The sequence below is a fragment of the Festucalex cinctus genome, chromosome 3, assembly GCF_051991245.1.
Source record: "Festucalex cinctus isolate MCC-2025b chromosome 3, RoL_Fcin_1.0, whole genome shotgun sequence".
Classification (NCBI taxonomy): domain Eukaryota; kingdom Metazoa; phylum Chordata; class Actinopteri; order Syngnathiformes; family Syngnathidae; genus Festucalex; species Festucalex cinctus.
The window spans coordinates 2081555-2153643 of NC_135413.1; the positions used below are offsets into that span (position 1 = coordinate 2081555).

The window sequence follows — 72089 nt, forward strand, 5'->3', positions numbered from 1 at the left end:
CTCAAGGGCTAGGTGGCGCTGCATATATAACTGAATGTTGTCATAGAGATAGCTTCAGGCCTTGACGATAAACATACATGTCAAGTTTGGGATTTTTTGGAGCATGTACCGGGGAGTTATTAAGCATATCCTTTTTCAGTGCGAAACACAAATTTTGATGCCCCGCCTTCATCATATAGTATTTCGAAAGGTCAAGATTTTTCCCCCTGTCGTTGGCTCAGGTCTTGACATGGTCCAGGTCAAGTCTTAACTCAGTCAGATGAAACGTGTAGGAGAAGTGGGCAAAAGTCTGCCCCCTGTGAATGTGCAAAAATTGTCAAAAATGGGACATTCAAAAATTCGTAGCTCACTTCCTGTTCATTTTAGCATATGGGTCCAAGAGACTTTTTTTGTAGGACTTGGGCTCCCTCATACACCTAAAAATATTCGTCGTTCTTGCTTAAACGTACAACTGGGGCTGTTTCGTTAAAGATTTCTAGGGGGCGCTATTGAGTCATTTTTGTAAAAATAGCACAATCGCCGATAAAAAATTGCTCATTTTGCCAGGCCAGCTGTGTGTGCCAAGTTTCGTGTGTTTCTGTGCCAGTTTAGGCCCTCAAAATTGGCGTTGTTTTCTTGGCGAACAGCGCTTAGCCACGCCCACAGCGACTCGCGAAAACTCACAAACTTCGTGTTGTGACAGCATGAAGGCCGACACCCTCATCTGAGCAAATATGAGGTAGGTCCAGTTAACATGGTTGGAGAAAAACATTGAAGAAAAATCGTAAGAAAAAAAATTGCCAGTAGGTGGCGCTATCAGTAAGATGAAATATAAGTTTGTAGATGTCTTTAGGGCTGGACTCTCATCAATTGTGTACAATTTTGAGAAGATAGCATCATCTCGGTCAAGTTAATGCAGCTTTTGTTGTCACGAGAAATCTTCAGACTTTGCGGCACCGTAGCGGCCACGCCCTTTGGCGAAAAGTTACAATATTCGGTGTGGGGCATGATCAACATCTTAAGGCTTTTCTGACCAATTTTCAACTGGATCCCTTCAACGAGCTCAGCACAGTAGCTAAAAACGTAAAGTATGACAATTATTGTTACCACTAGGTGGCGCTACATGGATAACTGAATTTTATCATATAGATGTTTTTAGGCCGTGACTATTAACTTGCCTGAGAAGTTTGAGATTTTTTGGAGCTTGAACATGGGAGTTATTAAGCATTTGCTCTTTCTGGACAAATGAAATTTTAAAGGCAATATTTGATGCCCCGCCCCCGTCATATAGTATTTCGAAAAGGCAAGATTTTTTCCCCAGTTGTTCTCTCAGGTCTTGAGATGATAAATGCCAAGTTTGAAGTCAATTGGATGAAAAATGTTTGCAAAGGGGGAAAAAGCATGACCACAGTGAATGTGCCAAAATAGGCCAAAATTGGACATTAAAAAATTCATAGCTCACTTCCTGTACATTTTAGCTACATGGTCCCAATAGACTTTTTTGTGCGTCTCGGCGTGCTACACGTGCCTGCCAATTTTCGTTGCTCTAGCTCAAACATGCCGGGCTTGGTTTTTATTTTTCTATGCTAGGGGGCGCTATAGAGTCGCGTTGTTATGACGACTTCATAATATCAAATTTTTCGCCGGGCCTGAGGAGTGTGCAAAGTTTGGTGAGTTTTCGTAAATGTTTAGGTACCCAAAATCGTGATCGTTTACGGAGAAGAAGAAGAAGAAGAAGAATAATAATAACTAGAGCTGCGAGCAGCTATAAAGGGCCCTCGCAGCCCGGGCCACGTTGGGGTCCTTGCACGTTGGGGTACTTGCACGTTGGGGTACTGGCACGTTGGGGTACTGGCATATTGGAAGCAAAATTTCTTTGAAAATGGCATAATAAACGTTTACATGTAGAATATTTTTTTTGCCAGTGTCTGTCAAGCTCAACGGATTTTGGTGATTGTTAAGACCTGCAAAAATCAGCGTCCTTATTTATTTTTAGGCAATGAGTTGCCCTGATTGGTATTTTTTTGTAAAAGTGTATATACACATCATCGCTCGTTGTACTCATTGCACAATGTTTACTTTTATTGTCCAAAGGGGCAATCAAAAATGAATAAAACAAAATGGAAACGTACATACGTTTGGATCGGTGTGAAGCCAGTGAACAATTTGAGTGGTGGAAACTAAAAGAATATTCATAAATTACTTAGTTATCACACTTAGAATGAGTGTACATTTTTTGTACAAAATACCGTATGTGGGGTATTTTTTTTATTTTTTTTTATATAAGCCTCAACGGCTAGGTGGCGCTGTATTTATAACTGAATGTTGTCATAGAGATACCTTCAGGCCTTGATTATAAGCATACATGTCAAGTGTGGGATTTTTTTTGGAGCATGTACCGTGGAGTTATTAAGCATATCCTTCATTCACGATATTGCTTTTAATGTCCATAGAGGCTATCAAAAATAAATAAAAATATATATATGTTTGGATAAGTCTGATGCCAGTGAACATTTTGAGTGGTGGAAACTAAAAGAATATTCATAAATGACTTCGTTATCACACTTAGAATGAGTTTACATTTTTTGTACAAAATACCGTATGTGGGGTATTTTTTTTTTCATGCCTCAAAGGCTAGGTGGCGCTGCATATATAACTGAATGTTGTCATAGAGATAACTTCAGGCCTTGACGATAAACATACATGTCAAGTTTGGGATTTTTTGGAGCATGTACCGGGGAGTTATCAAGCATATCCTTTTTCATTGCGAAACACAAATTTTGATGCCCCGCCCTCATCATATAGTATTTCGAAAAGTCAAAATTTTTCCCCCTGTCGTTGGCTCAGGTCTTGACATGGTCCAGGCCAAGTCTTAACTCAGTCGGATGAAACGTGTAGGAGAGGTGGGCAAAAGTCTGCCCCCTGTGAATGTGCAAAAATCGTCAAAAATGGGACATTCAAAAATTCGTAGCTCACTTCCTGTTCATTTTAGCATATGGGTACAAGAGACTTTTTTGTAGGTCTTGGGCTCCCTCATACACCTGAAAATATTCGTCGTTCTTGCTTAAACGTACAACCGGGGCTGCTTCGTTAAAAATTTCGAGGGGGCGCTATTGAGTCATTTTTGTAAAAATAGCACAATCAACAATAAAATATTGCTCATTTTACCAGGCCAGATGTGTGTGCCAAGTTTCAGGAGTTTCTGTGCATGTTTAGACCCTCAAAACTGGCGTTGTTTTCTTGGCGAACAGCGCTTAGCCACGCCCACAGCAATTCGCAAAAACTCACAAACTTCGTGTTGTGACATCATGAAGGCCGAAACCCTCATCTGAGCAAATATGAGGTAGGTCCAGTTAACGTGTTTGGAGAAAAACGTAGAAGAAAATTCGTAAGAAAAAAAATTGCCACTAGGTGGCGCTATCAGTTAGATGAAATGTAAGTTAGTAGATGTCTTTAGAGCTGGACTCTCATCAAATGTGTGAAATTTTGAGAAGATAGGATCATCTCGGTCAAGTTAATGCAGCTTTTATTGTCACGAAAAATCTTCAGACTTTGCGTCACCGTAGCGGCCACGCCCTTTGGCGAAAAGTTACAATATTCGGTGTGGGGCATCATCAACATCTTAAGGCTTTTCTGACCAATTTTCAACTGGATCCCTTCAACGAGCTCAGCACAGTAGCTAAAAACGTAAAGTATGACATTTATTGTAACCACTAGGTGGCGCTATATGTATAACTGAATTTTGTCATATAGATGTTTTCAGGCCGTGACTATTACGTTGCCTGAGAAGTTTGAGATTTTTTGGAGCTTGTACATGGGAGTTATTCAGCATTTGCTCTTTCTGGACAAATGAAATTTTAAAGGCAATATTTGATGCCCCGCCCCCGTCATATAGTATTTCGAAAAGGCAAGACTTTTTGCCCAGCTGTTCTCTTAGGTCTTGAGATGATAAATACCAAGTTTGAAGTCAATGGGATGAAAAATGTTTGCATAGGGGGAAAAAGCATGACCACAGTGAATGTGCCAAAATAGGCCAAAATTGGACATTAAAAAATTCATAGCTCACTTCCTGTACATTTTAGCTACATGGTCCCAATAGACTTTTTTGTGCGTCTCGGGGTGCTACACGTGCCTGCCAATTTACGTTGCTCTAGCTCAAACGTGCCGGGCTTGGTTTTTATTTTTCTATGCTAGGGGGCGCTATAGAGTCGCGTTGTTATAACGACTTCATAATATCAAATTTTTCGCCGGACCTGAGGAGTGTGCAAAGTTCGGTGAGTTTTCGTGAATATTTAGGTACCCAAAATCGCGATTGTTTGCGGAGAATAAAGAAGTAGAAGAAGAAGAAGAAGAAGAAGAAGAACTAGAGCTGCGAGCAGCTATAAAGGGCCCTCGCAACCCGGGCCACGTTGGGGTATTTGCACGTCGGGGTACTGGCATGTTGGGGTACTGTCAAATAGGAAACCATCTAAATTTTAAACGTTTTTGCCATGCTTTGTGTTTGTAAAGTTTCATGGAAAGGCCAAAAATGATGCACAATTAACAAAATAAAATCAAAATGGATTGTCACATGGCTATATAGAATACTTTTTGAATATATTAGGCATGCCTGCCAATATTCACACATCTAGCTGAATCATATAATCGGAAAGACTTCATAAAAATGTCTAGAGGGCGCTATTGAAGCATTTATTGCAAATTTAATAAGAAATCTCTAAAATATTCATGCTTATGACAAGCCTGATGTGTGTGTAAAGTTTCATGTTTTTGCACATGTTTAGACCAAAAAAAAAAAAAGCAGCATTTTACTTGGCAAACAATCCATCGCCATGAAACAGCGTGCGACAAAATAAATAACTTTCGATAACTTTGTATCTTAAACATCTTAAGATGAAGCACACCAAGTTTGAAGACAGTCGGATAAATTTTGTAGGAGGAGTTCGTTAAAAATGACCCCTAAAAAAGGCCACAAAAAATGGCTACAAATCCCAACGTAAATCAAAATGGCGGACTTCCTGTTTGGTTTAGCAGATGGTTCCAAGAGACTTTTTTTTTGTACATCGTGGGCTCTTATGTATGCCTCTAAATTATCATAGCGCTAGGTGAAACGTACAACCGGGAATGCTTCGTTAAAGAGGAGTTTTTTACCTCAAAATGTGATGACCGGCCCCTACGGGACTTCCTGTTGGGTTTAGCACATGGCACCAAGAGACTTTTTTGTACATCGTGGGCTGTTAAATTTGTCTCCAAATTTTCGTAGCTCTAGCTGCTTCGTACAACTGGGAATGCTTCATTAAGAGGGAATTTTTTCCTTTGCAAACTGTGCATGCCACGGCAACAGCATGCGACGAAATAAAAAGCTTTCAATAACTTTTCATCTTCAACATTTTAAGATGAATCACAACAAGTTTGGAGATGATCGGATAAACTCTGTAGGAGGAGTTCGTTAAAATAAGACCCCTATGAAATGGCCCAAAAAATGGCAACACGTTCCAAAGTAAATCAAAATGGCGGACTTCCTGTTCGGTTTAGCATATGGTTCAAAAAGAGTTTTTTGTACCTTGAGGGCTGTTACATATGTCTTCAAATGTTGGTAACTCTAGGTGAAATGTACAGCCGGGAATGCTTCATTAAATAAGAATTTTGAAACACAAAATTTGATGCCTCACCTCTGGCAGACTTCCTGTTAGGTTTAGCATATGGCACCAACAGGCTTTTTTGTAGATCATAGTCTGTTACATATGTGTACCAATTTTCGTGGCTCTCAATTAAACGTACCACCGGCAATGCTTTGTTAAGTAAGAATTTTGAAACTGTAAATTTGATGCCCCGCCACCGTCATATAGTATGTCAAAAACGTTAGATTTTTTACCATGATGTTGTCCCAGGTGTTGAGATGGTACAGCCCAAGTTTGAAGTCAATCGGGTTAACCGTGTAGGAGAAGCGGGCAAAAGTATGACCCCTGTAAATGTGCAAAAATGGGCCAAAATTGGACATTCAAATACTCATACCTCACTTCCTGTCTATTTTAGGGTACACATATCAAAGAGGTTTTTGTTCATCTGGATGTGCTACAGGTGCCACACAATTTTCGTAGCCATAGGACAATCGTAGCGGGACAGGGATCCGTTAAACCTATGTAGGTGGCGCTACAGAGCCATTTTTCTGTTATCATGTATGGCGACTTTAAAATATCAAATTTTTCGCCAGGCCCGATCTGCGTGTAAAGTTTGGTGAGTTTTCGTTCATGTTTAGTGCCTCAAAAATGTGGTTGTTTGCGGAAAAGAATAATAACAAAGAAAAAGAAGAAGAAGAAGAAGAAGAATAATAATAAGAATTCCTTCAGGAACAATAGGGACCTCGCAGCGGTCGCTGCTCGGGCCCTAACTAGAGCTGCGAGCAGCTATAAAGGGCCCTCGCAACCCGTGCCACGTTGGGGTATTTGCACGTCGGGGTACTGGCACGTTAGGGTACTGTTTCATAAGAAACCGTCTAAATTGTAAATGTTTTGCCATGCTTTTTGTGTTTGTTCACATTGCTATGGAATGCTTTGTCGAGGTATTCGGCTGATAGGTATGCCTCCCAATATTCACACATCTAGCTGAATCATATAAAAAAAAAAAATTCTTTGCAAACAATGCATCGCTACAGCAAAGGCGTGCCACGTTGGGGTACTTGCACGTCGGGGTACTGGCACGTTGGGGTACTGTCAAATAGGACAAGGACCATCTAAAATGTTTTTGACAAGCCTTGTGTGTGCAAAGTTTAATCAAAACGCAAAATATGGTGCGCAATTCCCAAAATAAATTCAAAATGGCGGACTTCCTTTTAGGTTTAGCATACGGCTACAGAATACTTTTTGTAGGTCTTAAGCTAATAGGTATGCCTCCCAGTTTTCACAAATCTAGGTCAAGTCATCTTTAGTTGTGTATCGCTTGAATCATATAATTGGAAATGCTCCATAAAAATGCATAGAGGGCGCTATTGAGCACAACGTTGGGTTACTTGCACGTCAGGGTACTGGCACGTTGGGGTACTGTTACATGGAACAAGGACCATTTAAAATGTTAGTTTTTTCCATGCCTTGTCTGTGCAAAGTTTAATGAAGAAGGCCAAAAATTATGTATAATTCCCAAAATAAAATCAAAATAGCGGACTTCCTCTTTGGTTTGGCAAATGGCTACATAATACTTTTTTGTAGGTCTAGCATAATCATACAATCGGAAATGCTTCATAAAAATGTCTAGAGGGCGCTATTTATTGCAAATTGCACAATAAATCTCTGAAAATTCATGTTCATGACAAGTCTGATGTGTTTGCAAAGTTTCATGAGTTTTCATGTGTATAAAAAAAAAAAAAAGCAGCACTTGACAACTGTTACATGGAACAAGGACCATTTAAAATGTTAGTTTTTTCCATGCCTTGTCTGTGCAAAGTTGAATGAAAAAGGCCAAAAATGATGTATAATTCCCAAAATAAAATCAAAATAGCGGACTTCCTCTTTGGTTTGGCAAATGGCTACATAATACTTTTTTGTAGGTCTAGCATAATCATACAATCGGAAATGCTTCATAAAAAGGTCTAGAGGGCGCTATTTATTGCAAATTGCACAATAAATCTCTGAAAATTCATGTTCATGACAAGTCTGATGTGTTTGCAAAGTTCCATGAGTTTTCATGTGTATAAAAAAAAAAAGCAGCACTTGACAAACAATGCATTGCTATGGCAACAGCGTGTTACAAAATAAAAAACTTTCGATTACTTTGCATCTTAAACATCTTAAGATGAAACACACCAAGTTTGAAGACAGTCGGATAAATTTTGTAGGAGGGGTTCGTTAAAATATGACCCCTGAAAGATTTTTCCTTGCCCGGTTGGAGGGTTAGATCAGGGGATGTCGCAACTTGTTTGTGGTTAAGTGCTACAGAAGTAAATGTGTCTTAACAACCTCATGATTGAATGTGTTTTCAATTCTCTAGGATGTGATTGGATTGTATCAATTAAATGTTCTTATAACTGATTCAGTGAGTAGTAAAAATAGTGTGTCAAGTATAATGACATGAAATATAAGGAATACAAAAAACAAAACAAGAACCCTCTAAATTACACATTTTGTTCCAGGCTTTATGTGCGTGCATAGTTTGAGTATACACCTAGGTTTAGGCCAGGAGTGTTCAAACCTTTTGCAAAGAGGGCCGGGTAGGGTAAGGTGAAAATGTGTGGGGCCTAATCAACCATTTAGTTTAGCCTGACATAATTTTTTTACATGCATATGTAAATATATATATGTGGACAAATGTGTACATATGTCTACAAATTTTTGTAGCTCGAGCTGCTTCGTCCAACTGGGAACGCTGCATTAAGAAAGATTTTTTTTTCCTTTGCCAACAGTGCATGCCACGACAACAGCGTGCGACGAAATAAAAAGCTTTCAATAACTTTTCATCGTCAACATCTTAAGATGAATCACACCAAGTTTGAAGATGATCGGATAAACTCTGTAGGAGGAGTTCGTTAAAATAAGACCCCTATGAAATGGCCAAAAAAATGGCAACATGTTCCAAAGTAAATCAAAATGGCAGACTTCCTGTTAGGTTTAGCATATGGTTCAAAAAGAGTTTTTTGTACCTCGAGGGCTGTTACATATGTCTTCAAATTTTGGTCACTCTAGGTGAAACGTACAGCCGGAAATGCTTCATTAAGTAAAAATTTTGAAATGCAAAATTTGATGCCCTGCCTCTGGCGGACTTCCTGTTAGGTTTAGCATATGGCACCAACAGGCTTTTTTGTAGATCATAGTCTGTTACATATGTGTACCAATTTTCGTAGCTCTAGATTAAACGTATAACCGGCAATACTTCAGATGAAACATGCCAAAGAATGAAGACAATCTGATAAGTTTTGTAGAAAATATGAGGCCTATAAAAGGCCCCCAAAAAATGGCTACAAATAGCAAAGTAAATCAAAATGCCGGACTTCCTGTTTGGCTTAGCATATGGTTCTAAAAGACTTTTTTGTACACCGTGGGCTCTTATGTATGCCTCCAAATTATCATAGCGCTAGGTGAAAGGTACAACCGGGAATGCTTCGTTAAAGAGGAGTTTTTTAGCTCAAAAAGTGATGCCCGGCCCTTGCGGGACTTCCTGTTGGGTTTAGCACAAAGCAGCAAGAGACTGTTTTGTACATCGTGGGCTGTTACATATGTCTACAAATTTTCGTAGCTCTAGCTGCTTCGTACAACTGAGAATTCTTCATTAAGAAGATTTTTTTTCCTTTGCAAACAAGTGCATGCCACGACAACAGCGTGCAGCGAAATAAAAAGCTTTCAATAACTTTTCATCTTCAACATCTTAAGATGAATCACACCAAGTTTGAAGATGATCGGATAAACTCTGTAAGAGGAGTTCGTTAAAATAGGACCCCTATGAAATGGCCAAAAAAATGGGAACACGTTCCAAAGTAAATCAAAATGGTGGACTTTCTGTTAGGTTTAGCATATGGTTCAAAAAGAGTTTTTTGTACCTTGAGGGCTGTTACATATGTCTTTAAATTTTGGTAACTCTAGGTGAAACGTACAGCCGGGAATGCTTCATTAAGTAAGAATTTTGAAACTCAAAATTTGATGCCCCGCCTCTGGCGGACTTCCTGTTGGGTTTAGCATATGGCACCAACAGACTTTTTTGTAGGTCATAGTCTGTTACATATGTGTACCAATTTTCGTAGCTCTAGGTTAAACATACAACCGGCAATACTACGTTTAGTAAGAGTTTTGAAACTCTAAATTTGATGCCCCACCGCCGTCATATAGTATGTCGAAAACTTTAGATTTTTTACCATGGTGTTGTCCCAGGTCTTGAGATGGTACATCCCAAGTTTGAAGTCAATTGGATTAACCGTGTAGGAGAAGCAGGCAAAAGTATGACCCCTGTAAATGTGCAAAAATTGGCCAAAATTGGACATTTAAATACTCATATCTCACTTCCTGTCTATTTTAGGGTACACACATCAAAGAGGTTTTTGTTCATCTGGATGTGCTACAGGTGCCACACAATTTTCATAGCCGTCGGACAATCGTAGCGGGCCAGGGATCTGTTTAACCTATGTAGGTGGCGCTATGGAGCCATTTTTCTGTTATCACCTATGGCGACTTTAAAATATCAAATTTTTCGCCAGGCCTGACGTGTGTGTAAAGTTTGGTGAGTTTTCGTTCACGTTTAGTGTCTCAAAAATGTGATTGTTTGCGGAAAAGAATAATAACAAATAAAAAGAAGAATAATAAGAATTCCTTGAAAAACAATAGGGACCTCGCAGCGGTCGCTGCTCGGGCCCTAATAATAATAATAATAATAATAATAATAATAATAATTCGAACAAAAAACAATAGGGACCTCGCAGCGGTCGCTGCTCGGGCCCTAACTAGAGCTGCGAGCAGCTATAAAGGGCCCTCGCAGCCCGGGCCACGTTGGGGTCCTTGCACGTTGGGGTACTGGCACGTTGGGGTACTGGCATATTGGAAGCAAAATTTCTTTGAAAATGGCATAATAAACCTTTACATGTAGAATATTTTTTTGCCAGTGTGTGTGTCAAGTTCAACGGGTTTTGGTGATTGTTAAGACCTGCAAAAATCAGCGTCCTTTTTTATTTTTAGGCAATGAGTTGCCCTGATTGGTATTTTTTGTAAAAGTGTATATACACATCATCGCTCGTTGTACTCATTGCACAATGTTACTTTTATTGTCCAAAGGGGCAATCAAAAATGAATAAAACAAAATGGAAACGTACATACGTTTGGATCGGTGTGAAGCCAGTGAACAATTTGAGTGGTGGAAACTAAAAGAATATTCATAAATGACTTAGTTATCACACTTAGAATGAGTGTACATTTTTTGTACAAAATACCGTATGTGGGGTATTTTTTTAAAATTTTATATAAGCCTCAAGGGCTAGGTGGCGCTGTATTTATAACTGAATGTTGTCATCGAGATACCTTCAGGCCTTGATTATAAGCATACATGTCAAGTGTGGGATTTTTTTTGGAGCATGTACCGTGGAGTTATTAAGCATATCCTTCATTCACGATATTGCTTTTAATGTCCACAGAGGCTATCAAAAATAAATAAAAATATATATATATGTTTGGATAAGTCTGATGCCAGTGAACATTTTGAGTGGTGGAAACTAAAAGAATATTCATAAATGACTTAGTTATCACACTTAGAATGAGTTTACATTTTTTGTACAAAATACCGTATGTGGGGTATTTTTTTTTTATGCCTCAAGGGCTAGGTGGCGCTGCATATATAACTGAATGTTGTCATAGAGATAGCTTCAGGCCTTGACGATTAACATACATGTCAAGTTTGGGATTTTTTGGAGCATGTACTGGGGAGTTATTAAGCATATCCTTTTTCAGTGCGAAACACAAATTTTGATGCCCCGCCTTCATCATATAGTATTTCGAAAGGTCAAGATTTTTCCCCCTGTCGTTGGCTCAGGTCTTGACATGGTCCAGGTCAAGTCTTAACTCAGTCAGATGAAACGTGTAGGAGAAGTGGGCAAAAGTCTGCGCCCTGTGAATGTGCAAAAATTGTCAAAAATGGGACATTCAAAAATTCGTAGCTAACTTCCTGTTCATTTTAGCATATGGGTCCAAGAGACTTTTTTGTAGGTCTTGGGCTCCCTCATACACCTAAAAATATTCGTCGTTCTTGCTTAAACGTACAACCGGGGCTGCTTCGTTAAAAACTTCTCGGGGGCGCTATTGAGTCATTTTTGTAAAAATAGCACAATCAACAATAAAATATTGCTCATTTTACCAGGCCAGATGTGTGTGCCAAGTTTCAGGAGTTTCTGTGCATGTTTAGACCCTCAAAACTGGTGTTGTTTTCTTGGCGAACAGCGCTTAGCCACGCCCACAGCAATTCGCGAAAACTCACAAACTTCGTGTTGTGACATCATGAAGGCCGAAACCCTCATCTGAGCAAATATGAGGTAGGTCCAGTTCACGTGTTTGGAGAAAAAACGTAGAAGAAAATTCGTAAGAAAAAAAATTGCCACTAGTTGGCGCTATCAGTAAGATGAAATATAAGTTCATAGATGTCTTTAGGGCTGGACTCTCATCAAATGTGTGAAATTTTGAGAAGATAGGATCATCTCGGTCAAGTTCATGCAGCTTTTATTGTCACGAAAAATCTTTAGACTTTGCGGCACCGTAGCGGCCACGCCCTTTGGCGAAAAGTTACAATATTCGGTGTGGGGCATGACCAACATCTTAAGGCTTTTCTGACCAATTTTCAACTGGATCCCTTCAACGAGCTCAGCGCAGTAGCTAAAAACGTAAAGTATGACATTTATTGTTACCACTAGGTGGCGCTATATGTATAACTGAATTTTATCATATAGATGTTTTCAGGCCGTGACTATTACGTTGCCTGAGAAGTTTGAGATTTTTTGGAGCTTGAACATGGGAGTTATTAAGCATTTGCTCTTTCTGGACAAATGAAATTTTAAAGGCAATATTTGATGCCCCGCCCCCGTCATATAGTATTTCAAAAAGGCAAGATGTTTTGCCCAGTTGTTCTCTCAGGTCTTGAGATGATAAATGCCAAGTTTGAAGTCAATTGGATGAAAAATGTTTGCAAAGGGGGAAAAAGCATGACCACAGTGAATGTGCCAAAATAGGCCAAAATTGGACATTAAAAAATTCATAGCTCACTTCCTGTACATTTTAGCTACATGGTCCCAATAGACTTTTTTGTGCGTCTCGGGGTGCTACACGTGCCTGCCGATTTTTGTTGCACTAGCTCAAACGTGCCGGGCTTGGTTTTTATTTTTCTACGCTAGGGGGCGCTATCGAGTCGCATTGTTATGACGACTTAATAATATCAAATTTTTCGCCGGGCCTGAGGAGTGTGCAAAGTTCGGTGAGTTTTCGTGAATTTTTAGGTACCCAAAATCGCGATCGTTTGCGGAGAATAAATAATAATAATAATAATAATAATAATAATAATAATAATAATAATAATAATAATAATAATAATAATAATAACTAGAGCTGCGAGCAGCTATAAAGGGCCCTCGCAGCCCGGGCCACGTTGGGGTCCTTGCACGTTGGGGTACTGGCATATTGGAAGCAAAATTTCTTTGAAAATGGCATAATAAACGTTTACATGTAGAATATTTTTTTTTGCCAGTGTGTGTCAAGCTCAACGGGTTTTGGTGGTTGTTAAGACCTGCAAAAATCAGCGTCCTTTTTTATTTTTAGGCAATGAGTTGCCCTGATTGGTATTTTTTGTAAAAGTGTATATACACATCATCGCTCGTTGTACTCATTGCACAATGTTACTTTTATTGTCCAAAGGGGCAATCAAAAATGAATAAAACAAAATGGAAACGTACATACGTTTGGATCGGTGTGAAGCCAGTGAACAATTTGAGTGGTGGAAACTAAAAGAATATTCATAAATGACTTAGTTATCACACTTAGAATGAGTGTACATTTTTTGTACAAAACACCGTATGTGTTTTTTTTTATATATATATATATATATATATAAATGCCTCAAGGGCTAGGTGGCGCTGTATTTATAACTGAATGTTGTCATAGAGATACCTTCAGGCCTTGATTATAAGCATACATGTCAAGTGTGGGATTTTTTTTGGAGCATGTACCGTGGAGTTATTAAGCATATCCTTCATTCACGATATTGCTTTTAATGTCCATAAACGCTATCAAAAATAAATAAAAATATATATATGTTTGGATAAGTCTGATGCCAGTGAACATTTTGAGTGGTGGAAACTAAAAGAATATTCATAAATGACTTAGTTATCACACTTAGAATGAGTTTACATTTTTTGTACAAAATACCGTATGTGGGGTATTTTTTTTTTATGCCTCAAGGGCTAGGTGGCGCTGCATATATAACTGAATGTTGTCATAGAGATAACTTCAGGCCTTGACGATAAACATACATGTCAAGTTTGGGATTTTTTGGAGCATGTACTGGGGAGTTATGAAGCATATCCTTTTTCATTGTGAAACACAAATTTTGATGCCCCGCCCTCATCATATAGTATTTCGAAAAGTCAAAATTTTTTCCCCCTGTCGTTGGCTCAGGTCTTGACATGGTCCAGGCCAAGTCTTAACTCAGTCGGATGAAACGTGTAGGAGAAGTGGGCAAAAGTCTGCCCCCTGTGAATGTGCAAAAATCGTCAAAAATGGGACATTCAAAAATTCGTAGCTCACTTCCTGTTCATTTTAGCATATGGGTCCAAGAGACTTTTTTGTAGGTCTTGGGCTCCCTCATACACCTAAAAATATTCGTCATTCTTGCTTAAACGTACAACCGGGGCTGCTTCGTTAAAAACTTCTAGGGGGCGCTATTGAGTCATTTTTGTAAAAATAGCACAATCAACGATAAAATATTGCTCATTTTACCAGGCCAGATGTGTGTGCCAAGTTTCATGAGTTTCTGTGCATGTTTAGACCCTCAAAACTGGCGTTGTTTTCGTGGCGAACAGCGCTTAGCCACGCCCACAGCAATTCGCGAAAACTCACAAACTTCGTGTTGTGACATCATGAAGGCCGAAACCCTCATCTGAGCAAATATGAGGTAGGTCCAGTTAACGTGTTTGGAGAAAAACGTAGAAGAAAATTCGTAAGAAAAAAAATTGCCACTAGGTGGCGCTATCAGTTAGATGAAATATAAGTCAGTAGATGTCTTTAGGGCTGGACTCTCATCAAATGTGTGAAATTTTGAGAAGATAGGATCATCTCGGTCAAGTTAATGCAGCTTTTATTTTCACGAAAAATCTTCAGACTTTGCGTCACCGTAGCGGCCACGCCCTTTGGCGAAAAGTTACAATATTCGGTGTGGGGCATGATCAACATCTTAAGGCTTTTCTGACCAATTTTCAAATGGATCCCTTCGACAAGCTCAGCACAGTAGCTAAAAACGTAAAGTATGACATTTATTGTAACCACTAGGTGGCGCTATATGTATAACTGAATTTTATCATATAGATGTTTTCAGGCCGTGACTATTACGTTGCCTGAGAAGTTTGAGATTTTTTGGAGCTTGAACATGGGAGTTATTAAGCATTTGCTCTTTCTGGACAAATGAAATTTTAAAGGCAATATTTGATGCCCCGCCCCCGTCATATAGTATTTCAAAAAGGCAAGATGTTTTGCCCAGTTGTTCTCTCAGGTCTTGAAATGATAAATGCCAAGTTTGAAGTAAATTGGATGAAAAATGTTTGCCAAGGGGGAAAAAGCATGACCACAGTGAATGTGCCAAAATAGGCCAAAATTGGACAGAAAAAAATTCATAGCTCACTTCCTGTACATTTTAGCTACATGGTCCCAAGAGACTTTTTTGTGCGTCTCGGGGTGCTACATGTGCCTGCCAATTTTTGTTGCTCTTGCTCAAACGTGCCGGGCTTGGTTTTTATTTTTCTACGCTAGGGGGCGCTATCGAGTCGCATTGTTATGACGACTTAATAATATCAAATTTTTCGCCGGGCCTGAGGAGTGTGCAAAGTTCGGTGAGTTTTCGTGAATGTTTAGGTACCCAAAATCGCGATCGTTTGCGGAGAATAAAGAATAATAATAACTAGAGCTGCGAGCAGCTATAAAGGGCCCTCGCAGCCCGGGCCACGTTGGAGTCCTTGCACGTTGGGGTACTTGCACGTTAGGGTACTGGCACGTTGGGGTACTGGCACGTTGGGGTACTGGCATATTGGAAGCAAAATTTCTTTGAAAATGGCATAATAAACGTTTACATGTAGAATATTTTTTTTGCCAGTGTGTGTCAAGCTCAACGGGTTTTGGTGATTGTTAAGACCTGCAAAAATCAGCGTCCTTTTTTATTTTTAGGCAATGAGTTGCCCTGATTGATATTTTTTGTAAAAGTGTATATATACATCATCGCTCGTTGTACTCATTGCACAATGTTACTTTTATTGTCCAAAGGGGCAATCAAAAATGAATAAAACAAAATGGAAACGTACATACGTTTGGATCGGTGTGAAGCCAGTGAACAATTTGAGTGGTGGAAACTAAAAGAATATTCAGAAATGACTTAGTCATCACACTTAGAATGAGTTTAAATTTTTTTGTACAAAATACCGTATGTGGTTTTTTTTTTTTTATATAAGCCTCAAGGGCTAGGTGGCGCTGTATTTATAACTGAATGTTGTCATCGAGATACCTTCAGGCCTTGATTATAAGCATACATGTCAAGTGTGGGATTTTTTTTGGAGCATGTACCGTGGAGTTATTAAGCATATCCTTCATTCACGATATTGCTTTTAATGTGCACAGAGGCTATCAAAAATACATAAAAATATATATATGTTTGGATAAGTCTGATGCCAGTGAACATTTTGAGTGGTGGAAACTAAAAGAATATTCATAAATGACTTAGTTATCACACTCAGAATGAGTTGACATTTTTTGTACAAAATACCGTATGTGGGGTATTTTTTTTTTATGCCTCAAGGGCTAGGTGGCGCTGCATATATAACTGAATGTTGTCATAGAGATAGCTTCAGGCCTTGACGATAAACATACATGTCAAGTTTGGGATTTTTTGGAGCATGTACCGGGGAGTTATTAAGCATATCCTTTTTCAGTGCGAAACACAAATTTTGATGCCCCGCCTTCATCATATAGTATTTCGAAAGGTCAAGATTTTTCCCCCTGTCGTTGGCTCAGGACTTGACATGGTCCAGGCCAAGTCTTAACTCAGTCGGATGAAACGTGTAGGAGAAGTGGGCAAAAGTATGCCCCCTGTAAATGTGCAAAAATCGTCAAAAATAGGACATTCAAAAATTCGTAGCTCACTTCCTGTTCATTTTAGCATATGGTACAAGAGACTTTTTTGTAGGTCTTGAGCTCCCTCATACACCTAAAAATATTCGTCGTTCTTGCTTAAACGTACAACCGGGGCTGCTTCGTTAAAAATTTCGAGGGGGCGCTATTGAGACATTTTTTTAAAAATAGCACAATCAACAATAAAATATTGCTCATTTTACCAGGCCAGATGTGTGTGCCAAGTTTCAGGAGTTTCTGTGCATGTTTAGACCCTCAAAACTGGCGTTGTTTTCTTGGCGAACAGCGCTTAGCCACGCCCACAGCAATTCGCGAAAACTCACAAACTTCGTGTTGTGACATCATGAAGGCCGAAACCCTCATCTGAGCAAATATGAGGTAGGTCCAGTTAATGTGTTTGGAGAAAAGCGTAGAAGAAAATTCGTAAGAAAAAAAATTGCCACTAGGTGGCGCTATCAGTTAGATGAAATGTAAGTTAGTAGATGTCTTTAGAGCTGGACTCTCATCAAATGTGTGAAATTTTGAGAAGATAGGATCATCTCGGTCAGGTTAATGCAGCTTTTATTGTCACGAAAAATCTTCAGACTTTGCGTCACCGTAGCGGCCACGCCCTTTGGCGAAAAGTTACAATATTCGGTGTGGGGCATCATCAACATCTTAAGGCTTTTCTGACCAATTTTCAACTGGATCCCTTCAACGAGCTCAGCACAGTAACTAAAAACGTAAAGTATGACATTTATTGTAACCACTAGGTGGCGCTATATGTATAACTGAATTTTGTCATATAGATGTTTTCAGGCCGTGACTATTACGTTGCCTGAGAAGTTTGAGATTTTTTGGAGCTTGTACATGGGAGTTATTCAGCATTTGCTCTTTCTGGACAAATGAAATTTTAAAGGCAATATTTGATGCCCCGCCCCCGTCATATAGTATTTCGAAAAGGCAAGACTTTTTGCCCAGCTGTTCTCTTAGGTCTTGAGATGATAAATGGCAAGTTTGAAGTCAATGGGATGAAAAATGTTTGCATAGGGGGAAAAAGCATGACCACAGTGAATGTGCCAAAATAGGCCAAAATTGGACATTAAAAAATTCATAGCTCACTTCCTGTACATTTTAGCTACATGGTCCCAATAGACTTTTTTGTGCGTCTCGGGGTGCTACACGTGCCTGCCAATTTTCGTTGCTCTAGCTCAAACGTGCCGGGCTTGGTTTTTATTTTTCTATGCTAGGGGGCGCTATAGAGTCGCGTTGTTATAACGACTTCATAATATCAAATTTTTCGCCGGACCTGAGGAGTGTGCAAAGTTCGGTGAGTTTTCGTGAATATTTAGGTACCCAAAATCGCGATTGTTTGCGGAGAATAAAGAAGAAGAAGAATAATAATAACTAGAGCTGCGAGCAGCTATAAAGGGCCCTCGCATCCCGGGCCACGTTGGAGTCCTTGCACGTTGGGGTACTTGCACGTTAGGGTACTGGCACGTTGGGGTACTGGCATATTGGAAGCAAAATTTCTTTGAAAATGGCATAATAAACGTTTACATGTAGAATATTTTTTTTGCCAGTGTGTATCAAGCTCAACGGGTTTTGGGGATTGTTAAGACCTGCAAAAATCTGCGTCTTTTTTTATTTTTAGGCAATGGGTTGCCGTGATTGGTATTTTTTGTAAAAGTGGATATATACATCATCGCTCGTTGTACTCATTGCACAATGTTACTTTTATTGTCCAAAGGGGCAATCAAAAATGAATAAAACAAAATGGAAACGTACATACGTTTGGATCGGTGTGAAGCCAGTGAACAATTTGAGTGGTGGAAACTAAAAGAATATTCATAAATGACTGTCATCACACTTAGAATGAGTTTACATTTTTTGTACAAAATACCATATGTGTTTTTTTTTTTTTATATAAGCCTCAAGGGCTAGGTGGCGCTGTATTTATAACTGAATGCTGTCATCGAGATACCTTCAGGCCTTCATTATAAGCATACATGTAAAGTGTGGGATTTTTTTTGGAGCATGGAGTTATTAAGCATATCCTTCATTCACGATATTGCTTTTAATGTCCACAGAGGCTATCAAAAATAAATAAAAATATATATATGTTTGGATAAGTCTGATGCCAGTGAACATTTTGAGTGGTGGAAACTAAAAGAATATTCATAAATGACTTAGTTATCACACTTAGAATGAGTTTACATTTTTTGTACAAAATACCGTATGTGGGGTATTTTTTTTTTATGCCTCAAGGGCTAGGTGGCGCTGCATATATAACTGAATGTTGTCATAGATATAGCTTCAGGCCTTGACGATAAACATACATGTCAAGTTTGGGATTTTTTGGAGCATGTACCGGGGAGTTATTAAGCATATCCTTTTTCAGTGCGAAACACAAATTTTGATGCCCCGCCTTCATCATATAGTATTTCGAAAGGTCAAGATTTTTCCCCCTGTCGTTGGCTCAGGTCTTGACATGGTCCAGGTCAAGTCTTAACTCAGTCAGATGAAACGTGTAGGAGAAGTGGGCAAAAGTCTGCGCCCTGTGAATGTGCAAAAATTGTCAAAAATGGGACATTCAAAAATTCGTAGCTCACTTCCTGTTCATTTTAGCATATGGGTCCAAGAGACTTTTTTGTAGGTCTTGGGCTCCCTCATACACCTAAAAATATTCGGCGTTCTTGCTTAAACGTACAACCGGGGCTGCTTCGTTAAAAAATTCTAGGGGGCGCTATTGAGTCATTTTTGTAAAAATAGCACAATCAACAATAAAATATTGCTCATTTTACCAGGCCAGATGTGTGTGCCAAGTTTCATGAGTTTCTGTGCATGTTTAGACCCTCAAAACTGGCGTTGTTTTCTTGGCGAACAGCGCTTAGCCACACCCACAGCAATTCGCGAAAACTCACAAACTTCGTGTTGTGACATCATGAAGGCCGAAACCCTCATCTGAGCAAATATGAGGTAGGTCCAGTTAACGTGTTTGGAGAAAAACGTAGAAGAAAATTCGTAATAAAAAAAATTGCCACTAGGTGGCGCTATCAGTTAGATGAAATATAAGTCAGTAGATGTCTTTAGGGCTGGACTCTCAACAAATGTGTGAAATTTTGAGAAGATAGGATCATCTCGGTCAAGTTAATGCAGCTTTTATTTTCACGAAAAATCTTCAGACTTTGCGTCACCGTAGCAGCCACGCCCTTTGGCGAAAAGTTACAATATTCGGTGTGGGGCATGATCAACATCTTAAGCCTTTTCTGACCAATTTTCAAATGGATCCCTTCAACAAGCTCAGCACAGTAGCTAAAAACGTAAAGTATGACATTTATTGTAACCACTAGGTGGCGCTATATGTATAACTGAATTTTATCATATAGATGTTTTCAGGCCGTGACTATTACGTTGCCTGAGAAGTTTGAGATTTTTTGGAGCTTGAACATGGGAGTTATTAAGCATTTGCTCTTTCTGGACAAATGAAATTTTAAAGGCAATATTTGATGCCTCGCCCCCGTCATATAGTATTTCAAAAAGGCAAGATGTTTTGCCCAGTTTTTCTCTCAGGTCTTGAGATGATAAATGCCAAGTTTGAAGTCAATTGGATGAAAAATGTTTGCAAAGGGGGAAAAAGCATGACCACAGTGAATGTGCCAAAATAGGCCAAAATTGGACATAAAAAAATTCATAGCTCACTTCCTGCACATTTTAGCTACATGGTCCCAATAGACTTTTTTGTGCGTCTCGGGGTGCTACACGTGCCTGCCAATTTTTGTTGCTCTAGCTCAAACGTGCCGGGCTTGGTTTTTATTTTTCTACGCTAGGGGGCGCTATCGAGTCGCATTGTTATGACGACTTAATAATATCAAATTTTTCGCCGGGCCTGAGGAAAGTGCAAAGTTCGGTGAGTTTTCGTGAATGTTTAGGTACCCAAAATCGCGATCGTTTGCGGAGAATAAAGAAGAAGAAGAAGAAGAAGAAGAAGAACTAGAGCTGCGAGCAGCTATAAAGGGCCCTCGCAGCCCGGGCCACGTTGGGGTCCTTGCACGTTGTGGTACTTGCATGTTGGGGTACTGGCACATTGGGGTACTGGCATATTGGAAGCAAAATTTCTTTGAAAATGGCATAATAAACGTTTACATGTAGAATATTTTTTTGCCAGTGTGTGTGTCAAGCTCAACGGGTTTTGGTGATTGTTAAGACCTGCAAAAATCAGCGTCCTTTTTTATTTTTAGGCAATGAGTTGCCCTGATTGGTATTTTTTTGTAAAAGTGTATATACACATCATCGCTCGTTGTACTCATTGCACAATGTTACTTTTATTGTCCAAAGGGGCAATCAAAAATGAATAAAACAAAATGGAAACGTACATACGTTTGGATCGGTGTCAAGCCAGTGAACAATTTGAGTGGTGGAAACTAAAAGAATATTCATAAATGACTTAGTTATCACACTTATAATGAGTGTACATTTTTTGTACAAAATACCGTATGTGGGGTATTTATTTATTTTTTTATATAAGCCTCAAGGGCTAGGTGGCGCTGTATTTATAACTGAATGTTGTCATAGAGATACCTTCAGGCCTTGATTATAAGCATACATGTCAAGTGTGGGATTTTTTTTGGAGCATGTACCGTGGAGTTATTAAGCATATCCTTCATTCACGATATTGCTTTTAATGTCCATAGAGGCTATCAAAAATAAATAAAAATATATATATGTTTGGATAAGTCTGATGCCAGTGAACATTTTGAGTGGTGGAAACTAAAAGAATATTCAGAAATGACTTCGTTATCACACTTAGAATGAGTGTACATTTTTTGTACAAAATACCGTATGTGGGGTATTTTTTTTTTATTCCTCAAGGGCTAGCTGGCGCTGCATATATAACTGAATGTTGTCACAGAGATAACTTCAGGCCTTGACGATAAACATACATGTCAAGTTTGGGATTTTTTGGAGCATGTACCGGGGAGTTATCAAGCATATCCTTTTTCATTGCGAAACACAAAATTTGATGCCCCGCCCTCATCATATAGTATTTCGAAAAGTCAAAATTTTTCCCCCTGTCGTTGGCTCAGGTCTTGACATGGTCCAGGCCAAGTCTTAACTCAGTCGGATGAAACGTGTAGGAGAAGTGGGCAAAAGTCTGCCCCCTGTGAATGTGCAAAAATCGTAAAAAATGGGACATTCAAAAATTCATAGCTCACTTCCTGTTCATTTTAGCATATGGGTCCAAGAGACTTTTTTGTAGGACTTGGGCTCCCTCATACACCTAAAAATATTCGTCGTTCTTGCTTAAACGTACAACCGGGGCTGCTTTGTTAAAAACTTCTAGGGGGCGCTATTGAGTCAATTTTGTAAAAAATAGCACAATCAACAATAAAATATGGCTCATTTTACCAGGCCAGATGTGTGTGCCAAGTTTCATGAGTTTCTGTGCATGTTTAGACCCTCAAAACTGGCGTTGTTTTCTTGGCGAACAGCGCTTAGCCACACCCACAGCAATTCGCGAAAACTCACAAACTTCGTGTTGTGACATCATGAAGGCCGAAACCCTCATCTGAGCAAATATGAGGTAGGTCCAGTTAACGTGTTTGGAGAAAAACGTAGAAGAAAATTCGTAAGAAAAAAAATTGCCACTAGGTGGCGCTATCAGTTAGATGAAATATAAGTCAGTAGATGTCTTTAGGGCTGGACTCTCATCAAATGTGTGAAATTTTGAGAAGATAGGATCATCTCGGTCAAGTTAATGCAGCTTTTATTTTCACGAAAAATCTTTAGACTTTGCGGCACCGTAGCGGCCACGCCCTTTGGCGAAAAGTTACAATATTCGGTGTGGGGCATGATCAACATCTTAAGGCTTTTCTGACCAATTTTCAAATGGATCCCTTCAACAAGCTCAGCACAGTAGCTAAAAACGTAAAGTATGACATTTATTGTAACCACTAGGTGGCGCTATATGTATAACTGAATTTTATCATATAGATGTTTTCAGGCCGTGACTATTACGTTGCCTGAGAAGTTTGAGATTTTTTGGAGCTTGAACATGGGAGTTATTAAGCATTTGCTCTTTCTCGACAAATGAAATTTTAAAGGCAATATTTGATGCCCCGCCCCCGTCATATAGTATTTCAAAAAGGCAAGATGTTTTGCCCAGTTGTTCTCTCAGGTCTTGAGATGATAAATGCCAAGTTTGAAGTCAATTGGATGAAAAATGTTTGCAAAGGGGGAAAAAGCATGACCACAGTGAATGTGCCAAAATAGGCCAAAATTGGACATAAAAAAATTCATAGCTCACTTCCTGTACATTTTAGCTACATGGTCCCAAGAGACTTTTTTGTGCGTCTCGGGGTACTACACGTGCCTGCCAATTTTTGTTGCTCTAGCTCAAACGTGCCGGGCTTAGTTTTTATTTTTCTACGCTAGGGGGCGCTATCGAGTCGCATTGTTATAACGACTTCATAATATCAAATTTTTCGCCGGACCTGAGGAGTGTGCAAAGTTCGGTGAGTTTTCGTGAATATTTAGGTACCCAAAATCGCGATTGTTTGCGGAGAATAAAGAAGAATAATAATAATAATAATAATAATAATAATAATAATAATAATAATAATAATAATAATAATTTTTACAAAAACAATAGGGACCTCGCAGCGGTCGCTGCTCGGGCCCTAATAATAATTTTTACAAAAACAATAGGGACCTCGCAGCGGTCGCTGCTCGGGCCCTAACTAGAGCTGCGAGCAGCTATAAAGGGCCCTCGCAGCCCGGGCCACGTTGGGGTCCTTGCACGTTGTGGTACTTGCATGTTGGGGTACTGGCACATTGGGGTACTGGCATATTGGAAGCAAAATTTCTTTGAAAATGGCATAATAAACGTTTACATGTAGAATATTTTTTTGCCAGTGTGTGTGTCAAGCTCAACGGGTTTTGGTGATTGTTAAGACCTGCAAAAATCAGCGTCCTTTTTTATTTTTAGGCAATGAGTTGCCCTGATTGGTATTTTTTTGTAAAAGTGTATATACACATCATCGCTCGTTGTACTCATTGCACAATGTTACTTTTATTGTCCAAAGGGGCAATCAAAAATGAATAAAACAAAATGGAAACGTACATACGTTTGGATCGGTGTCAAGCCAGTGAACAATTTGAGTGGTGGAAACTAAAAGAATATTCATAAATGACTTAGTTATCACACTTAGAATGAGTGTACATTTTTTGTACAAAATACCGTATGTGGGGTATTTTTATTTTTTTTTATATAAGCCTCAAGGGCTAGGTGGCGCTGTATTTATAACTGAATGTTGTCATAGAGATACCTTCAGGCCTTGATTATAAGCATACATGTCAAGTGTGGGATTTTTTTTGGAGCATGTACCGTGGAGTTATTAAGCATATCCTTCATTCACGATATTGCTTTTAATGTCCATAGAGGCTATCAAAAATAAATAAAAATATATATATGTTTGGATAAGTCTGATGCCAGTGAACATTTTGAGTGGTGGAAACTAAAAGAATATTCAGAAATGACTTTGTTATCACACTTAGAATGAGTGTACATTTTTTGTACAAAATACCGTATGTGGGGTTTTTTTTTTTTATTCCTCAAGGGCTAGGTGGCGCTGCATATATAACTGAATGTTGTCACAGAGATAACTTCAGGCCTTGACGATAAACATACATGTCAAGTTTGGGATTTTTTGGAGCATGTACCGGGGAGTTATCAAGCATATCCTTTTTCATTGCGAAACACAAAATTTGATGCCCCGCCCTCATCATATAGTATTTCGAAAAGTCTAAATTTTTCCCCCTGTCGTTGGCTCAGGTCTTGACATGGTCCAGGCCAAGTCTTAACTCAGTCGGATGAAACGTGTAGGAGAAGTGGGCAAAAGTCTGCCCCCTGTGAATGTGCAAAAATCGTAAAAAATGGGACATTCAAAAATTCATAGCTCACTTCCTGTTCATTTTAGCATATGGGTCCAAGAGACTTTTTTGTAGGACTTGGGCTCCCTCATACACCTAAAAATATTCGTCGTTCTTGCTTAAACGTACAACCGGGGCTGCTTTGTTAAAAACTTCTAGGGGGCGCTATTGAGTCATTTTTGTAAAAAATAGCACAATCAACAATAAAATATGGCTCATTTTACCAGGCCAGATGTGTGTGCCAAGTTTCATGAGTTTCTGTGCATGTTTAGACCCTCAAAACTGGCGTTGTTTTCTTGGCGAACAGCGCTTAGCCACACCCACAGCAATTCGCGAAAACTCACAAACTTCGTGTTGTGACATCATGAAGGCCGAAACCCTCATCTGAGCAAATATGAGGTAGGTCCAGTTAACGTGTTTGGAGAAAAACGTAGAAGAAAATTCGTAAGAAAAAAATTTGCCAATAGGTGGCGCTATCAGTTAGATGAAATATAAGTCAGTAGATGTCTTTAGGGCTGGACTCTCATCAAATGTGTGAAATTTTGAGAAGATAGGATCATCTCGGTCAAGTTAATGCAGCTTTTATTTTCACGAAAAATCTTCAGACTTTGCGTCACCGTAGCGGCCACGCCCTTTGGCGAAAAGTTACAATATTCGGTGTGGGGCATGATCAACATCTTAAGGCTTTTCTGACCAATTTTCAAATGGATCCCTTCAACAAGCTCAGCACAGTAGCTAAAAACGTAAAGTATGACATTTATTGTAACCACTAGGTGGCGCTATATGTATAACTGAATTTTATCATATAGATGTTTTCAGGCCGTGACTATTACGTTGCCTGAGAAGTTTGAGATTTTTTGGAGCTTGAACATGGGAGTTATTAAGCATTTGCTCTTTCTCGACAAATGAAATTTTAAAGGCAATATTTGATGCCCCGCCCCCGTCATATAGTATTTCAAAAAGGCAAGATGTTTTGCCCAGTTGTTCTCTCAGGTCTTGAGATGATAAATGCCAAGTTTGAAGTCAATTGGATGAAAAATGTTTGCAAAGGGGGAAAAAGCATGACCACAGTGAATGTGCCAAAATAGGCCAAAATTGGACATAAAAAAATTCATAGCTCACTTCCTGTACATTTTAGCTACATGGTCCCAAGAGACTTTTTTGTGCGTCTCGGGGTACTACACGTGCCTGCCAATTTTTGTTGCTCTAGCTCAAACGTGCCGGGCTTGGTTTTTATTTTTCTACGCTAGGGGGCGCTATCGAGTCGCATTGTTATAACGACTTCATAATATCAAATTTTTCGCCGGACCTGAGGAGTGTGCAAAGGTCGGTGAGTTTTCGTGAATATTTAGGTACCCAAAATCGCGATTGTTTGCGGAGAATAAAGAAGAAGAAGAAGAAGAAGAAGAAGAAGAAGAAGAAGAAGAAGAAGAAGAAGAAGAAGAATTTTTACAAAAACAATAGGGACCTCGCAGCGGTCGCTGCTCGGGCCCTAATAACTAGAACTGCGAGCAGCTATAAAGGGCCCTCGCAGCCCGGGCCACGTTGGGGTCCTTGCACGTTGGGGTACTTGCACGTTGGGGTACTGGCACGTTGGGGTACTGGCATATTGGAAGCAAAATTTCTTTGAAAATGGCATAATAAACGTTTACATGTAGAATATTTTTTTGCCAGTGTGTGTGTCAAGCTCAACGGGTTTTGGTGATTGTTAAGACCTGCAAAAATCAGCGTCCTTTTTTATTTTTAGGCAATGAGTTGCCCTGATTGGTATTTTTTTGTAAAAGTGTATATACACATCATCGCTCGTTGTACTCATTGCACAATGTTACTTTTATTGTCCAAAGGGGCAATCAAAAATGAATAAAACAAAATGGAAACATACATACGTTTGGATCGGTGTGAAGCCAGTGAACAATTTGAGTGGTGGAAACTAAAAGAATATTCATAAATGACTTAGTTATCACACTTAGAATGAGTGTACATTTTTTTGTACAAGATACCGTATGTGGGGTATTTTTTTTTTTTTTATATATAAGCCTCAAGGGCTAGGTGGCGCTGTATTTATAACTGAATGTTGTCATAGAGATACCTTCAGGCCTTGATTATAAGCATACATGTCAAGTGTGGGATTTTTTTTTGGAGCATGTACCGTGGAGTTATTAAGCATATCCTTCATTCACGATATTGCTTTTAATGTCCATAGAGGCTATCAAAAATAAATAAAAATATATATATGTTTGGATAAGTCTGATGCCAGTGAACATTTTGAGTGGTGGAAACTAAAAGAATATTCATAAATGACTTAGTTATCACACTTAGAATGAGTTTACATTTTTTGTACAAAATACCGTATGTGGGGTATTTTTTTTTCATGCCTCAAGGGCTAGGTGGCGCTGCATATATAACTGAATGTTGTCATAGAGATAGCTTCAGGCCTTGACGATAAACATACATGTCAAGTTTGGGATTTTTTGGAGCATGTACCGGGGAGTTATCAAGCATATCCTTTTTCAGTGCGAAACACAAATTTTTATGCCCCGCCTTCATCATATAGTATTTCGAAAAGTCAAGATTTTTCCCCCTGTCGTTGGCTCAGGTCTTGACATTGTCCAGGTCAAGTCTTAACTCAGTCAGATGAAACGTGTAGGAGAAGTGGGCAAAAGTCTGCCCCCTGTGAATGTGCAAAAATTGTCAAAAATGGGACATTCAAAAATTCATAGCTCACTTCCTGTTCATTTTAGCATATGGGTCCAAGAGACTTTTTTGTAGGTCTTGGGCTCCCTCATACACCTAAAAATATTCGTCGTTCTTGCTTAAACGTACAACCGGGGCTGCTTCGTTAAAAACTTCTAGGGGGCGCTATTGAGTCATTTTTGTAAAAATAGCACAATCAACAATAAAATATTGCTCATTTTACCAGGCCAGATGTGTGTGCCAAGTTTCATGAGTTTCTGTGCATGTTTAGACCCTCAAAACTGGCGTTGTTTTCTTGGCGAACAGCGCTTAGCCACACCCACAGCAATTCGCGAAAACTCACAAACTTCGTGTTGTGACATCATGAAGGCCGAAACCCTCATCTGAGCAAATATGAGGTAGGTCCAGTTAACGTGTTTGGAGAAAAACGTAGAAGAAAATTCGTAAGAAAAAAAATTGCCACTAGGTGGCGCTATCAGTTAGATGAAATATAAGTCAGTAGATGTCTTTAGGGCTGGACTCTCATCAAATGTGTGAAATTTTGAGAAGATAGGATCATCTCGGTCAAGTTAATGCAGCTTTTATTTTCACGAAAAATCTTCAGACTTTGCGTCACCGTAGCGGCCACGCCCTTTGGCGAAAAGTTACAATATTCGGTGTGGGGCATGATCAACATCTTAAGGCTTTTCTGACCAATTTTCAAATGGATCCCTTCAACAACCTCAGCACAGTAGCTAAAAACGTAAAGTATGACATTTATTGTAACCACTAGGTGGCGCTATATGTATAACTGAATTTTATCATATAGATGTTTTCAGGCCGTGACTATTACGTTGCCTGAGAAGTTTGAGATTTTTTGGAGCTTGAACATGGGAGTTATTAAGCATTTGCTCTTTCTGGACAAATGAAATTTTAAAGGCAATATTTGATGCCCCGCCCCCGTCATATAGTATTTCAAAAAGGCAAGATGTTTTGCCCAGTTGTTCTCTCAGGTCTTGAGATGATAAATGCCAAGTTTGAAGTCAATTGGATGAAAAATGTTTGCAAAGGGGGAAAAAGCATGACCACAGTGAATGTGCCAAAATAGGCCAAAATTGGACATTAAAAAATTCATAGCTCACTTCCTGTACATTTTAGCTACATGGTCCCAATAGACTTTTTTGTGCGTCTCCGGGTGCTACACGTGCCTGCCAATTTTCGTTGCTCTAGCTCAAACGTGCCGGGCTTGGTTTTTATTTTTCTACGCTAGGGGGCGCTATAGAGTCGCGTTGTTATGACGACTTCATAATATCAAATTTTTCGCCGGGCCTGAGGAGTGTGCAAAGTTCGGTGAGTTTTCGTGAATGTTCAGGTACCCAAAATCGGGATCGTTTGCGGAGAATAAAGAAGAATAATAACTAGAGCTGCGAGCAGCTATAAAGGGCCCTCGCAACCCGGGCCACGTTGGGGTATATGCAAGTCGGGGGACTTGCACGTTGGGGTACTGTTAAATAGAAAAGGACCATGGAAAATACAAAGGCATTTGCCGTGCCTTGTGTGTAAATAGGTGCAAGGCCAAAAATGATGCACAACACCCAAAATAAATTCAAAAGTGTGGACTTTCTGATGTGTGTGCAAAGTTTCATGAAAAGTCGCTCGTTTGATATTCAAAACCAGCATCTGTTTATTTGAAAACATTGAATGCCACAGAGATCGTGTGTGATCAAATAAAAAGCTTGTTGATGACTCTTAATGTGGTGTCGCTGTGCAACACATATGTATTCAAGACATAGTGAAGTATTGTGACAGTTTTGTAGGGTCCAGCAAACAGTAAATGTGTGACAGTTATTAAATAAAAAATGTAGCTTTGAAGCAGGCTAACCAATGACATCATCTAAAGGGGAAAAAAGCACATGAGCAAGCATAGGTATAAGTAGAGGAGAAAAAGAGATGAAAGAAGTGTGAGAGATGGAACAGGAGAGGAATGCAGCTGTTTATGTATAGCTGTTGTAACAGGACAGATTAAATAACACTTTAACCTGGGGTTAACAGCGTCCTAGGACAGATAAACTCTTGAGTGTAAAAGTTTTCTGGGACAGATGAATCCCTTGGGGTCAAAGAGTTTGGGTTAGCACATAGTCTGTCTTAGGATAATGTAACCTCCATGGATGAATTAGTCTTAGGACGCTTTGACCTGCGGGCTAAAACTTCAGGGGGGTTAACCTGTCCAGTTATATTGTGATCATCGTCTTCGTGCATGTCCTCAGTGGCTTCTTCTGTCTGTGTGGCAGCATTTGATACATCTGTAGAACAAAAAAGAATGAAGAATCATGTTAGATCTTTGAAGTGTGGTTGTCTAAGGTGTAGTTTACAGAACAGTCGTGTGCATATTTGTAGCATGGTAGTGTCTTAATACAAATGCATATTATGTAATGCACTGTATATGGATATTACAGACGTAATATTTGACGGTGATCGTATATTCATAGTTTTTGCCCGTTAATAAATAATATAGCTTGGATCAGTAAAGTAATAAGACACGCAAAAATGGTATAGTTGAATCCTCAGGGTCAAAAAGCAATGTTTTAGGATTGTGTGATGAAATGATGAATAAAAGTAAGGATACAACAAGTACATAAATGGTTATGTAAGTGTAAAATTTGGCATGGTGTGTCCAGATACATGCAGGATAAGTATAAAATATTGTGGTGTGTGATTGATTTCTTCTTAGTAAAAATTAGTATTGTAAAGGTCAAGTCACAGTATGTCCCAAAAAAAAATCTAAAAAAATCTATGGTATAGAAACATCAGAATCAGGGGCAAAGACATAAACATAATAATAGTAATTAATAATGATAGAATTTAAATCTTTTCCATGAATATGTCAGTTGTTTTGAGAAGATACAAAAAAAAAAAAAAAAGAATTTTGAAGTGTTTATCAGTGGATGAAAGAGGGCAAGATCACAGCACAGCTACATGATATCAGTCACATTAGAAAGTAATCAAGTGTAGTATGTATTCACATTATATACATTGAGAAATTGCGGCTCAATAATCAGTCAGTGTTTCAGTTAACAGTCCAATGTTACCTTCAAGATATTCCTAACAGAAAAAAAGGAACGTGCATTAACAAAAAAAATGTAAAAATGTCCATTGTCAAACATGTCATTCATTATACACAATGTGTAGGATGGGGATGCTTGCTGTGTTAGTGTTTGTGTGTCTTCCATGTCATATAGCTTACCATCACGGACAAATGCATCACATGCATCCTTTATATCCAATGCAGTCTCGAGTTCTTTCACACGCTTGGTTTTGAAGTCCATCTGTTTTTCAAGTGCTCGATTGACTCGAGTCACATGGACTAGTTGGTTCATCATTTGGGAATGAAGATCAAGGCTGCGCTGGTATAAGTCGTTGCGACTGAAAGCATGATCAATGCATGCATACTGTAATGACAAAGCATTCAATGAAAATCAGTCATGTTAGATTCCATGAATCTAAATAGCAGAGGTAACGTGTTGGTGCAAAACTTTGTGGTTGTGTAGCATGTTACTCAATGGTTGTGTGTGTCAAAACGAGTTTATTTAAAAAAAAAAAACAAAAAAAAAAAAAAACGAGTTTATTTGAAAGAATATACAAATATATACACACGGACATATATATTGATACAGTATAACAGTACTGCATGTATTGGTTTTAAGGAAAGAGTTGAAAAGCAGTCTTCAGGAAAATGCACAAGACGCACAAAGTACCATTTCACTACAAGTAATAAGTTGTCAATTAGACATGTGAATTAAGTGGTTAAGATAGTGGCTACTGTGCAAGTAAGCTTAAATTGTCTCTAAAAGGTTAGCGTATGTGTTCTACATGATATCAATGGCTAGACGTGCTCGTGGAGAAACATTACAAACAGAAAAACACACAAAAGGTGCCTTTAACAAACCTGTCAAAAAATGAGAACTTAATACATATATGTATGGCATACTGTATATGATTGAGAAAGTAGTCCTGTTTAGTTTATTTATTGTATACTTACGGAAAAAAGTTGGCAATCTTTGCGTATGGAGATGATTAGAGGGTCTTTATCAGAAGAGAATTTGCTCGGTGATTTGTCCATGTTCTGTAGAAAAGCAAAGGAGTAGAAATAAATACAGTGTCAGATTTCATAAACATACAAGAAATTTGTAGCTGTATTAACCATTGTTGGTATTTGAAGTGATAATGTAGGAATTGAAGTGTAGTGATGGCAGAATTTACAGAGTGCTTACCTTGTATGACTTTGTAGATGGAAATGTTCTTTGTTGAAAGAGCTCTTTGTTGTCTACTATATATGCAAGGACAAGCATAAGTAGGTGTGGTTATGAAGTACTTGACCATTGAAATAAAGGAGTGGTATCAAATGTATGGACCGTGGTTTGGCTCAGGCCCGCAAAGGGGTTTAATGTGGCACAAGAGATAATCTTGTAAGGTACAAAAAAATAATAATAATATGAGTAATGTCTTACCAATTAATCAGATGGCCAAAATCAAAAAAAAGAAATGTGTAATTTCAAAAGTAGTTTTTAGGTGACCAATCAATTAGAACACGGAATGGATCAGCATGTTATTATTTTACACACAAGCTAAAGTTATGGATTGTTGGGGGGGAAAAAAAGACAAACATAAATGTGCTGAATATGACACTCATTCAGCTATTGGTAACACAAACACAATATGGTGTGAAATAATGTCCAATAACTTCATTAATTGTGTCACACAGTACATTCTAGAAATAATATATATATGAAAGACAGGTAGATATAACACGCTCGGAACTCATATGGACAGTGTTGCCACTTTCCATTTGCATGTGAGTTATTCTTAGCAAAAATGTATTTACAGTTGAGCCTTGCTATTTAGGGTAGTTCTACAAATAGCAAAAATCTGTCTATAACTGATGCTGATTGTATTTAAGCTATATACCAGGATGTTATCAGTCCAGCCAACTTAGTTATAGAGTATATTGTCCTTCATGTGGCCACTGAGCTAATAAAAGTTGATAAAAAAGCATGATCACAAGTGGTGAGTGACTGTTAGTAAGAATAATAATTGTATCTATGTTGTGTGCTACAATGAAAGTATTGATAGTGACATGTTATGATATATAATACAATTTTCTAAGTAGCATTTGAAACATCAGTATCTTTAATTTATTGACAAGAAAACACAGGAATGTATGGATATAGATGTTGATAGATAAAAAAGCAATATTTTCTACATACTATCAGTTAGCATTACAAGTATCCATAGTAAGTAAAAGAAATGCTGTTAATTGTGAAATTGGAGTGCAAAAAATTATATAAACTTTGCTTGTACATGTGAGGGAATTGTAATCATTAGCAAAGGCAATAGGAAACAAACAGAATGCACATAGCTTACAAAACATAAAAGTAGTAGTATAAAAGTGTTGATGTTTAAATTTCATTGTGTAACAGTGTTGATGTTTAAATTTCATAGAAGTATCATATTTTGCCCGCCCCTTCTGTTCTTATTGGTCAAAAGTCTGACTCTTTCAAGGGCGGCTACATTTAAACCACTGTCACTGAAAGAGACTTCCTCTTGTTGTTCTTCACTGGTTTTGCGTCAGCAGATTCAGAGAGCACAGACAGCAAGATTTCCACAAACGTTATTTCAGCTGTTGGAGTATCCTCTAGAGTGTTTGTATTTATTTATTTATTTATTTATTTATTTATTTATTTATTTAGTTAGTAGTAACAGGTAATTGTATATTAAATATTTATTGTAGTAGGAGTGTAGATTGTTAGCTTCTCAAATGCCTCGGGGGAAAGGCTATCATCGTTCGGAGGCAGCCAAGAGGAGGATGACTGAACGTCTTCGACTTGGTGATGTTCAGCAACCATTTCATGCAACTTGCGCACGTAAGTAGCTACCATTTGTATGTAATATTTTAAGCACGAAGACGTCCGATGAATTATTGCGGAGAAAATTTTAAACAGTGTTTTATTTCCTTTGTTGTCATGAAATGTAATTCAATAATGATTATTTCTGTATGTGCTAATAGGTGGTGGTACTGGTGGCCGTCACAAAGTGCAAGAATGGCCAATTTCTTGCGTTACTGGTCGAAGCCACAAGTTGGTCATACCCTCTGAGTGTCCAAACAAGAAGGTATACATGGTTTCTAGTTCTACATTTAAGAAAAAAGTGCAATGGATACTGATTGTGCTAAATTAAATACTGTACATTATGTCATATAGTTTGTCTTGCTCATTGGAGACTCGCACCTACGGAGCATCGCAGATGGTTTTGTGGAGATGCCAAAGGATTCTTTTTCCTTTGGCGTCATGTCGACACCCGGAGCTTGTGCAACCGAGTTGACTACTGAGGTGCAGCATGCTGTTGTGCCTAGAACTCCAGACGTGGTTTGTCTTTTGGCTCCTAGCAATAACCTGACATCCAGCCGCACCCCTGACGAGGCAGGAGCAGATTTCTGCAGACTCCTTGGTAATGTCTGTGGTCGCTGGCCTAATAAGGTACATGTATATTATGTTTATTAATAGATTTGTAATACTATTATGAGGTGTATAGTATACACGATTGCAGTGTGATGTGGAAATATTTTCATGGGTAAAATAGTACAAACGTAAGTTATAAACGCTGCTTGTTTTGAATAGGTGTTTGTCTTGGACTTTCCTCCACGTCTAACCGTGGATGTGACTCAGCAGGATTACTTGCGTCAGGAGTTTCATCGTGTGTCAGCACGTATGGGTGAGTTACTAGATAATGACATTCAGTTAGGTCTTACATGTTTTATCATATGGTGTGCGTTTTTGTTACACTGTAAACTGTGCATCCTACAGAATATAAACTGTGAATGTAAAAAGACTTTAATAGGTAATAAACATAGATATAAAATTATTGATGACTATAGGAGAAAATCATAATGAAGGATGTTCTCTCCCAATGTCTTTTTAAGGGGTCAAGTACATGTCTACTGCAGCGTTCTTCCCTTTGAAGAACTTGAAGCTGTGGAGTAAAGATGGTGTAAGTTCCATTATGGTATAATAATTCAGAATCATTGGATATACACATTGATTAGATTTGTATGGTAGTACTGGAATAAAATAGGTTAGTAGTGTTATAAAATTGTTACTTATTTTTGCAGGTGCACTTGAGTGATGATCATGGGATGAGTATTCTTGTGCAGTTGATGTGTGATGGTGTTCATCAGGTTAGCCATTTTATACTGTAATTTGTTTCATTGTAGTTTTGTATTACGTTTGTAATGTGCTTAAATTGTGTAGTTGTATGGAAATATGTACATTTTTCTGAATGCAGTATATATGTATTTAGATATGTATTTTATATAATGCTGTTTGTGAATCATGATTTAGGCAAATATCAGTGATATATAAGTAACATAAATAATTTTCTTCATGTTATTTTTTTTTTTTTTTTTTTATTATCAGCAACTTGACCTCCAAACACCTAAGTTGGAGATACAAGTAGCATCGAGGCCACCAGCGGTTAAAACTATTCCAAAAATTGTGGTTAAGGGTGAGACTTTGGTTCTTCGTCGATTGAACCCGTTTGAGTGGACTGTTGTTGGACCAGGCAGGAAGGTAATGGTTGCATATTGTAATAGCTTGGTTGTTGTTGTAGTTTTTAGTGTTGTGATATATTTGTTTTACATTAGATTCTCCAAAGTTGAGCAAAGTAAAGGTCAGTATAGGTTGATAAATAAAAATGATGATGTCTGTCATTGCAGAGGACGCAAGCAGGACTTGAACAATCCTGTGATGGGGTTCCCAAAAAGAGGAAAATTCAGCCTAACGTTAGTTTGTTTAGAATAATTATATAGTGTATTTGTTATAGACAAGATGCATTCAGTAACATATTTTCAAAATGTGTATTTCACAGGTTGTGCTAAAGGAATGTTTTATTCCTCTAACCCCAGTTTGGTTCAGCAGTGAAATGTTGGGTGCGATGGATAAGATAAAACCATCAGATCTGTCCAGCCCTGTGAAGGCTGCTCCAAGAGACAAAAAGGTAATTTTCATGTAAATGTCATGGTTCAGGTGTTGTCATTAAGTGAGTCCAGTCATTTACGTGACACATTCTTCTTGATTGATAACATTTAAATTGTGTATAATTGTCTAAAGAAGCTGTAATCTGCATGTGTGGAATATATAAATATATATATTTTTTGTCTTTCATTAGAAATCAAATGTGAGATATCAACAGAGAGTTGTTTTCAAAAGGACAAAGTCACAGGTTTGTGTTTTTATTTGTATTTTTTATTGGGGAGTAATGTAAATATTAGACTAGTTTATAATTGCTGTTATTCAGTTTGAGAAGGGGAGAATAAAATGTTTTATAGCAATGAGTAACAATAGTTATTGTAATATAAATAAGTACATTTGTAGTTGTTGTTTTGCAGGCATTACAAAGGATGGTGGTGGATGCCAGTCTTTGTTCTTCCAGTGTTGTGGAAGAGGTTGTGCAGCAAGAGGTTAGTTTATTGCTTTAGAATTTCAGAAAAGAGAGATAAGTGTTTATTAGTGATGTATGGTTGTTGTTATTTATGTTATTGATCTAGCACATTGTTTAAGAATGAACAATATTGGTAATTTATGTATAATCAAGTAGACTAGTGAGGAGGAATTAAGTGTACTTTGTAATGTGCAAGTAATAGTAAAACAATAAAAAAAAAAAACATACACAGTAGTTTGTTGGCTCAGTGGAGTATGTAACATCATTTCATTATCTAACCTTTTTGCTGTTGTATACATTCTAAGTAGGTATTACTTTTGTTATTGTGTTTAATAGGCAACACCAAGGCCGTTGGTGGATGCAAGTTTGTCTTGTTCCAGTGGTGTGGAAAAGGCTGTGCAGGAGGAGGTTTGTGGCCTGCTTTAGAATGTCACCTTAAAAAAGAGAACATGTTTTGTAGCAATGAGTGACTATTGTTATATAAATGATATAAGTTCATTTGTAGTTGTTGTTTTGCAGGCAACACAAAGGATGGTGGTGGATGCCAGTCTTTGTTCTTCCAGTTTTGTGGAAGAGGTTGTGCAGCAAGAGGTTTGTTTCTTGCTTTAGAATTTCAGAAAAGAGAGAAAATTATGATAAGTGCTTATTAGTGATGTATGGTTGTTGTTATTTATGTTATTGATCTAACACATTGTTTAAGCATTAACAATACTGGTAATTTATGTATAATCAAGCAGACTAGTGAGGAGGAATTAAGTGTACTTTGTAATGGGCAAGTAATAGTAAAACAACAACAAAAACACACAGTCGTAACCTTTTTGCTGTTGTATACATTCAAAGTATGTATTACTTTTGTTATTGTGTTTAATAGGCAACACCAAGGCCGTTGGTGGATGCAAGTTTGTCTTGTTCCAGTGGTGTGGAAAAGGTTGTGCAGGAGGAGGTTTGTGGCCTGCTTTAGAAAGTCACCTTAAAGAAGAGAACATGTTTTGTAGCAATGAGAGACAATTGTTATATAAATGATATAAGTTAATTTGTAGTTGTTGTTTTGCAGGCAACACAAAGGATGGTGGTGGATGCCAGTCTTTGTTTTTCCAGTGTTGTGGAAGAGGTTGTGCAGCAAGAGGTTTGTTTCTTGCTTTACAATTTCAGAAAAGAAAGAAAATTATGATAAGTGCTTATTAGTGATGCATGGTTGTTGTTATTTATGTTATTGATTTAGCACATTGTTTAAGCTTTAGCAATATTGGAAATTTATGTATAAATCAAGTAAACTAATGAGGGTGAAAGAAGTGAATTTTGTAATGTTGCTTAAGTATGCATAAGTAATATATATATAACCATGAAAACATAGAGTTGTTTGTTGGATGGATTGTTGGAGCATGCAACATCATTTCATCGCCTACCCTTGTTGCTGTTGTATACGTTCACATAGCAAGTATGGATTACTTTTGTTTTGTTTTGTTTTTTGTTTAATAGGTAACACAAAGACCAGTGGTGGATGCAAGTTTGTCTTGTTCCAGTGTTGTGAAAGACGCTGTGCAGGAGGAGGTTGGTGTTCTGCATTAAAATGACAAGTTCCATAAAAGTACATTGTTTTCTATGTAGTGATGTAGTTTGTTGTTGAAGATGTTGCCATTCATCTGGGCGAATGTTGAAGTTGTAAAAACATAGATAACATATGTAACCATTTTCTGCCACGTGTATGCTATGCATGTTCCGTGATGTTGTGTAATGTTAAATTAATAAATGAATCGTTTGTTAAAATGTATTTTTTTGTCATATACCTATAGTTGCCGAGGGAGAGGACTTCTCGCATGGAGCATGCAGCCAAGATCAGTCCCAAGCGTATACAAAGTAAGACCATTGGTAATGCAAATACATCTATGTGTTATGTTTTAGAAGGTGATGTTACATGTAATTCATTCTTGACTGATATGAACACAGCATATGACAGTTATGCACATACTGACAGCTCCAGTATTAATGTTCATTCAATATCATTCGGAGCTCCAAGTGATGCTCTAGAGTGTCAATGCAGAAGTGTGAATGGGTCTTTTCATCAAGGAGACAGTCGGTTGAACCATCCAGGTAAGCAGTGTATGGCTATAGCGTATGTGGGTCTAGCAAATCACACAGCTAGTAGTGCGTTTTCATGGTGTTCAGAAGATTTAGACAAAGTTCTTGTTTTAGGTGATCGTTTGTATACATTATTGAAGAATAGTGACAAGTTCAGTAGCTCACATAACTATTTAATGGTGCCAGACTTGCCAAAGCAGCTGGTTTTTGAAGGAACGCTGTTTGAGTTTAAGGAAATAGATGTGGTGTCTGGATTTATACCGATGGTCGATAAAACAATTATTGTGGAATGTCAAGACGTTACTATTTTAAAAGGATTGCAAAAGATACATGATCAAGTTGATTTATGTTTGCTGACCATGGGTTGTTATACATGTGCAATCATTTGCAAAAATGGACAGTATGCAGTATTTGATTCCCATGCTCGCAGTGCTAGTGGAATGCCAGATGGTGATGGTAAAAGTGTTATAGTTTACTTTAATTGTCTTCAAGATGTTTATGATCATATATGTAATTTGACAAAAAAGACATGTAGAGGGCAAACGTTTTTTGAGTTTTCAGGTTTTCATGTTGTGCGGACACAGACAAGTTCATATGAACACTCTGTAAAGGGTGTTGGCATGATTGTATTGGATTCCCTGGCTGAAGTTACACGTAATTTAGGTTTGGATAATAACAGCACAATATTTGAGCTCCATGCGTACACCGAGGCAGAAAAAGTACATTCCCAACCAGTGTCATTTGGAGCTTCAAGTCATGCTTTAGAGCGTTATGATGACAGAAGCTTGAATGGTTTTCATAAGGGAGACACACTACAAGCAATGGCTCAATGTTCAGTGGGTCAACAAGCTAAACCCTCTGTAAAGGATGTAAAAATTACTACACAGGATTCTACTGTATCACAGCAATGTAAGATGTCATTGAGAAGTAGCGTTTCAAGGACAATGCAAAGTTGTGACGCTACTGCACTTAATGCTGATGTGCAGATAATGGGCAATGTGACTCATAAAAAGATGCAATTTAAACCTATTGGTAAACAAGTTGTCCAAGATTTATGTACACGATTTAAATGGGATTTAGAGAAACTTGTTGTAGAGGAGTCTGCAAATGGTGGTTTACTAGGGCTTCCATGCCAGAAAGAGAAAATAATAGGTGATGGGAACTGTTTCTTTCGAGCAGTATCTCAAGCTGTGTGTGGTTCACAAAAGAACCACAGAAAAATCAGACTAGCTGTTGTAAAACAAATGGAATCAAATGCAGTTGTGTATGAAACATTTTTAAGGAGTGAGTACTCTTCAGTGGATGAGTATATAAAAAAATCAAAAATGCGAAATGTTGGCAGTTGGGCTACTGAAGTGGAAATTCAAGCAACAGCAGATTGTTTAGGAGTCAATATATTTATATATTATGATGGTAAGTGGTTAGAATATAGTTCAAAAGCAAAAGAGGGAATTTACCTAGAAAATAGCAATGGTAATCATTATGAAACTGTTATTTGTGTGTATCATCCAGAACTGCAGAAGTGTTATGGATTGTGTAAAGCCTATCTGGCCAACTTCGAAGCATATAATTTAAGAAGGCAAAATATAGTTCAAGGTTCATGTATACAAGTAAGTGTTAAAAGTGTAAACAACACTGACAATTTGAATCTAACCAGAACACTAAGTATTAAGAAAGAAATTGTGAATATTGAGGATGATGGTATAGCGCAAACAAAATATTCAAAGAGTAATAGTTTTATTTCAAAGTATTTGATACAGAAATATAGATATCAAAAGAAAACTAATTATCAAGACAACGTATCGCATAGAAATAAACTAAAGGAAATGCGTGTTGCGAAATATCACCTAAATGCATTGCATCGGGACAAACTTAGGGACAAAAGTAGAAAAAAATATTGGGAAAATCCTTTTCTAAGGGAAAAAGTGAAAGAATTGAGTGTAAAGAAATATTGTGAAAACACAGTGCATAGAGAAAAAGTCAAAGACACGAGTATAAAAAAATATTGGCAAAACGAACCGCATAGAAAAAAAATGAAAGAAATGAGTGCAAATAAATATGGGCAAGATGAAACACATAGGGAAAAAGTGAAAGAAATGAGTATAAAGAAATATCGGCAAAATGAATTGCATAAGGAAAAAGTGAAAGAAATGAGTATAAAGAAATATCGGCTAAATGAATTGCATAAGGAAAAAGTGAAAGAAATGAGTATAAAGAAATATCGGCAAAATGAATTGCATAAGGAAAAAGTGAAAGAAATGAGTATAAAGAAATATCGGCTAAATGAATTGCATAAGGAAAAATTGAAAGAAATGAGTATCAAGAAATATCGGCTAAATGAATTGCATAAGGAAAAAGTGAAAGAAATGAGTATAAAGAAATATCGGCTAAATGAATTGCATAAGGAAAAAGTGAAAGAAATGAGTATAAAGAAATATCGGCTAAATGAATTGCACAAGGAAAAAGTGAAAGAAATGAGCACAATAAATTATTGGCATAACGTGTTGCACAGGAAAAGCGTTAAACTTCGAAGTAAATGTAAGTATGATAGTAATCCCGATCACAAGAAAAAAGTTAAGGCAGCTACAAGATGTAGGATGCAAAAAATTAAAGAGAAGTCAACACAGATAGATTTCATTATGAAAAATTTTTGGGATAAAGTGAAAAATGGGCCGGAATTTGTGTGTAGCGTCTGCCATAGATTGTTATTTAGACGCCAGGTTTTATTTTATAAAACCGATAATTACAAGAAAAATAAAATAGTAGCTGCAATAGCAGAAAAATGTGTAACAGAAAAATATTTGCACAAATGTAGTGTGGACTGTGTAGTACCATGTAGGGCATTACAGTCAGCTAGAGGCCAGCTGTGGATTTGCTTCACCTGCAATGGTAAGATTATTAAAGGCGAAATACCTCCTGAATGCGTAATTAACAATTTGACAGTCCAACCCATTCCACCTGACTTGGCATGTTTGAATAGCTTGGAACAACATTTGATTGCCTTACATATACCATTTATGAAAATGTTAGCTTTACCTAAAGGTGGGCAAAATGGAGTACATGGACCAGTGACGTGTGTTCCAGCAAATATTGTGCAAACAAACAATTTGCTGCCTCGTTCAAATATGGAAGGGTCTTTATTGGCTGTAAAACTGAAGCGAAAATTAACATATAAAGGTTATTATGAATACCAATTTGTTGATACGATGCGCATAAGACAAGCATTACAAATTTTAAAACAAACAAATGTGCATTATAAAGATGTTAATTTTAACGAAACCTGGATAAATGAGTTTTGTAGGGAACAAGGTGAAGTTGTAGAAAATATCAATAATGTTGAAAGTGGTGAAAACTCAAATGTTGAAGACGACCTTTTGCATGATAGACAACAACATTGTATGTTTCAAGACACCTGTTTAATGCCTGTTGATATTGGCCAGGAAGCGCTCGATCAGTACTTTGATGATGTTTTAAATTTGGCACCAGCAGAAGGCAATAATCCTGTGAAATTGCTTTCTGATCATACAAATGAAGCCAAATGCTTCCCAGTCTTATTTCCACAGGGACGAAATACATACCACGATAGTAGGCAATATCGACTTACTTTGGCACGTTATTTCAACAACAGAATTTTACATGCTGATGGAAGGTTTGCACAAAATGTTGAATATATATTTTTTGCTCAGTACATGTCTGAGATAGAGCAGGTTATCTCAAATGTATCCATTGCATTACGCAAAGGAAACAAAGGTCAAACATTTAAAAAGCTGAGCAAAGATATGTTAAAAAATGAAGAATCATTGAGGGATTTATTAAAGTTTGATGAAGGTTATCGTTTCCTTAAACCTATAAGAGGTACCCCAGCTTTTTGGCAGGGAGTACAACGAGACCTGATTGCCTGTGTTCGTCAGCTTGGTGTTCCTACCTGGTTTTGTTCATTTTCTTCGGCTGACATTCGGTGGAAAACCCTTCTGAACAGTATATTAAAAAATAACGGTAGAACACAGACAGCAGAAGAGTTAGAATGGGCAGACAAATGTGAACTGCTTCGTCACAATCCCGTAGCTGCTGCACGATATTTTGATTTTCGCTGGCATATCTTTTTGCGCGAGGTGCTTATGTCTGATTTACATCCAATTGGTAAAATCCTGGATTACTTTCACAGGGTGGAATTTCAGCAGCGTGGTTCACCTCATACTCACTGCTTTTTTTGGATTTTCAATGCTCCACTGATTGACAAAAACACAGATGATGAAGTATGTGAATTTATCGATAAATATGTAACATGTGAATTACCTTCAGAAGATGAGGCATTATTAGACATAGTCACGTCTGTACAGGAGCATTCAAAGCAACATACCAAATCATGTAAAAAGAAAAACACAGTTTGTCGTTTCAATTATCCCAGGCCAGCATCCAGTAGGACATTTATTAGTCGTAAGAAAACTGATGAAAATGACAAAAAACAATGCAAATGTAAGGTAGATAAAGATGCTTTAGCAAAATGTGCATGTAAAAATGAGGAACAGCAAGAATCTATCAGAGCAGCAGAAATTATGACAGCAGTAAAGACTGCTCTTTCAGATAAAAACGCGAGCTTCGACTCTGTGGAACATTTGTTTGAAAGCCTCGGCATAAATCAAGAAACGTTTGAGGATGCATATCAACGCTTTAGTCGAAATACACATGTTGTTTTGAAAAGGGACGTTAAAGCGGTTTGGGTAAATCCGTACAATAAGTCACTGCTAAAATGTTGGAATGCAAACATGGACATACAATACGTTATTGATGCATATGCATGCATAGTGTACATAATTTCTTATATTTCAAAGTCAGAAAGGGAAATGGGATTACTGTTAAGAAATGCTCAAAGTGAAGCCGCAAAAGATGGAAATGTTTCTGCAAAGGCTGCATTAAAAAATCTCGGTAGTGTTTATCTACAGAACAGAGAGGTCTCTGCTCAAGAGGCAGTCTATCGGTTAACAAATATGCATCTGAAGGAATGCTCAAGGAAAGTTGTCTTTGTACCAACAGGGGACAATCAAGTGAAACTAAGTTTGCCTTTAAATGTGTTACGGCAAAAGGCGGCATCACAAAATCTTACCACGGAAGACATGTGGATGACCAGTACAGTAGAACGGTATAAAAATAGACCCAATGATGCCACTTTTAATGATATGTGTATGGCCACATTTGCATCAGAATATCGTGTTTTGAGTAAGAATGAGAAATGCCAAAATCGGATTACACTGAATAATGATTGCGGTTTCATCGCAAAAAGAACACGAACAAAACCTGCAGTAGTTCGATACATGCGCTTTTCTGAAAGTAAAAATTCAGAATTGTTTTACCAAAGTAGGATGCAATTGTTTTTGCCATATCGGGTAGATACACAGCTAAAACCTCCCAACTGCGAATTATTTGAACAGTTTTACAAAAATGGTCATGTGAGATTTAATGATGGTTCAAAACATTCAGTGAAGTCGGTTGTTGATTTGAACAGAAGTAAATTTGAAAAAGAAGCAAATGAATTGGAAGCCATCCAAAATATGATTGATTCAGATGGCATTTTAGAAAATGCTTGGTGTGATCTGTTCCCCGAGCAAGAGCTAGAACGATTACAATGTGAGGAGGAACGGAAAAACAAAGACCAGATAGTAGAAGAAGTAGAAAATATTCCGGATTTAGCTGTAGGTAACCAAAAAATAGCACATTTGGAAAAGAGAAATAACATAATGAGCAGAAGTGATGGCTTGGCTTTAATTAGATCTCTCAATAAGACACAATTGTCTGTTTTCTATCAAATACGACAGTGGTGTTTAGAAAAGTTAGCAGGGAAAAATCCCGATCCATTGCATGTATTCATTACAGGTGGTGCCGGGACAGGAAAAACCCATTTAATAAAAGCTATTCAATATGAAGCAACAAGACTGTTGTCAACAGTCTGCCGCCATCCTGACAATGTTTGTGTTTTGATAACTGCTCCAACAGGAATTGCTGCATACAATTTGCATGCATCAACTATTCATCATACATTTAGCATAAGCAAAGATTGTCGCTTACCTTACACACCATTGGGTGAGGAAAAGCTTAATTCATTGCGTGCTAAATATAGTGATTTGCAAATTCTCATAATAGATGAAATATCTATGGTTGATCACAAAATGTTATCATATATTCATGGTAGGTTAAGACAAATTAAACAAACTGGTGATGTTCACCCCTTTGGTAAAGTAAGTGTAATTGCTGTTGGAGATTTTTTCCAATTACCTCCGGTAAAAGGGAAACCCCTATATGTAGATGATGTTGGCTTTAACTTGTGGTCTAATCGATTTAGACTTGTGGAATTGAAAGATATAGTTAGGCAAAAAGACCATGTTTTTGCAGAGTTGCTGAATAGAATACGAACTCGTTCCAAAGGCACCCCAATGTTAAAAACTGACATAGAAACTCTAAAAAGTTGTGAAACTGGCGAAGTCAGCTCAGCATTGCACATATTTCCTACTAATAAACAAGTAAATGAACACAACATTCAACAGCTATTTAAGACTTGTCCAGAATATATTGAGATAGATGCTCAGGACTTTGTCACTAATAAAAAAACAGGAAAACTAGAGTTAAAAAGTGGACATCACGCTAAAGCACATGATGCATGTTTGGCCGAAAAATTGTTGTTGGGAAAAGATGCACGGGTTATGTTGTGTAAGAATGTTGATGTTATGGATGGTCTGGTTAATGGTGTATGTGGTACAGTAACACATATTGTTACTTATCAAAATAATAAGTTTCCTCAAAAAGTGTATGTGAAATTTGATGATAATCAAATCGGTGCCCAAAGTAGGAAACAATCTGCAGGTTCCAATCCATTTATTTCAATGGGTGCCACTGTGATAATGCCAGAAGAAGAAAGAGTCACAAAACAAGGAGGGTTGCGCAGACAGTTTCCACTTAAACTTGCGTGGGCTTGTACAATACATAAAGTACAAGGAATTACAGTTGACAATGTAGTAGTGTCCCTCAAAAAAGTTTTTTCTGCAGGACAGGCGTATGTGGCCTTAAGTCGTGTTACCAGTTTGGCAGGATTAGTTATTCAAGATTTAGAAGATAAAGCTCTGTATTGTAAAGATCACATTAAGGATGCAATTCAGAGCATGCCTAAATTCCTGATAGAAAATGAAACAAAATCCAAATTCAACACACATACTTTTTCTTTATTCATGATGAATGTGCAAAATTTGCCGTGTCATGTTTTTGATCTGGGATTGTGCACACAGCATTTGCAGCTTAACTGTATTGCTGTTATAGAAACCTGGCTACCACCTGTTTTTTCAATGGAAGCAGTCAAACTTGATGGTTACAATTTTCATAGTGCACCACGTGCTTTAGCATACAATGGCAACCACCCTGCTTTGGTTGGTTTGCAACACCAACAACACGGTGGTGTTGGCATGTATATTGCACACAATATGAAATATGACATTCTCAAACTACCAAATGTGAACTTGGAATGCTGGGCTTACAAATGTGCTACTTACAATATATTAGTAGCAGTCATTTATCGACCACCATCATATCCCATGTCTTTATTTAAAGAAAATCTAGGAAAGCTCCTTGATTGGCTAGATCCTCAAAGTAACACAATAGCTGTCATGGGAGATTTCAATGATGATCTTCTAAAATCATCCACAATCTGCAAATTTGTAACAGACAGAGGGTATTCTCAGCTTGTTGGAGAACCCACGACAGAAAAAGGTACACAAATTGATCATGTGTATGTAAAAACTCAATTTTATGATGTAAAATCTATAGTTGTACCAACATATTTCAGTGATCACGAAGGGCTTGTGTGTTCTTTTACACATAAATGTATGAATAATGATCCAAAAAACTAACATATTTTATACACTCAGATTTACAAAGGTGTCAACCTATAGGGATGTCGTTCCAGAACAAATTACCGGTAACTGAATCCTAATACTTTTAAAATTAAACAAGCCCTATAAACAAGCCCTAAAAGTACTTGACAAAAAAACAAAACAAAAAAACATATCATCATTGTCATATCCTGAAAAAGTATGGCCTTTTAACTGGGAAAACATTGTAAAATATACTGATTGTGTCCTTGTTTACAAAATTTTTCATGGTAAAGCTCCACCACCATTATTACAGTTTGTTCAGAGCGACTCTAATAGCTCAACCAGAGCTGGCTCTCGGGGTGACTGGAAAGTGCCACTCAGGAAAACTGCTTTTGGTCAAGCTACCTTCTATCGCTCATCACAAACATGGAACTACATACCAAGTACAATACGAGAATTGCTAAATATATCATTATTTTCTAAGTATTTGAGAGCATGGCTATTTGTAAAGCAAATCTGTCAACATAACATTGAATGAAAGCAGTTTTCCAGCTGCCTGTAATGTAATCCTTAGTAGTGTGTGATTGGCCCTGTTTTTGTTATAGAAGAAATAAACAATAAACAAATGGAAAAAAAAATGATGTCAAATGATGTAATTCTGTGAATATAACTTTTTGCGTACCAACATTTATATTATGGCATTGACTTGTGAGACTGATACTGACATCATACTTTTGTGAAAGATGTTTCATGTACACTACCTGTGAAAATTGGAGGTTCTACCTGTGTATAAATGTTGACATGTCAACGAGAGACCGTTTTGTTTATATCTCAACTTCAAACTTCTAATACATTTTTGAAAAGCATATATTTGCCTGTTTGACTACCGCTTGTCCTCTCTTTTGCCCGCCGCCACATCCTGCTTGGAGACGGGGCTAGGCGGTGATGAAAGAGTGTGACGTTTTTGCTGTATGGATTCTGCACTGACGGACCGGGACAAGATCTGAGGTGGACCATTTCCCCAGAGGCATTACTATGGAGAAATCTACATCGACTCACCAGACCGGGGCCTGAGCAAGAGTCACAGCGCTTCATCTCAATAAAATGACTTTGTTGTTTTTGAGCGAATATTGTATAGCACCATACTACTGTATCTGTGAAATGTTGTCCATGTGTCATCCATTGCAGCCTGGTCATCCTGGAAGGGGGATTCTCTCCATCTGTGGACCCTTCTCAAGGTTTCTCCCTTTTTCCCCAAATGGGTTTTTTTGAGTTTTTCCTTGCCCGGTTGGAGGGTTAGATCAGGGGATGTCACAACTTGTTTATAGTTAAATAAATGTCTTAACAACTTCACGATAGAATTTGTTTTCTATTCTCCAAGGTTGCGGATTGGATTTATCGATTTCAATGTTCCCATAATTTATTCACTAAGAAATATAAATAGACAAGTGTATGAAATACTTAATCTATCATTGTTGGCATGTCACATCACATTTGAGCAATAACATATCTGAAATTAATCATTTAAAAAAATATGCATGCATCTGTGTGCACATAAGTATGCCTTCCAATTTTCACAAATGAAGGTGATTCATGCAATAGGGAATGTTTCATTAATAAAATGTGTAAAAAGTACTGTTGAGCAATTTAGTGGAAACTACACTAGGAATTTGTAAAATATTCATGTTCATGACAGGTCTGACCTGTGCAAAGTTCCAAAAAACTTTCGATAACTTTGCATCTTAAACATCTTAAGATGAAACACACCAAGTTAGAAGACGGTAGGATGAATTTTGTAGGAGGAGTTAAAATATGACCCCTGAAAAAGGCCACAAAAAAAGGCTACAAATCCCATCATAAATCAAAATGGCGGACTTCCTGTTTGGTTTAGCACATGGTTCCAAGAGACTTTTTTGTACATCGTGGGCTCTTATGTATGCCTGTAAATTATCATAGCGCTAGGTGAAATGTACAACCGGGAATGCTTCGTTAACGAGGAGTTTTCTAGCTCAAAATGTGATGCCCGGCCCCTGGGGGACTTCCTGTTGGGTTTAGCACATGGCACTAAGAGACTTTTTTGTACATTGTGGGCTGTTACATATGTCTACAAATTTTTGTAGCTCTAGCTACTTCGTACAACTGGGAATGCTTCATTAAGAGGGATTTTTTTCCTTTGCAAAAAGTGCATGCCACGACAACAGCGTGCGACGAAATAAAGAGCTTTCAATAACTTTTCATCCTCAACATCTTAAGATGAGTCACACCAAGTTTGAATATGATCGGATAAACTCTGTAGGAGGAGTTTGTTAAAATATGACCCCTATGAAATGGTCCAAAAAATGGCAACACATTCCAAAGTAAATCAAAATGGCGGACGTCCTGTTAGGTTTAGCATATGGTTCAAAAAGAGTTTTTTGTACCTCGAGGGCTGTTATATACCTCTACAAATTTTGGTAACTCTAGGTGAAACGTACAGCCGGGTATGCTTTGTTAAAGAGGAGTTTTTTAGCTCAAAATGTGATGCCCGGCCCCTGGGGGACTTCCTGTTGGGTTTAGCACAGGGCACCAAGAGACTTTTTTGTACATCTTGGGCTGTTACATATGTCTACAAATTTCCGTAGCTCTCGCTGCTTCGTACAAATGGGAATGCTTCTTTAAGGATATTTTTTTTCCTTTGCAAACAGTGCATGCCATGACAACAGCGTGCGACGAAATACAAAGCTTTCAATAAGTTTTCATCTTCAACATCTTAAGATGAATCACACCAAGTTTGAAGATGATCGGATAAACACTGTAGGAGGAGTTCGTTAAAATAAGACCCCAATGAAATGGCCAAAAAAATGGCAACACGTTCCAAAATAAATCAAAATGGCGGACTTCGTGTGAGGTTTAGCACATGGTTCAAAAAGAGTTTTTTGTAGGTCATAGCCTGTTACATATGTGTACCAATTTTCGTAGCTCTAGATTAAACGTACAACCGGCAATGCTTCATGAAGTAAGAATTTTTAAACTCTAAATTTGATACGTCGCCGCCGTCATATAGTATATCAAAAACTTTAGATTTTTTACAATGATGTTGTCCCAGGTGTTGAGATGGTCCATCCCAAGTTTGAAGTTAATCGGGTTAACCGTGTAGGAGAAGCGGGAAAAAGTATGACCCCTGTAAATGTGCAAAACTGGGCCAAAATTGGACATTCAGATGATCATACCTCACTTTCTGTCTATTTTAGGGTACACACATCAAAGAGGTTTTTGTTCATCTGGATGTGCTACGGGTGCCACACAATTTTCGTCGCCATAGGACAATCGTAGCGGGACAGGGATCCGTTTAACCTATGTAGGTGGCGCTATGGAGCCATTTTTCTGTTATCATGTGTGGCGACTTTAAAATATCACATTTTTCGCCAGGCCTGATGTGCGTGTAAAGTTTGGTGAGTTTTCGTTCACGTTTAGCGTCTCAAAAATGCGATTGTTTGCGGAGAAGAATAATAATAAGAATAATAATAAGAACTAGAGCTGCGAGCAGCTATAAAGGGCCCTCGCAACCCGGGCCACGTTGGGGTACTTGCACGTCGGGGTACTGTCAAATAGGACAATGACCATCTAAAATGTTTTTGACAAGCCTTGTGTGTGCAAAGTTTAATCAAAACACAAAATATGGTGTGCAATTCCCAAAATAAATTCAAATTGGCGGACTTCCTTTTAGGTTTAGCATACGGCTACAGAATACTTTTTGTAGGTCTTAAGCTAATAGGTATGCCTCCCAGTTTTCACAAATCTAGGTCAAGTCATCTTTAGTTGTGTATCGCTTGAATCATACAATAGGAAATGCTCCATACAAATGCATAGAGGGCGCTATTGAGCACAACGTTGGGTTACTTGCACGTCAGGGTACTGGCACGTTGGGGTACTGTTACATGGAACAAGGACCATTTAAAATGTTAGTTTTTTCCATGCCTTGTCTGTGCAAAGTTTAATGAAAAAGGCCAAAAATGATGTATAATTCCCAAAATAAAATCAAAATAGCGGACTTCCTCTTTGGTTTGGCAAATGGCTACATAATACTTTTTTGTAGGTCTAGCATAATCATACAATCGGAAATTCTTCATAAAAATGTCTAGAGGGCGCTATTTATTGCAAATTGCACAATAAATCTCTAAAAATTCATGTTCATGACAAGTCTGATGTGTTTGCAAAGTTTCATGAGTTTTCATGTGTATAAAAAAAAAAAAGCAGCACTTGACAAACAATGCATTGCTATGGCAACAGCGTGTGACAAAATAAAAAACTTTCGATTACTTTGCATCTTAAACATCTTAAGATGAAACACACCAAGTTTGAAGACAGTCGGATAAATTTTGTAGGAGGAGTTCGTTAAAGTATGACCCCTAAAAAAGGCCACAAAAAAATGGCTACAAATCCCAACGTAAATCAAAATGGCGGACTTTCTGTTTGGTTTAGCACATGGTTCCAAGAGACTTTTTTCGTACATCGTGGGCTCTTATGTATGCCTCTAAATTATCATAGCGCTAGGTGAAACGTACAACCGGGAATGCTTTGTTAAAGAGGAGTTTTTTTTAGCTCAAAATGTGATGCCCAGCCCCTACGGGACTTCCTGTTGGGTTTAGCACATGGCACCAAGAGACTTTTTTTGTACATCGTGGGCTGTTACATTTGTCTCCAAATTTTCGTAGCTCTAGCTGCTTCGTACAACTGGGAATGCTTCATTAAGAAGGAATTTTTTCCTTTGCAAACTGTGCATGCCACGGCAACAGCGTGCGACGAAATAAAAAGCTTTCAATAACTTTTCATCTTCAACATCTTAAGATGAATCACACCAAGTTTGGAGATGATCGGATAAACTCTGTAGGAGGAGTTCGTTAAAATAAGACCCCTATGAAATGGCCCAAAAAATGGCAACACGTTCCAAAGTAAATCAAAATGGCGGACTTCCTGTTCGGTTTAGCATTTGGTTCAAAAAGAGTTTTTTGTACCTTGAGTGCTGTTACATATGTCTTCAAATTTTGGTAACTCTAGGTGAAATGTACAGCCGGGAATGCTTCATTAAGTTAGAATTTTGAAACACAAAATTTGATGCCTCGCCTCTGGCGGACTTCCTGTTAGGTTTAGCATATGGCACCAACAGGCTTTTTTGTAGATCATAGTCTGTTACATATGTGTACCAATTTTCATAGCTCTAGGTTAAACGTACAACCGGCAATGCTTCGTGAAGTAAGAATTTTTAAACTCTAAATTTGATGCGCCGCCGCCGTCATATAGTATATCAAAAACTTTTCATTTTTCACAGTGATGTTGTCCCAGGTGTTGAGATGGTACATCCCAAGTTTGAAGTCAATCGGGTTAACCGTGTAGGAGAAGCGGGCAAAAGTATGACCCCTGTAAATGTGCAAAAATTGGCAAAAATTGGACATTTAAATACTCATACCTCACTTTCTGTCTATTTTAGGGTACACACTTCAAAGAGGTTTTTGTTCATTGGGATGTGCTACAGGTGCCACACAATTCTCATAGCCGTCGGACAATCGTAGCGGGACAGGGATCCGTTTAACCTATGTAGGGGGCGCTAAGGAGCCATTTTTCTGTTATCATGTATGGCGACTTTAAAATATCAAATTTTTCGCCAGGCCTGATGTGCGTGTAAAGTTTGGTGAGTTTTCGTTCACGTTTAGTGTCTCAAAAATGAGATTGTTTGCGGAGAAGAAAAAGAAGAATAACTAGAGCTGCGAGCAGCTATAAAGGGCCCTCGCAACCTGGGCCACGTTGGGGTACTTGCACGTCGGGGTACTGGCACGTTGGGGTACTGTCAAATCGGACAAGGACCATCTAAAATGTTTTTGACAAGCTTTGTGAGTGCAAAAGGCCAAAGATGGTGTGCAATTCCCAAAATAAATTCAAAATGGCGGACTTCCTTTTAGGTTTAGCATACGGCTACAGAATACTTTTTGTAGGTCTTAAGCTAATAGGTATGCCTCCCAGTTTTCACAAATCTAGGTCAAGTCATCTTTAGTTGTGTATCGCTTGAATCATACAATTGGAAATGCTCCATAAAAATGCATAGAGGGCGCTATTGAGCACAACGTTGGGTTACTTGCACGTCAGGGTACTGGCACGTTGGGGTACTGTTACATGGAACAAGGACCATTTAAAATGTTAGTTTTTTCCATGCCTTGTCTGTGCAAAGTTTAAAGGGACACTTTATTATTGATCCATTTTTAGCAGCAAAAAGTTGCTACTTTTTCAATAATTAATTTGGTGACGTGATTATTTTTTTATGTACATTTAATAACTTTTAAACCATTGTTAAAATGAATCGAACGCCGGCATGTTTGTTACACGTGACTAAATAACCCGGATGTTTACGTCACTAGTGTGTAAACGCTACACTATGGAAGCACTCTGCAACGCAGCCGTGCATCTAGCGTCAAACCCGGAAGGATTAAACCTTATCGCTTCGAGCCAACACGACAAAATAACACTACCGAAGGAAAGTCTGCCTTGGATGTGAAAGTTGTGGCGCCAGATGGTCTTTTCGGGCACAAAATAAACTTTGACGAACGAGTGAATCAGGCGGGGGGTGAGTGGTGCTCGTGCGGGAGCTGCAGGAATGGACAATCCGCTAATGAATGTGTGCTGTCTGGAAATGAAAGAACTCGAGGATCGGTTCCTTGCGGACAATCTCAACTGCATCCTGGAACATCAGACATTCAACATGGCAATACTAAATAGACATTCTCAGGATAGCTTTGGTTGCGATGAAAGATGTGAAGAAGAAAAGTCTTGGAGGAGCAAATATCCAACAGGTAAAGTGACACACAGTACGAGCAATGCAAAACGTGTGGAACTGACGAAATATTTCAGGAAAAAGAAAAAATAGTAAAATTAAATGTATCGTCGTTACAGCACCCAACCTCCCCTAGCTGTTATTTTTTTCTTTTTTGCGTAGCGTCCCACTGCGGTCAGGCCAGCCGCCACTCGAAAAGACGAAGTCAAGCCAGCCGCCCCAACGATTGTTAATACTGTGCATTACGGTAACGTGCCGACGTGCCCCTGCGTTGGCCACCTTCAAATGAATTATGAAATAAAACAGTCCGTGCAGTATAATAACCAATGCCCCCCCACCCCCGAAACATGCCTACCTTTCGCTTTAAATTTGCTTCGCTTCTCCGAGATCTTTCAGTGGCCGTAGTAAGACCTCGATTTGTGCCGGCTGTTGTGAGAGTGAAGGGTCCGTGTTGCTAGCAGTTGCGGCTCCTCCATCGGCTTGATTATTTCCCACGTCTGGTTCTTTAAAGATACTCGGTACTGCGTTGGGCTTTAGTATTAGGCGTGTGGCGTACCCCATCTCAAATTGTAACATATATTCGAAGTCCTCATGCCTGAAATGTTCGCTGCGCGCACGCCTGCTTGTCCTTCGGGAGGTTGACAGCACTTAGCAAACAAACCATTGTCTACTCAAGTAGCTTTTTTTTTTTTTTTTTTTTTTTTTTTGGGGGGGGGGGGGGGGGGGTCTCGCGGGTTTTTCCTTGCCGACGCCTTGCAAAATTTTGCAATGCAGTAAGGCATAACTGACGTTTGTGTCTTCCTCGTTGTTATGTCTGCGTGAACTACTGTTCCCCAAGCGAGTATACACACTAGTGACGTCACCACTTGGGGGCGTTGCAACACGGAAGTACTTCTATGTTGAAAAAAGTTAAATAAATCAATATAGGAGTGTATTCTTCAGCTCTTATGCATGTTTCGTAGCTATACTAACTATTTACTGCCAATCAAGCCATACATGTAAAATTAAAGGAGCCTTCCTTTAATGAAAGAGGCCAAAAATGATGTATAATTCCCCAAATAAAATCAAAATAGCGGACTTCCTCTTTGGTTTGGCAAATGGCTACATAATACTTTTTTGTAGGTATTAGGCTGATAGGGGTCTGTCCTAATTTTCACAAATCTAGCAGAATCATACAATCGGAAATACTTCATAAAAATGTCTAGAGGGCGCTATTTATTGCAAATTGCACAATAAATCTCTAAAAATTCATGTTCATGACAAGTCTGATGTGTTTGCAAAGTTTCATGAGTTTTCACACATGTATAGATAAAAAAACAAAGCAGCACTTTACTTGGCAAACAATGCATCGCTATAGCAGCAGCGTGCGACAAAATAAAAAACTTTCGATAACTTTGCATCTTAAACATCTTAAGATGAAACACACCAAGTTTGAAGACGGTCGGATGAACTTTGTACGAGGAGTTCGTTAAAATATGACCCCTGAAAAAGGCCACAAAAAATGGCAACAAATCCCATCGTAAATCAAAATGGCAGACTTCCTGTTTGGTTTAGCACATGGTTCCAAGAGACTTTTTTGTACATCGTGGGCTCTTATGTATGCCTGCAAATTATCATCTCGCTAGGTGAAACGTACAACCGGGAATGCTTCGTTAAAGAGGAGTTTTCTAGCTCAAAATGTGATGCCCGGCCCCTGGGGGACTTCCTGTTGGATTTAGCACATGGCACCAAGAGACTTTTTTTGTACATTGTGGGCTGTTACATATGTCTACAAATTTTTGTAGCTCTAGCTACTTCGTACAACTGGGAATGCTTCATTAAGAAGGATTTTTTTCCTTTGCAAAAAGTGCATGCCACGACAACAGCGTGCGACGAAATAAAGAGCTTTCAATAACTTTTCATCCTCAACATCTTAAGATGAGTCACACCAAGTTTGAAGATGATCGGATAAACTCTGTAGGAGGAGTTCGTTCAAATATGACCCCTATGAAATGGCCCAAAAAATGGCAACACATTCCAAAGTAAATCAAAATGGCGGACGTCCTGTTAGGTTTAGTATATGGTTCAAAAAGAGTTTTTTGTACCTCGAGGGCTGTTATATACCTCTACAAATTTTGGTAACTCTAGGTGAAACGTACAGCCGGGTATGCTTTGTTAAAGAGGAGTTTTTTAGCTCAAAATGTGATGCCCGGCCCCTGGGGGACTTCCTGTTGGGTTTAGCACAGGGCACCAAGAGACTTTTTTGTACATCTTGGGCTGTTACATATGTCTACAAATTTTCGTAGCTCTCGCTGCTTCGTACAAATGGGAATGCTTCTTTAAGGATATTATTTTTCCTTTGCAAACAGTGCATGCCATGACAACAGCGTGCGACGAAATACAAAGCTTTCAATAACTTTTCATCTTCAACATCTTAAGATGAATCACACCAAGTTTGAAGATGATCGGATAAACACTGTAGGAGGAGTTCGTTAAAATAAGACCCCAATGAAATGGCCAAAAAAATGGCAACACGTTCCAAAATAAATCAAAATGGCGGACTTCCTGTGAGGTTTAGCATATGGTTCAAAAAGAGTTTTTTGTAGGTCATAGCCTGTTACATATGTGTACCAATTTTCGTAGCTCTAGATTAAACGTACAACCGGCAATGCTTCGTGAAGTAAGAATTTTTAAACTCTAAATTTCATGCGTCGCCGCCGTCATATAGTATATCAAAAACTTTAGATTTTTTATAATGATGTTGTCCCAGGTGTTGAGATGGTCCATCCCAAGTTTGAAGTCAATCGGGTTAACCGTGTAGTAGAAGCGGGCAAAAGTATGACCCCTGTAAATGTGCAAAACTGGGCCAAAATTGGACATTCAGATGATCATACCTCACTTTCTGTCTATTTTAGGGTACACACATCAAAGAGGTTTTTGTTCATCTGGATGTGCTACGGGTGCCACACAATTTTCGTCGCCATAGGACAATCGTAGCGGGACAGGGATCCGTTTAACCTATGTAGGTGGCGCTATGGAGCCATTTTTCTGTTATCATGTATGGCGACTTTAAAATATCAAATTTTTCGCCAGGCCTGATGTGCGTGTAAAGTTTGGTGAGTTTTCGGTCACGTTTAGTGTCTCAAAAATGCGATTGTTTGCGGAGAAGAATAATAAGAATAAGAATAATAATAATAAGAAGAATTCCTACAAAAACAATAGGGCCTCGCAGCGGCACCGCCGCCGCCGCTGCTCGGGCCCTAATAAGAAGAATTCCTACAAAAACAATAGGGCCTCGCAGCGGCACCGCCGCCGCCGCTGCTCGGGCCCTAATAAGAAGAATTCCTACAAAAACAATAGGGCCTCGCAGCGGCACCGCCGCCGCCGCTGCTCGGGCCCTAATAATAAGAAGAATTCCTACAAAAACAATAGTTTCATGAGTTTTCATGTGTATAAAAAAAAAAGCAGCACTTGACAAACAATGCATTGCTATGGCAACAGCGTGTTACAAAATAAAAAACTTTCGATTACTTTGCATCTTAAACATCTTAAGATGAAACACACCAAGTTTGAAGACAGTCGGATAAATTTTGTAGGAGGGGTTCGTTAAAATATGACCCCTGAAAAAGGCCACAAAAAATGGCAACAAATCCCATCATAAATCAAAATGGCAGACTTCCTGTTTGGTTTAGCACATGGTTCCAAGAGACTTTTTTGTACATCCTGGGCTGTTACATATGTCTACAATTTTTCGTCGCTCTAGCTGCTTCGTACAACTGGGAATGCTTCATTAAGAAGGATTTTTTTCCTTTGCAAAAAGTGCATGCCACGATAACAGCGTGTGACGAAATAAAAAACTTTCAATAACTTTTCATTTTCAACATCTTAAGATGAATCACACCAAGTTTGAAGATGATCGGATAAACTCTGTAGGAGCAGTTTGTTAAAATATGACTCCTATGAAATGGCCAAAAAAAAATGGCAACACATTCCAAAGTAAATCAAAATGGCGGACGTCCTGTTAGGTTTAGCATATGGTTCAAAAAGAGTTTTTTGTACCTCGAGGGCTGTTATATACCTCTACAAATTTTGGTAACTCTAGGTGAAACGTACAGCCGGGTATGCTTTGTTAAAGAGGAGTTTTTTTTAGCTCAAAATGTGATGCCCGGCCCCTGGGGGACTTCCTGTTGGGTTTAGCACAGGGCACCAAGAGACTTTTTTGTACATCTTGGGCTGTTACATATGTCTACAAATTTTCGTAGCTCTAGCTGCTTCGTACAACTGGCAATGCTTCTTTAAGGATACTTTTTTTCCTTTGCAAACAGTGCATGCCATGACAACAGCGTGCGACGAAATACAAAGCTTTCAATAACTTTTCATCTTCAACATCTTAAGATGAATCACACCAAGTTTGAAGATGATCGGATAAACACTGTAGGAGGAGTTCGTTAAAATAAGACCCCAATGAAATGGCCAAAAAAATGGCAACACGTTCCAAAATAAATCAAAATGGTGGACTTCCTGTTAGGTTTAGCATATGGTTCAAAAAGAGTTTTTTGTAGGTCATAGTCTGTTACATATGTGTACCAATTTTCGTAGCTCTAGATTAAACGTACAACCGGCAATGCCTCGTGAAGTAAGAATTTTTAAACTCTAAATTTGATGCGCCGCCGCTGTCATATAGTATATCAAAAACTTTTCATTTTTCACAATGATGTTGTCCCAGGTGTTGAGATGGTACATCCCAAGTTTGAAGTCAATCGGGTTAACCGTGTAGGAGAAGCGGGCAAAAGTATGACCCCTGTAAATATGCAAAACTGGGCCAAAATTGGACATTTAAATACTCATACCTCACTTTCTGTCTATTTTAGGGTACACACTTCAAAGAGGTTTTTGTTCATTGGGATGTGCTACAGGTGCCACACAATTTTCATAGCCGTCGGACAATCGTAGCAGGACAGGAATCCGTTTAACCTATGTAGGGGGCGCTAAGGAGCCATTTTTCTGTTATCATGTATGGCGACTTTAAAATATCAAATTTTTCGCCAGGCCTGATGTGCGTGTAAAGTTTGGTGAGTTTTCGGTCACGTTTAGTGTCTCAAAAATGCGATTGTTTGCGGAGAAGAATAATAATAAGAATAATAATAAGAAGAATTCCTACAAAAACAATAGGGCCTCGCAGCGGCACCGCCGCCGCCGCTGCTCGGGCCCTAATAATAATAAGAAGAATTCCTACAAAAACAATAGGGCCTCGCAGCGGCACCGCCGCCGCCGCTGCTCGGGCCCTAATAATAATAATAATAATAATAATAATAATAATTTTTACAAAAACAATAGGGACCTCGCAGCGGTCGCTGCTCGGGCCCTAATAATAATAATAATTTTTACAAAAACAATAGGGACCTCGCAGCGGTCGCTGCTCGGGCCCTAATAATAATAATAATAATAATAATAATAATAATAATAATAATAATTTTTACAAAAACAATAGGGACCTCGCAGCGGTCGCTGCTCGGGCCCTAACTAGAGCTGCGAGCAGCTATAAAGGGCCCTCGCAGCCCGGGCCACGTTGGGGTCCTTGCACGTTGGGGTACTGGCACGTTGGGGTACTGGCATATTGGAAGCAAAATTTCTTTGAAAATGGCATAATAAACGTTTACATGTAGAATATTTTTTTTTGCCAGTGTCTGTCAAGCTCAACGGATTTTGGTGATTGTTAAGACCTGCAAAAATCAGCGTCCTTATTTATTTTTAGGCAATGAGTTGCCCTGATTGGTATTTTTTTGTAAAAGTGTATATACACATCATCGCTCGTTGTACTCATTGCACAATGTTTACTTTTATTGTCCAAAGGGTCAATCAAAAATGAATAAAACAAAATGGAAACGTACATACGTTTGGATCGGTGTGAAGCCAGTGAACAATTTGAGTGGTGGAAACTAAAAGAATATTCATAAATGACTTAGTTATCACACTTAGAATGAGTGTACATTTTTTGTACAAAATACCGTATGTGGGGTATTTTTTTATTTTTTTTTATATAAGCCTCAACGGCTAGGTGGCGCTGTATTTATAACTGAATGTTGTCATAGAGATACCTTCAGGCCTTGATTATAAGCATACATGTCAAGTGTGGGATTTTTTTTGTAGCATGTACCGTGGAGTTATTAAGCATATCCTTCATTCACGATATTGCTTTTAATGTCCATAGAGGCTATCAAAAATAAATAAAAATATATATATGTTTGGATAAGTCTGATGCCAGTGAACATTTTGAGTGGTGGAAACTAAAAGAATATTCATAAATGACTTCGTTATCACACTTAGAATGAGTTTACATTTTTTGTACAAAATACCGTATGTGGGGTATTTTTTTTTTATGCCTCAAGGGCTAGGTGGCGCTGCATATATAACTGAATGTTGTCATAGAGATAACTTCAGGCCTTGACGATAAACATACATGTCAAGTTTGGGATTTTTTGGAGCATGTACCGGGGAGTTATTAAGCATATCCTTTTTCAGTGCGAAACACAAATTTTGATGCCCCGCCTTCATCATATAGTATTTCAAAAGGTCAAGATTTTTCCCTCTGTCGTTGGCTCAGGTCTTGACATGGTCCAGGTCAAGTCTTAACTCAGTCAGATGAAACGTGTAGGAGAAGTGGGCAAAAGTCTGCCCCCTGTGAATGTGCAAAAATTGTCAAAAATGGGACATTCAAAAATTCGTAGCTAACTTCCTGTTCATTTTAGCATATGGGTCCAAGAGACTTTTTTGTAGGTCTTGGGCTCCCTCATACACCTAAAAATATTCGTCGTTCTTGCTTAAACGTACAACCGGGGCTGCTTCGTTAAAAACTTCTCGGGGGCGCTATTGAGTCATTTTTGTAAAAATAGCACAATCAACAATAAAATATTGCTCATTTTACCAGGCCAGATGTGTGTGCCAAGTTTCATGAGTTTCTGTGCATGTTTAGACCCTCAAAACTGGCGTTGTTTTCTTGGCGAACAGCGCTTAGCCACACCCACAGCAATTCGCGAAAACTCACAAACTTCGTGTTGTGACATCATGAAGGCCGAAACCCTCATCTGAGCAAATATGAGGTAGGTCCAGTTAACGTGTTTGGAGAAAAACGTAGAAGAAGATTCGTAATAAAAAAAATTGCCACTAGGTGGCGCTATCAGTTAGATGAAATATAAGTCAGTAGATGTCTTTAGGGCTGGACTCTCATCAAATGTGTGAAATTTTGAGAAGATAGGATCATCTCGGTCAAGTTAATGCAGCTTTTATTTTCACGAAAAATCTTCAGACTTTGCGTCACCGTAGCGGCCACGCCCTTTGGCGAAAAGTTACAATATTCGGTGTGGGGCATGATCAACATCTTAAGGCTTTTCTGACCAATTTTCAAATGGATCCCTTCAACAAGCTCAGCACAGTAGCTAAAAACGTAAAGTATGACATTTATTGTAACCACTAGGTGGCGCTATATGTATAACTGAATTTTATCATATAGAAGTTTTCAGGCCGTGACTATTACATTGCCTGAGAAGTTTGAGATTTTTTGGAGCTTGAACACGGGAGTTATTAAGCATTTGCTCTTTCTGGACAAATGAAATTTTAAAGGCAATATTTGATGCCCCGCCCCCATCATATAGTATTTCGAAAAGGCAAGACTTTTTGCCCAGTTTTTCTCTCACGTCTTGAGATGATAAATGCCAAGTTTGAAGTTAATTGGATGAAAAATGTTTGCAGAGGGGGAAAAAGCATGACCACAGTGAATGTGCCAAAATTGGCCAAAATTGGACATTAAAAAATTCATAGCTCATTTCCTGTACATTTTAGCTACATGGTCCCAATTGACTTTTTTGTGCATCTCGGGGTGCTACACGTGCCTGCCAATTTTCGTTGCTCTAGCTCAAACGTGCCGGGCTTGATTTTTATTTTTCTACGCTAGGGGGCGCTATAGAGTTGCGTTGTTATGACGACTTCATAATATCAAATTTTTCGCCGGGCCTGAGGAGTGTGCAAAGTTCGGTGAGTTTTCGTGAATGTTTAGGTACCCAAAATCGGGATCGTTTGCGGAGAATAAAGAAGAATAATAATAACTAGAGCTGCGAGCAGCTATAAAGGGCCCTCGCAGCCCGGGCCACGTTGGGGTACTTGCACGTTGGGGAACTTGCACATTGGGGTACTGGCACATTGGAAGCAGAATTTCTTTGAAAATGGCATGATAAACGTGGATTTTTTTTTTTTTTTTTTTGCCAGGTTTGATGAGTGTGTCAAGCTCAATGGGTTTTGGTGATTGTTAAGATCTGCAAAAATCAGCGTCTTATTTTTTATTTTTAGGCAATGAGTTGCCCTGATTGGTATTTTTTGTAAAAGTGTATATACACATCATCGCTCGTTGTACTCATTGCACAATGTTACTTTTATTGTCCAAAGGGGCAATCAAAAATGAATAAAACAAAATGGAAATGTACATACGTTTGGATCGGTGTGAAGCCAGTGAACAATTTGAGTGGTGGAAACTAAAAGAATATTCATAAATGACTGAGTTATCACACTTAGAATGAGTGTACATTTTTTGTACAATACCGTATGTGGGGTATTTTTTTTTATTTTTTATATAAGCCAGCCATAGCCAGGGCTAGGTGGCGCTGTATTTATAACTGAATGTTGTCATAGAGATACCTTCAGGCCTTGATTATAAGCATACATGTCAAGTGTGGGATTTTTTTTGGAGCATGTAGTGGAGTTATTAAGCATATCCTTCATTCACGATATTGCTTTTAATGTCCACAGAGGCTATCAAAAATAAATAAAAATATATATATGTTTGGATCGGTCTGATACCAGTGAACATATTGAGTGGTGGAAAGTAAAAGAATATTCATAAATGACTTAGTTATCACACTTACAATGAGTTTACAATTTTTGCAAAAATACCGTAAGTGAGGCATTTTTTTTATGCCTCAAGGACTAGGTGGCGCTGTATTTATAACTGAATTTTGTCATAGAGATACCTTCAGGCCTTGACTCTAAATATACATTTCAAATATGGGATTTTTTGGAGCATGTACCTGGGAGTTATTAAGCATAGCCTTCATTCACGATATTGCTTTTAATGTCCATAGAGGCTATCAAAAATACATAAAACTAAATAACAAAAATATGTATGTTTGGTTAGGTCTGATGCCAGTGAATATTTTGAGTGGTGGAAGGTAAAAGAATATTCCTAAATGACTTAGTTATCACACTTAGAATGAGTTTACATTTTTTGTACAAAATACCGTAAGTGGGGTATTTTTTTTTCATGCCTCAAGGGCTAGGTGGCGCTGCATATATAACTGCATGTTGTCATAGAGATACCTTCAGGCCTTGACGATAAACATACATGTCAAGTTTGGGATTTTTTGGAGCATGTATCGGGGAGTTATTAAGCATATCCTTTTTCAGTGCGAAACACAAATTTTGATGCCCCGCCCTCATCATATAGTATTTCCAAAAGTAAAGATTTTTCCGTCTGTTGTTGGCTCAGGTCTTGGCATCGTCCAGGTCAAGTCATAAGTCAGTCGGAAAAAACGTGTAGGAGAAGTGGGCAAAAGTATGCCCTCTGAAAATGTGCAAAAATCGTAAAAAATGGGACATTCAAAAATTCGTAGCTCACTTCCTGTTCATTTTAGCATATGGGTCCAAGAGACTTTTTTGTAGGTCTTTGGCTCCCTCATACACGTAAAAATTTTCGTAGATCTTGCTTAAACGTACAATCGGGGCTGCTTCGTTAAAAAATTCTAGGGGGCGCTATTGAGTCATTTTTGTAAAAATAGCACAATCAACAATAAAATATTGTTCATTTTACCAGGCCAGATGTGTGTGCCAAGTTTCATGAGTTTCTGCGCATGTTTAGACCCTCAAAACTGGCGTTGTTTTCTTGGCGAACAGTGCTTAGCCACGCCCACAGCGATTCGCGAAAACTCACAAACTTCGTGTTGTGACATCATGAAGGCCGAAACCCTCATCTGAGCAAATATGAGGTTGGTCCAGTTAACGTGTTTGGAGAAAAAATTTACAAGAAAATTCGTAAGAAAAAAAATTGCCACTAGGTGGCGCTATCAGTAAGATGAAATATAAGTTCGAAGATGTCTTTAGGGCTGGACTCTCATCAAATGTGTGAAATTTTGAGAAGATAGGATCATCTCGGTCAAGTTCATGCAGCTTTTATTGTCACGAAAAATCTTCAGACTTTGCGGCACCGTAGCGGCCACGCCCTTTGGCGAAAAGTTACAATATTCGGTGTTGGGCATGATCAACATCTTAAGGCTTTTCTGACCAACTTTCAACTGGATCCCTTCAACGAGCTCAGCGCAGTAGCTAAAAACGTAAAGTATGACATTTATTGTCACCACTAGGTGGCGCTATATGTATAACTGAATTTTATCATATAGATGTTTTCAGGCCGTGACTATTACGTTGCCTGAGAAGTTTGAGATTTTTTGGAGCTTGAACATGGGAGTTATTAAGCATTTGCTCTTTCTGGACAAATGAAATTTTAAAGACAATATTTGATGCCCCGCCCCCATCATATAGTATTTCGAAAAGGCAAGACTTTTTGCCCAGTTGTTCTCTCAGGTCTTGAGATGATAAATGCCAAGTTTGATGTGAATTGGATGAAAAATGTTTGCAGAGGGGGAAAAAGCATGACGACAGTGAATGTGCCAAAATAGGCCAAAATTGGACATAAAAAAATTCATAGCTCATTTCCTGTACATTTTAGCTACATGGTCCCAATAGACTTTTTTGTGCGTCTCGGGGTGCTACACGTGCCTGCCAATTTTCGTTGCTCTAGCTCAAACGTGCCAGGCTTGGTTTTTATTTTTCTACGCTAGGGGGCGCTATAGAGTCGCGTTGTTATGACGACTTCATAATATCAAATTTTTCGCCGGGCCTGAGGAGTGTGCAAAGTTTGGTGAGTTTTCGTGAATGTTTAGGTACTCAAAAATGCGATTGTTTACGGAGAAAAAGAAGAATAATAATAACTAGAGCTGCGAGCAGCTATAAAGGGCCCTCGCAGCCCGGGCCACGTTGGGGTCCTTGCACGTTGGGCTACTGGCATATTGGAAGCAAAATTTCTTTGAAAATGGCATAATAAACGTTTACATGTAGAATATTTTTTTTTGCCAGTGTGTGTCAAGCTCAACGGGTTTTGGTGGTTGTTAAGACCTGCAAAAATCAGCGTCCTTTTTTATTTTTAGGCAATGAGTTGCCCTGATTGGTATTTTTTGTAAAAGTGTATATACACATCATCGCTCGTTGTACTCATTGCACAATGTTACTTTTATTGTCCAAAGGGGCAATCAAAAATGAATAAAACAAAATGGAAACGTACATACGTTTGGATCGGTGTGAAGCCAGTGAACAATTTGAGTGGTGGAAACTAAAAGAATATTCATAAATGACTTAGTTATCACACTTAGAATGAGTGTACATTTTTTGTACAAAACACCGTATGTGGGTTTTTATATATATATATATATATATATATATATATATATATATATATATATATATATATATATATATATATATATATATATAAATGCCTCAAGGGCTAGGTGGCGCTGTATTTATAACTGAATGTTGTCATAGAGATACCTTCAGGCCTTGATTATAAGCATACATGTCAAGTGTGGGATTTTTTTTGGAGCATGTACCGTGGAGTTATTAAGCATATCCTTCATTCACGATATTGCTTTTAATGTCCATAGAGGCTATCAAAAATAAATAAAAAAATATATATGTTTGGATAAGTCTGATGCCAGTGAACATTTTGAGTGGTGGAAACTAAAAGAATATTCATAAATGACTTGGTTATCACACTTAGAATGAGTTTACATTTTTTGTACAAAATACCGTATGTGGGGTATATTTTTTTCATGCCTCAAGGGCTAGGTGGCGCTGCATATATAACTGAATGTTGTCATAGAGATAACTTCAGGCCTTGACGATAAACATACATGTCAAGTTTGGGATTTTTTGGAGCATGTACCGGGGAGTTATCAAGCATATCCTTTTTCAGTGCGAAACACAAATTTTGATGCCCCGCCCTCATCATATAGTATTTCGAAAAGTCAAAATTTTTCCCCCTGTCGTTGGCTCAGGTCTTGACATGGTCCAGGCCAAGTCTTAACTCAGTCGGATGAAACGTGTAGGAGAGGTGGGCAAAAGTCTGCCCCCTGTGAATGTGCAAAAATCGTCAAAAATGGGACATTCAAAAATTCGTAGCTCACTTCCTGTTCATTTTAGCATATGGGTACAAGAGACTTTTTTGTAGGTCTTGGGCTCCCTCATACACCTAAAAATATTCGTCGTTCTTGCTTAAACGTACAACCGGGGCTGCTTCGTTAAAAATTTCGAGGGGGCGCTATTGAGTCATTTTTGTAAAAATAGCACAATCAACAATAAAATATTGCTCATTTTACCAGGCCAGATGTGTGTGCCAAGTTTCAGGAGTTTCTGTGCATGTTTAGACCCTCAAAACTGGCGTTGTTTTCTTGGCGAACAGCGCTTAGCCACGCCCACAGCAATTCGCGAAAACTCACAAACTTCGTGTTGTGACATCATGAAGGCCGAAACCCTCATCTGAGCAAATATGAGGTAGGTCCAGTTAACGTGTTTGGAGAAAAACGTAGAAGAAAATTCGTAAGAAAAAAAATTGCCACTAGGTGGCGCTATCAGTTAGATGAAATGTAAGTTAGTAGATGTCTTTAGAGCTGGACTCTCATCAAATGTGTGAAATTTTGAGAAGATAGGATCATCTCGGTCAAGTTAATGCAGCTTTTATTGTCACGAAAAATCTTCAGACTTCGCGTCACCGTAGCGGCCACGCCCTTTGGCGAAAAGTTACAATATTCGGTGTGGGGCATGATCAACATCTTAAGGCTTTTCTGACCAATTTTCAACTGGATCCCTTCAACGAGCTCAGCACAGTAGCTAAAAACGTAAAGTATGACATTTATTGTAACCACTAGGTGGCGCTATATGTATAACTGAATTTTGTCATAAAGATGTTTTCAGGCCGTGACTATTACGTTGCCTGAGAAGTTTGAGATTTTTTGGAGCTTGTACATGGGAGTTATTCAGCATTTGCTCTTTCTGGACAAATGAAATTTTAAAGGCAATATTTGATGCCCCGCCCCCGTCATATAGTATTTCGAAAAGGCAAGACTTTTTGCCCAGCTGTTCTCTTAGGTCTTGAGATGATAAATGCCAAGTTTGAAGTCAATGGGATGAAAAATGTTTGCATAGGGGGAAAAAGCATGACCACAGTGAATGTGCCAAAAGAGGCCAAAATTGGACATTAAAAAATTCATAGCTCACTTCCTGTACATTTTAGCTACATGGTCCCAATAGACTTTTTTGTGCGTCTCGTGGTGCTACACGTGCCTGCCAATTTTCGTTGCTCTAGCTCAAACGTGCCGGGCTTGGTTTTTATTTTTTCTATGCTAGGGGGCGCTATAGAGTCGCGTTGTTATAACGACTTCATAATATCACATTTTTCGCCGGACCTGAGGAGTGTGCAAAGTTCGGTGAGTTTTCGTGAATATTTAGGTACCCAAAATCGCGATTGTTTGCGGAGAATAAAGAAGAAGAAGAAGAAGAAGAAGAAGAAGAATAACTAGAGCTGCGAGCAGCTATAAAGGGCCCTCGCAGCCCGGGCCACGTTGGGGTCCTTGCACGTTGGGGTACTTGCACGTTGGGGTACTGGCACATTGGGGTACTGGCATATTGGAAGCAAAATTTCTTTGAAAATGGCATAATAAACGTTTACATGTAGAATATTTTTTTGCCAGTGTGTGTGTCAAGCTCAACGGGTTTTGGTGATTGTTAAGACCTGCAAAAATCAGCGTCCTTTTTTATTTTTAGGCAATGAGTTGCCCTGATTGGTATTTTTTTGTAAAAGTGTATATACACATCATCGCTCGTTGTACTCATTGCACAATGTTACTTTTATTGTCTAAAGGGGCAATCAAAAATGAATAAAACAAAATGGAAACGTACATACGTTTGGATCGGTGTGAAGCCAGTGAACAATTTGAGTGGTGGAAACTAAAAGAATATTCATAAATGACTTAGTTATCACACTTAGAATGAGTGTACATTTTTTGTACAAAATACCGTATGTGGGGTATTTTTTTTTCATGCCTCAAGGGCTAGGTGGCGCTGCATATATAACTGAATGTTGTCATAGAGATAACTTCAGGCCTTGACGATAAACATACATGTCAAGTTTGGGATTTTTTGGAGCATGTCCCGGGGAGTTATCAAGCATATCCTTTTACATTGCGAAACACAAATTTTGATGCCCCGCCCTCATCATATAGTATTTCGAAAAGTCAAGATTTTTCCCCCTGTCGTTGGCTCAGGTCTTGACATGGTCCAGGCCAAGTCTTAACTCAGTCGGATGAAACCTGTAGGAGAAGTGGGCAAAAGTCTGCCCCCTGTGAATATGCAAAAATCGTCAAAAATGGGACATTCAAAAATTCGTAGCTCACTTCCTGTTCATTTTAGCATATGGGTACAAGAGACTTTTTTGTAGGTCTTGGGCTCCCTCATACACCTAAAAATATTCGTCATTCTTGCTTAAACGTACAACCGGGGCTGCTTCGTTAAAAATTTCGAGGGGGCGCTATTGAGTCATTTTTGTAAAAATAGCACAATCAACAATAAAATATTGCTCATTTTACCAGGCCAGATGTGTGTGCCAAGTTTCAGGAGTTTCTGTGCATGTTTAGACCCTCAAAACTGGCGTTGTTTTCTTGGCGAACAGCGCTTAGCCACGCCTACAGCAATTCGCGAAAACTCACAAACTTCGTGTTGTGACATCATGAAGGCCGAAACCCTCATCTGAGCAATTATGAGGTAGGTCCAGTTAACGTGTTTGGAGAAAAACGTAGAAGAAAATTCGTAAGAAAAAAAATTGCCACTAGGTGGCGCTATCAGTTAGATGAAATATAAGTCAGTAGATGTCTTTAGGGCTGGACTCTCATCAAATGTGTGAAATTTTGAGAAGATAGGATCATCTCGGTCAAGTTAATGCAGCTTTTATTTTCACGAAAAATCTTCAGACTTTGCGTCACCGTAGCGGCCACGCCCTTTGGCGAAAAGTTACAATATTCGGTGTGGGGCATGATCAACATCTTAAGGCTTTTCTGACCAATTTTCAAATGGATCCCTTCAACAAGCTCAGCGCAGTAGCTGAAAACGTAAAGTATGACATTTATTGTAACCACTAGGTGGCGCTATATGTATAACTGAATTTTATCATATAGATGTTTTCAGGCCGTGACTATTACGTTGCCTGAGAAGTTTGAGATTTTTTGGAGCTTGAACATGGGAGTTATTAAGCATTTGCTCTTTCTGGATAAATGAAATTTTAAAGGCAATATTTGATGCCCCGCCCCCGTCATATAGTATTTCAAAAAGGCAAGATGTTTTGCCCAGTTGTTCTCTCAGGTCTTGAGATAATAAATGCCAAGTTTGAAGTCAATTGGATGAAAAATGTTTTCAAAGGGGGAAAAAGCATGACCACAGTGAATGTGCCAAAATAGGCCAAAATTGGACATAAAAAAATTCATAGCTCACTTCCTGTACATTTTAGCTACATGGTCCCAATAGACTTTTTTGTGCGTCTCGGGGTGCTACACGTGCCTGCCAATTTTTGTTGCTCTAGCTCAAACGTGCCGGGCTTGGTTTTTATTTTTCTACGCTAGGGGGCGCTATCGAGTCGCATTGTTATGACGACTTAATAATATCAAATTTTTCGCCGGGCCTGAGGAGTGTGCAAAGTTCGGTGAGTTTTCGTGAATGTTTAGGTACCCAAAATCGCGATCGTTTGCGGAGAATAAAGAAGAAGAAGAAGAAGAAGAAGAAGAAGAAGAAGAATTTTTACAAAAACAATAGGGACCTCGCAGCGGTCGCTGCTCGGGCCCTAACTAGAGCTGCGAGCAGCTATAAAGGGCCCTCGCAGCCCGGGCCACGTTGGAGTCCTTGCACGTTGGGGTACTTGCACGTTAGGGTACTGGCACGTTGGGGTACTGGCACGTTGGGGTACTGGCATATTGGAAGCAAAATTTCTTTGAAAATGGCATAATAAACGTTTACATGTAGAATATTTTTTTTGCCAGTGTGTGTCAAGCTCAACGGATTTTGGTGATTGTTAAGACCTGCAAAAATCAGCGTCCTTTTTTATTTTTAGGCAATGAGTTGCCCTGATTGATATTTTTTGTAAAAGTGTATATATACATCATCGCTCGTTGTACTCATTGCACAATGTTACTTTTATTGTCCAAAGGGGCAATCAAAAATGAATAAAACAAAATGGAAACGTACATACGTTTGGATCGGTGTGAAGCCAGTGAACAATTTGAGTGGTGGAAACTAAAAGAATATTCAGAAATGACTTAGTCATCACACTTAGAATGAGTTTAAATTTTTTTGTACAAAATACCGTATGTGGGTTTTTTTTTTTTATATAAGCCTCAAGGGCTAGGTGGCGCTGTATTTATAACTGAATGTTGTCATCGAGATACCCTCAGGCCTTGATTATAAGCATACATGTCAAGTGTGGGATTTTTTTTGGAGCATGTACCGTGGAGTTATTAAGCATATCCTTCATTCACGATATTGCTTTTAATGTCCACAGAGGCTATCAAAAATAAATAAAAAAATATATATGTTTGGATAAGTCTGATGCCAGTGAACATTTTGAGTGGTGGAAACTAAAAGAATATTCATAAATGACTTAGTTATCACACTCAGAATGAGTTTACATTTTTTGTACAAAATACCGTATGTGGGGTATTTTTTTTTTATGCCTCAAGGGCTAGGTGGCGCTGCATATATAACTGAATGTTGTCATAGAGATAGCTTCAGGCCTTGACGATAAACATACATGTCAAGTTTGGGATTTTTTGGAGCATGTACCGGGGAGTTATTAAGCATATCCTTTTTCAGTGCGAAACACAAATTTTGATGCCCCGCCTTCATCATATAGTATTTCGAAAGGTCAAGATTTTTCCCCCTGTCGTTGGCTCAGGACTTGACATGGTCCAGGTCAAGTCTTAACTCAGTCAGATGAAACGTGTAGGAGAAGTGGGCAAAAGTCTGCCCCCTGTGAATGTGCAAAAATTGTCAAAAATGGGACATTCAAAAATTCGTAGCTCACTTCCTGTTCATTTTATCATATGGGTCCAAGAGACTTTTTTGTAGGTCTTGGGCTCCCTCATACACCTAAAAATATTCGTCGTTCTTGCTTAAACGTACAACCGGGGCTGCTTCGTTAAAAACTTCTCGGGGGCGCTATTGAGTCATTTTTGTAAAAATAGCACAATCAACAATAAAATATTGCTAATTTTACCAGGCCAGATGTGTGTGCCAAGTTTCATGAGTTTCTGTGCATGTTTAGACCCTCAAAACTGGCGTTATTTTCTTGGCGAACAGCGCTTAGCCACACCCACAGCAATTCGCGAAAACTCACAAACTTCGTGTTGTGACATCATGAAGGCCGAAACCCTCATCTGAGCAAATATGAGGTAGGTCCAGTTAACGTGTTTGGAGAAAAACTTAGAAGAAAATTCGTAAGAAAAAAAATTGCCACTAGGTGGCGCTATCAGTTAGATGAAATATAAGTCAGTAGATGTCTTTAGGGCTGGACTCTCATCAAATGTGTGAAATTTTGAGAAGATAGGATCATCTCGGTCAAGTTAATGCAGCTTTTATTTTCACGAAAAATCTTCAGACTTTGCGTCACCGTAGCGGCCACGCCCTTTGGCGAAAAGTTACAATATTCGGTGTGGGGCATGATCAACATCTTAAGGCTTTTCTGACCAATTTTCAAATGGATCCCTTCAACAAGCTCAGCGCAGTAGCTGAAAACGTAAAGTATGACATTTATTGTAACCACTAGGTGGCGCTATATGTATAACTGAATTTTATCATATAGATGTTTTCAGGCCGTGACTATTACGTTGCCTGAGAAGTTTGAGATTTTTTGGAGCTTGAACATGGGAGTTATTAAGCATTTGCTCTTTCTGGACAAATGAAATTTTAAAGGCAATATTTGATGCCCCGCCCCCGTCATATAGTATTTCAAAAAGGCAAGATGTTTTGCCCAGTTGTTCTCTCAGGTCTTGAGATAATAAATGCCAAGTTTGAAGTCAATTGGATGAAAAATGTTTTCAAAGGGGGAAAAAGCATGACCACAGTGAATGTGCCAAAATAGGCCAAAATTGGACATAAAAAAATTCATAGCTCACTTCCTGTACATTTTAGCTACATGGTCCCAATAGACTTTTTTGTGCGTCTCGGGGTGCTACACGTGCCTGCCAATTTTTGTTGCTCTAGCTCAAACGTGCCGGGCTTGGTTTTTATTTTTCTACGCTAGGGGGCGCTATCGAGTCGCATTGTTATGACGACTTAATAATATCAAATTTTTCGCCGGGCCTGAGGAGTGTGCAAAGTTCGGTGAGTTTTCGTGAATGTTTAGGTACCCAAAATCGCGATCGTTTGCGGAGAATAAAGAAGAAGAAGAAGAAGAAGAAGAAGAAGAAGAAGAAGAATAACTAGAGCTGCGAGCAGCTATAAAGGGCCCTCGCAGCCCGGGCCACGTTGGGGTACTTGCACGTTGGGGTACTTGCACATTGGGGTACTGGCACATTGGAAGCAGAATTTCTTTGAAAATGGCATGATAAACATGTGGATTTTTTTTTTTTTTGCCAGGTGTGATGAGTGTGTCAAGCTCAATGGGTTGTGGTGATTGTTAAGATCTGCAAAAATCAGCGTCTTTTTTTATTTTTAGGCAATGAGTTGCCCTGATTGGTATTTTTCGTAAAAGTATATATACACACATCATTGCTCGTACTCATTGCACAATGTTGCTTTTATTGTCCATAGAGGCGATCAAAGAAAATGAAACTAAATTAAAAAAGTACATATGTTTGGATCGGTCTGATGCCAGTGAACACATTGAGTGGTGGAAAGTAAAAGAATATTCATAAATGACTTAGTTATCAAACTTACAATGAGTTTACAATTTTTGCAAAAATACCGTAAGTGAGGCATTTTTTTTTTTTTATGCCTTAAGGACTAGGTGGCGCTGTATTTATAACTGAATTTTGTCATAGAGATACCTTCAGGCCTTGACTATAAATATACATTTCAAGTATGGGACTTTTTGGAGCATGTACCTGGGAGTTATTATGCATATCCTTCATTCACGATATTGCTTTTAATGTCCACAGAGGCTATCAAAAATAAAAAAATATATATATATGTTTGGTTATGTCTGATGCCAGTGAACATTTTGAGTGGTGGAAACTAAAAGAATATTCATAAATGACTTAGTTATCACACTTAGAATGAGTTTACATTTTTTGTACAAAATACCGTATGTGGGGTATTTTTTTTTATGCCTCAAAGGCTAGGTGA

At 38.5% G+C, this 72089-nt stretch overlaps 2 protein-coding genes across 4 annotated transcripts; one reads left to right on the plus strand and one right to left on the minus strand.

Annotated features, from left to right (window-relative positions):
- Positions 1-28972: 28972 nt before the first annotated feature.
- On the minus strand, positions 28973-43530 carry LOC144015446 (uncharacterized). 2 transcript variants are annotated; one of them, XM_077515469.1, is made up of 4 exons: positions 31670-43530; positions 31438-31521; positions 30643-30847; positions 28973-29701 (listed from the first exon to the last, which is right to left on the minus strand). In XM_077515469.1, exons 1-4 carry the CDS (start codon positions 31745-31747, stop codon positions 29544-29546), a joined length of 525 nt encoding a protein of 174 aa, XP_077371595.1. In that variant the 5' UTR covers positions 31748-43530; the 3' UTR covers positions 28973-29543. The 2 variants fall into 2 exon arrangements, with proteins under 2 accessions (XP_077371595.1, XP_077371596.1); XM_077515470.1 differs by having other exon boundaries at positions 28974-29701; positions 31600-43527.
- LOC144015444 (uncharacterized) lies at positions 30321-47179 on the plus strand. 2 transcript variants are annotated; one of them, XM_077515468.1, is made up of 18 exons: positions 30321-33319; positions 33463-33566; positions 33656-33931; positions 34073-34166; positions 34375-34442; positions 34564-34629; positions 34868-35020; positions 35167-35232; positions 35319-35447; positions 35619-35672; positions 35839-35910; positions 36228-36299; positions 36411-36482; positions 36763-36834; positions 36946-37017; positions 37371-37442; positions 37685-37748; positions 46756-47179. In XM_077515468.1, exons 1-18 carry the CDS (start codon positions 33214-33216, stop codon positions 46770-46772), a joined length of 1629 nt encoding a protein of 542 aa, XP_077371594.1. In that variant the 5' UTR covers positions 30321-33213; the 3' UTR covers positions 46773-47179. The 2 variants fall into 2 exon arrangements, with proteins under 2 accessions (XP_077371594.1, XP_077371593.1); XM_077515467.1 differs by having other exon boundaries at positions 30343-33319; positions 37685-47179.
- The last annotated feature ends 24910 nt before the right edge of the window (positions 47180-72089 follow it).

Bases quoted from the DNA above. Each gene is read 5' to 3' on its own strand.
- LOC144015446 (XM_077515469.1), bottom strand. From the start codon at position 31,747: ATGCTTGTCCTTGCATATATAGTAGACAACAAAGAGCTCTTTCAACAA. The intron at 31,522-31,669 runs GTAAGCACTCTG...GCTTTTCTACAG, and splicing joins CATCTACAAAGTCATACAAG to AACATGGACAAATCACCGAG. The intron at 30,848-31,437 runs GTAAGTATACAA...TTGTCATTACAG, and splicing joins AAGATTGCCAACTTTTTTCC to TATGCATGCATTGATCATGC.
- LOC144015444 (XM_077515467.1), top strand. From the start codon at position 33,214: ATGCCTCGGGGGAAAGGCTATCATCGTTCGGAGGCAGCCAAGAGGAGG. The intron at 33,320-33,462 runs GTAAGTAGCTAC...ATGTGCTAATAG, and splicing joins ATTTCATGCAACTTGCGCAC to GTGGTGGTACTGGTGGCCGT. The intron at 36,483-36,762 runs GTTTGTTTCTTG...TGTGTTTAATAG, and splicing joins AAGAGGTTGTGCAGCAAGAG to GCAACACCAAGGCCGTTGGT.